This window comes from Ambystoma mexicanum, chromosome 1q, assembly GCF_040938575.1.
Source record: "Ambystoma mexicanum isolate Mex_15411 chromosome 1q, UKY_AmexF1_1, whole genome shotgun sequence".
NCBI classification, from domain to species: Eukaryota; Metazoa; Chordata; class Amphibia; order Caudata; family Ambystomatidae; genus Ambystoma; species Ambystoma mexicanum.
In genome coordinates, this window is record NC_090922.1 from 460,621,595 (window position 1) to 460,693,683 (window position 72,089).

The following is a 72,089-nucleotide window of genomic DNA, read 5'->3' on the forward strand; positions in this document are numbered from 1 at the left end:
CATGGTTCTTAGAAGAAGCGTGAGCAAGCCTTTTTAGATGAGTTCATTATGCGTCTTGCGTTTCTGCATTTTGAGAGCCTATGTGGAAAAATAATAAAGATGTACGTCCGTGGGTATGTCTGTCGCCTACGTCATAGCACTGAGTATGTTCTTCGTGTGGATTGGTGTGGGAATGTCCGGTGTGCATGTTTGCACAGGTGTGCTGATCGTTGGCTAGGTCGTCATGGCATCTCTAACGACGTGTAGGTTTAGTCGAGTTGATCCATGCCGCAGGTGTCGGCATGGGCAGGGCGGGCTGCTGGGCAGGTAGGTGGGCACATCCGTATGTTCCTGTACCAGGGTATTTGGTCGTCTGGTAGATAGGCAAACTCCTCTCATGGCGGGTGTATAGGCCGTGATCCTCTAGGCCAAGCGCGAGAGGGGAAGGGCGGGAGCCTGTTCTTCCATTCTCCCACTTCAGTCCCCCCTCTGGTCGACTTGTCGACCACAAACATATCCTTTTCTTTATCTCCTCTTACTCTCCATATTTTAGTTATTCCTCCCAAATGTCCATAGTGGTTAACATGGTCTTCAAATGACCAATACATATATGCACAGGTTCCTCCAGGAGTGCAATATACCCATTTCCCTATGTAGCTCCTTGGGTTTCTTGGGTTTTCGAGCTTCACAGATGGTGGGTCCAGGTGGTTGGTGATGATCTGGTTGCGCAACTTCTCTCTCTCTTTTATGATTGTGCTTGTGTGGTGGCCGTCATCTGTTGGCATCAAGAGGTGCATACCAACCATTTCGATCATCTCGTCTGTGGTACGTGCCTTCCGGGCCTTCCAAAATCTTATTATTATCAGTGTAGCTCCAGCCAAAATAGTACATCCAACTATAATCTTCAGTCCATCTGACAGCCAAGATGGCATCCATGACCATAATATTGAAAACCAGCTCTCATCCTTTTTCACACCTTTACTTTCATCCATCATTTTTGAGTGCATCTGGGCCAATTGTAAAACTGCTTCTGTCAGTGTACCATTGTCAGCATCGTTGGCAGGGATGAATGTGCAGCATGATTGTCCTATCTTAGCGCAAACTCCTCCTTCCATTGCTGTGAGGAGGTCCAGTACATATCTGTTCTGAAGTGCTACCATCCTCACAGCTCGCAGTTCCTCTTTTATTGCGTTGAATCCATTTACCGTAGAATTAATAGTCATCATTAGTTCCCATCGAGTTATCTGGAGCCATTTTGCGTTTGCGTAAGCCTGTAGTCCTGGATGTATTATCGAGGAGAAGAACATTGCTGCTCTGCTGAATAGTCTGTGTTCTGGTGGAATTGAAGTGAGTGCTGTTTCCGACCTTCCCCATAGGTAATTTCCTGTCAGAGGTTCTCCTTGTCTTTTCTTTCTATTCAGGACAGTATTATTGCCGTCGGTTTTGCTCTCTGGCCCCTTCTGAGGTTGTACAGATCTCTTCTTCCTCTTGTTCCCTTCATCCATTTTGGGGAAGTTCGCCATCTTGACATGTTTCTGGGGTACCACTAGTGATGGTACATTAACGTGCACCATTGTGCATATACCATTCCACAGAGGGGGCAGTGTGTGGTATGCTTTTTCTCCACAGGCCCAGTAATGGTCCATTACTACTGCTGTTCCTGCTACCCCCTCAGGTAACTCCATCACGCTTCCACAGTTGATGTTGTATCCTACGTCCACCTCCCCTTTATGTTGGTAGCATACCTTAGGCGCAGTTAGCGGCAGTATTGTTATTGGGTCTTCATCCTTCTCCATCCACGTGAGCATGGGTACGTACTTGACCCAAGTCATCCAACATCTATGGTTGTGTCCATCAATAGTTGAAATATTTTCTCTTGTTACCATGTTGCTGCCAACCACTCCTATGTCCCATTTGTTGTTCATGTACACCTTCCCTGTTATTATCACCAGTGGTCTTTCCCAACATCCGTTTTTACCAGGGACTTCAGTGGCGTACCAATCACATGGTAGGTACTATATTGTTACTTTCTTTGTTTCTCCTTTTTCAGGACCACCTGTTATGTATCTGAATCCTTCAGCATGTAAACTGCTCTTGTGGTAACTCAAATAAGTCTTGAGGAAGTTGTTTTCATATGGATATGTATCTCGTGTTTTCCACACCAGTTGCACCACTGTCCCTTGAAATCTTCCTTTCGTCTGGAACAGTGGCAGGTATATTATACATCGTGCTATTTTTTCATCTATCTCCGTGGCAACAAATGTTCGATAAGCGCTCATGGCGTATGGGATTAATGAGCAAACGTAGCAGCTGTCTTCTGTTGTCTGCTTACCTATGTGGGTCATGTGTTGGTACCATATGTTGTTTGAGATGTGTGCTGAATCTTGTATGTAGTTGTCAATACCTTTATTATCTGAGTATGTGCTGCGTTTAACTCTATTTTCCTTGTGTGGGATTTTACTAGTACCACCTGACGTAACACCTGTTGCAGCTGGGGGTGGGGGTGTATTAGGTTTGGGTACAGCAATAATATTGATAGCATAGCTGTACTGCCATACAGAGGCAGCCAAGAACCCGGTGATCATTAAAATCCCTATCAATTTTATTACAGATGCTAATTTCACCAGCATTTTGCCCTTACCTTGCTGCAGTCCGGCAGCTTATTCTTGCGACGTTACAGTTGCCCGCCTGAAAATTCTTAATATGCTTGTTATTAGTGTTAGTTGTCGTTTTTAAGCTCTCCCTATCAAGTAGTCATTCAGTGCCCAGGCTAAGAGCTGTTCCCACGCCAATCTAAGCGATCTATCTCTTAGGGCAGGCTAATATGGTTGGAGGTGGGGCATTGAATGTTCTATGGCCAAGAGGAATGCTGTATAGTAGACAGGTACCCTCCTTCTTTTCAGGTACGTTGGCCTTTTTATTTCATATACTAATTGGTGTGACAATTCTTCCAGGTAATTATCGTCTGAGGGTACCATCTACTCCTGGGCAGTGAATTGGTTAGTTATCTACTTTCTTAATAGTACAATAATACGCTGTACCTGCATGTGCGAGAGAAAAGAAAGAGAACATTCAGGTGTTTACATGTGTATATGTGCAAGACAATGTCCTTCAGTTCAGTTATTACTACAATGGGTAGGGGGTCAACGGGCAGAGGGTTTGGGGCTCAACTGGCGGAAGGCTCTTTACTCTTTAATCGTGTAACCATGGGGTGGGCGGTATGGGGATCACCCCTTTCTTTTCTAATAGTTGTCTCTGGAGAATCTGAGGGGTGGCAGGGTATGGGGACACTTAGGCCATTAGTTGTGGTAGAAGTCTCTTCCTCCGTTGGTGACGCTGTTGTTGTTCTTCCAGTGGCCCTGTCGGTGGCGCTGGGGCGGGTCTGGAGTTTGTAGATCTTTACGTCGTGTAGGTGGTTCCAGGAACGTTTGTCCTGTAGGTTTACTGCTCTCGTTGATACCTCCTCTACCAGATGGGGGCCAGTGAAGCGTGGGCTGTTCCACTTTCTGTTGAAATTGCGAAGTAGTACGTGGTCACCTTTAGCAACTTTGCACAGTCTTTCCTTTTCCAATTCTTTATCCGCGTCTTCTTGTTGATCGCTGTTAGACCCGCCCCGCGTGTGCTCGAGCTGTTGAGACACAAACACTACACTAGTAATCAAAGAAGACACATATTGGTACATTTCATCACCAAGGACATCTGCAGTACTCTCGTGATCGGTAAATGCTCTTGATGTTGGCGTTAGGGGAAGGCGCATTTGACGTCCGGTAACCACCTCGTGAGGGGTGAGGTGGTGTGAACCTGGTCTATTCCTTAGCTCAAATAGGGCTAGTGGAAGGCAATACAACCAACTCTTCTTTGTTGTTTGCTGTATTTTTGCAATTGCCTCCTTTAATAGGCCATTCAGGCGTTCACATACACCGTTGGCCTGTGGGTTGTTTGCACATGCAAATTTATGCTTGATGTTCAGTAAGGATGTGATGTGCTGGAACATTTCGTTTGCGAAATGTGGGCAATTATCTGACCGCAGTACCTCGCACACTCCCCACCTGGGGAAGACCTCCCTCACTAGGAATTTAGCTGCTCTGAATGCATCTGGGTGTGAACAGGGCCCTGCTTCAATCCACCTCGAGAATGGGCATACTACTACATTCATATACCTATTTCCTTGACATACGTTGATCATATCAACATAGTCAATATGGAGATGTCGAAAGGGTCCCTCTGGCCGGGGTATAGTACTTCTTATCACCTTCAGAGTGTGACCGGCCGTAAACTGTTGACATGTGAGACAATTGCTGATAAAATTTGACACATGAGAATTTAACTCGGGGCAGAACCAGTCTTCCCTAATTCGTGCTGCAATTACTTCCTTGCCTGTGTGGGCTGGGTGGTGTAGTTGGCTCAGGGCGGTGTTCAATAGTGCCAGTGGCATTACAATCTTTCCAGTGTCACCCTGGCGCCATAGTGCGTCAGTTGGTGACATTGTGCATCCTCTTTTTACCCATATTTATTTTTCTGCCATTGGTGCAGCCGCTTGTAGCTCCATTATCTGTGTGGCTGGGAGATGGGTGTACCCTTCTCTTATCAACATCTCCTTAGCCATTCCCCTCCCTCTCCCTCTCTTTGACTCTGGGGGGTTCCATATCTCACCAAAATATGCAGCATACTTCGCATGTGCGTCTGCTGCTGCATTCCCTTTTGAAATGTGGTCTTCACCATTGGTGTGTGCGGTGCATTTGACCAAAGCTAATTCTTGGGGGTCATTTATTGCTTCAATTAGTTCAGCCAATAGGAGGGCATGTTGCACTGGAGTGCCATCAGCTCTCCTAAACCCTCTTCTTCTCCATTTCGACAGCCCTGAGTGGACAGTGGACGTAACATATGCGCTGTCGGAATATATGGTCACTCGTTTGTCAAAGCTTTCCTTCAACGCCAAGATTAGTGCAATTAATTCTGCTGCTTGAGCGGAATAATGCTGTGGTAGTTGTACACATTTCATTGCCACACACACCGGTACCTCCATCATTTTTACCACTGCTGCCCCAGTCTTCCTTATACCATCCCTTTGGTCGATAGTTGATGAACCATCAATGAACAGGAGCTCACCTCCCTCTAGTGCGTTCTCTTCAATCTTTCTAGTACATGAGTACATTTCAGTTATTTGCGTACAATCGTGGGCATAATCTCCTTCCTCAATTACTTCTGCTAGGAACCTTGCAGGGTTGACCGTGCTACATCTAACAATTGATAGTTCAGCTCTGGATAAGATGATCTCATAACCTGATGCCCTTTGCGTGGTTAGGGTGGACTTAGGTTTATTCAATATTGCAAATAGTGCATGTTCCACAAACAGTGTAGTTAGGCACCCCATGGTGATTGCTGATGCTTTCTCTACCGCAAAAGCAGCTGCGGCGAGACCTTGTTCGCAAGGGAAATGACCTAACATCACAGGATCTAAGTGGCCGCTGTAAAATGCTACTGGTTTGTAGCCCATGCTTGTTTTTTGAGCCAACACTGCTTTCATTACTGCTGAGTCGCAATGTGAAAATATAAAGAATTGTCGCTCATAGTCTGGGGTTGCCAGTACCGGAGTAGTTGATATCGCATCTTTCAGTTCATCAAAAGCCTCTTTCATTTCCATTGTCCACCCCAACTTTTTCTCCCCTTTATTAGCTTCCTTTAACGCCTCAAGCAGGGGTCCTATGTATGAGCTGTAATCAAATACCCATGCTCTACAGTAGTTGCACAGACCCAGGAACTGCTGCAGTTCCCTCACTGTTTGTGGGACTGGCGTTTTTGAAATGGCCTGTGCTCTTTGTGGTGCAATCTTTCTTCCATGTTGGGATATGAGCTGACCAATGTAAAGTACCTGTTCTTGACAGTACTGTAACTTTTCCATGTCTACCTTGTAACCTTTTTCAGCCAATATTGTCAGCATCTTTAATGAGTCCTCTCTGCATGTTCTTTCGTTTGTACTGCAAATTATTATGTCGTCGACATACTGCAACACTGTGCTTTCCACTTCAATGTTACCCAAATCCATCTGTATTACTCTGTTGAAGATTGAGGGTGATTCGCAGTACCCTTGTGGCAATCTGGTGTGTTTCCACTTTCTGTTTCTGTAAGTGAAGCTTGTCAGATCTTGTGAGTCTGGGTGCAATGGTATTGAGAAAAAAGCGTTTTTAAGGTCGATCACTGTAAATCGTGATGCTTCTGCTGGAATGCCACACAATATTGTGGCCGGGTTTGCGGCTATGGGGTATTCTGCTTCTACTATGTTGTTCAAGGGCCTGAGATCCTGTATGAAGCGCCAAGACCCCCCTCTAGCCTTGCGCACTGGGTATACAGCCGTGTTACATGGTGATTCTGAGGGGACCAATATGCCATTATCTATAAGGGCCGTTATGGTTTCATATATGCCCTCATCTGCCTCTTTTGATAGTGGGTACTGTTTCACTCTGGGGAGTATTGCACCTTTTTTCAATTTTATCCTTACTCCCCCTATACTTTTTATGCACCCCACGTCATAGGGGCTAGTAGTCCATAATGATGTGGGTACTTTTGTCATATCCTCCTCAAAGAAGGGAACTGGGGTGGATGTGGGTGCCTCAAGTGCCATTGCAATTTTCTGTGCCACTTGTTTGTACGCCACTCTCAGCCATATTTCCACACTCATCATAAACACCATTTCACCTTCTTCCTTTCCTTCTGAGAACAGCTCCTCATCTGACACCTGGGTGAGTCTACATCCTTCTGCTAGTGCTATCACTGCCCTCCATGCTCTTCCTTCTCTGTCTTGGGCATGTACCGCAATGTAATCAGCTGTTGCTATAATGCTCTCAATGTCCATTGGAACCACCTTTCCTTCTGGTTCATTGACTGGTGTTTCTGGTCTGAACAAATAGGCTGCTGGCCTCCTCCAGATCTTTCCCTCTATCCCTGGCATCCATGCAAATGCCATGTCTGTCCCGTACTGGAAGAGTTCGCCATCTACTGGCTCAGCCCTAACCGCTGTCTGTCCGCAGTATGCTTGCATAATCTGTCGTGCTGTGAGCATGTTAATTCCTGGAGTAGAGCAAATTATGCCGCCCTCCGTAAAGGAGATCGTCATATTCAACTTGTTCATGATGTCTCTCCCCAGTATATTTACTGGTGAGGCACTATAATATAAAAGTGGGACTGACATGTCATAATCTCCTATAGATAAGGGAATGTTATCAGTAAAAGGAACCAACCCTCTAGCCCCAGAGAATCCTTGGGTGTTCATGGCTTCGCCCGACATCTTAAATTTACCTTCCCTTATACAAGACCGGGTCGCCCCGGTGTCAACAAGGAATGATAATTTTTTGTCACCTATCGTTACCTCTATGCGTGGTTCCTCCGCACTATTAGGTGTTACCGACAGGATGGGACACACCAAGGCCGTCTGTGGGCTGTCCTATTGAGGGTACAACGATTGACCATTTCCTGTGTAAGGGTTGTGTCCCACGACCGTCACCCTACCCAGTTGTGTTTGTTGTGCTTGGGGTTGTTGTGTTATCGCTACCTGTTGTTGTGGCAGTGAATATGTCTGTGGCTGTTGTTGTGTTATTAGTTGTTGCTGTTCATTTCCCTGTTGCAACGTCTGCTGTTGCTGTATGCCCTGCTGTTCCTGTGTGGGCCTTGGTTGTCCCTGTTCGCTCAATGATGGTGTTCCTGGTCTTACTCTACACGTGCGTGACATGTGCCCTACTAATCCACAACTCCAACACACCGGTGGTTCCCTACTCTGCCATGGAAAGCTTCCTGTGTTGTCCTGGTATACTGGTTGCCCGGTGGGGTAGGAATTTCTAAGTCCTCCCACCTGCTGTTGTGTGTTATATCCGTATCCTCTCCCTCTCATAATTCCTCCTCTTCCCCTGTTGTAATTATAATACCCAGCTCCTGGCATTGAGTATCCTCCTCCCATGTTGGTCGTGTATGGTTGGAGTGGCGGCACCTGTTGTGTTATAGTCTGTGAGCGTGGTATTTGGGAGGGATCTTGTGCAGCCACTACTTGTGTGGGGCTTTGGGTCATTGTTGTAGGTGTAGTTATTAGTGCCCCTTCCATTGTGTATTTAGTAAGTTTTTTCTGTACTAGTTTTGCCTCTTCCGTTTTCCTGTCCTCTTCCTTTTGTTTCATTTTTCCTTGCCATGTCCTGCAATGATGCACTATTGTCAGTTGTATTTCTGGCCATGCTTTTGCTTCCATTCCCACTACTTTCTTTAGTTGTTTCTGAACTCCTTCTGGGAGCCCTTGTACTAGTATATGATAGAATATTGCTGGTGTTTTATCCCATTGCTCTCTAGTTTCCATGCGCCACTTCTCTTGGATCTCCTGGATATAATCAACAGGATCTTCGTTCTCACGCATCTTGCGTGAGGTAATTGCTCCTATGTCTGATGTGTCTGGGTACTGTACCCTCAGTGCCTGCCATAGTGCATGTCTGCAGTTTGCGAATGGTGCCCCATCGTGCAATGTGTTTGCTATTGTTACCCCAGTTAATCCCGCTCTCTTCCAAATGTCATCCGCTGCATCCCCTAATATCGATATTAGAAGGCCCTTTACATCTCCCACTGCCAGTTTCTGTCCTGCGGTGTGTTTTTCCATTTCATATATCCATTTACCCGCACCTCCACTTAATGATGGGAGCCTGCACTTTATATTTTCTTTGTCTGTATGCTTCCAAGGGACGTACTGTGGTCTAACCCCTCCCCTCTCCAGAAGTGGCATTAAGTTGTGTCTCGTTTTATCCCTTGGGTTCCATAAAATCGAGTCCTCACACCCCTCCTCTTCTTCCCTCTCTCCTACATCGTCAATTTCGTCTGTATTTCCCCTGCTCGTAACTCTTTCTTCTCCATCTTTTCCCCTTCTTCCATCATTTCCTGTATTTAATGTGGGCGTGTGTATTCGCCCTTCCTGCCTGCGTCTAGGGAGGTCTCTAAGCCGACCTGCATAGGGTGTCAATTCGTTTGTGAAGGGCGCAAGTTTGATTGTACGTAATGAGCGTGAGGTGGTTGAGCATGTAGGGTGGGATGGGAGAGGGTGTGATGGTGACGGTGTGGCTTCATGTGTCTGTCTTTCCGCTATCCCTTGCTCTTCCTCCTCACTTCTCTCCAGTTCATCCTTTCTCCTACAGATCCATGGTGAGTCTGTATTGGTCCGGGTGGTGTATAGTTTATCTAGACTTTCTCTTTCACTGTTTCTTCCTTCCTTCTCCATTCCTTCTTCTTCCTCACTACAAAAGTCATTCACAAACGGCAGCCCCCACTCTGTCTTTTTCCCCTTGATTGTTACTGTTTTTAAGTCTATTAGGTCCGGTTCTCCCTTTTCTCCTTTACCAACCGCTCCCCTTTGCGCTGATGTTGTTGCTACTTCTGTGTCTCTATACACATACCCCCTTACTTCACTCTCCCTTCTCCTATCTTCTCTTTCCCCTTCATTTCTCTCCTCCATCTCTCTACCAATTTCCTCCCTCTTCCTTTTTAATTCCTCCATTACTTCACTACTCACCTTTTCCAATATCCTTTCATCCTCTTTCTTCCTTTCCCATCTCACGCTCTCCCTTTCTAATATACTCTCTATCACCCTCCCTTCTTCGTATTTCTTAGTCATTTCTGATAGTAATCTCTTCTTCCACATTGCCATTTCTTTTTCTTTCTCTTCTTCTTCCCTTTTCCTCTCTCGTAGCACTGCTCTTGATACCCTTTCTGCTGCTGCTTTTACCCTTTCAGCTTCTCTCCTTTGCTCCTCAGTTCGTTCCCTTATTTTTTCCAATTCGTTTTTACCTTCTTTCCTTCCCCTCGCTCTCTCTCTTTCCTCCCTCTCGAGCTGTTTGATCATGTCATTCTGCTCATCCCTTAACTCTGCTAGTCGTTCCTCCAAAATCTCTTCCTTTTGTCGTAACAGCTCTTCCCCTCTCATTCCACTCTCCCTGGTATTATCCTCGTCTATTTTCCTTACTACCTCCTTCTCTTCTCCTGTTAAGGAACCTCGTAATTTTAATAGTATCTGCGCAGCTACCCACTCATCGTGTCCTATTTCCACAGTTTGTTCTTCACCAGTCCTCCCCTCACCTGCTGGCATCTTCCTATGAGCCACATATGGTGGCGGGCTGTATGCCGGGTTCGAGTACCCCTCAGCCGCCCTTAACTGTCCTCTTTCTATTTCTCCTAATTCTCTTAAAGTGTACAACCCCCCTCCCTCTGTTTTCACTACCTTTGCTAGGGGTATATCGTTGCTCTGTTCCTTTTTTATTTCATTTTCTTTTGAGTTATTATTCTTTTCTCCTCCCTCTTGTCCATTCCCCGTGTTCTTTGGGTCTTCACTCCCCTTTTTCCCATTCTCTCCTTCCTCCTTAATCTCTTTTTCTTCCGGTATTTCCCCCACAGTGAACATTCCATTTGGTCCTGGTCGGGACCCTTGGAAAATCCTCCATAAGTTAAACACCTCCATGTGGTGTGTCAACTTCTTCCCTTTGTATGTATTATGCAGATGGTTTAATAGTGAATGTTGGGTATATGGATCGAAGCTACCATTAGGCGGATATGGTGTTATCATTTTGTTGTCCGTCCCCTGTGTCCATTCTATGCTATACTTGATCAGTTTCTCCCTATGGGGTGACAGTGTTGTACATATGTGTTGTAGTGGGGTAGTGAGGGTGTTCCCCCACCCTCCCGATCCTGTCCCGTATGACATAGTAGCGCTTCACTTGTTATCCTTCCCCTATTTGGTAGCTATTATCTTACTAACACTTACAATACACAGCCTTATACCTTTACCTGGCCCCGTAAGTTTGGGGACTTGCGATAGTCCGCTAAGGAAAATTATTAAAATATAGTATTTACATTTGTATATTTTCTTCTTTCTTTCTTCCTTTACACAACACCCTTACGGCCCCCTGCGGCCGAGGCGCACGTAGCCCCCTGCGGCTGCGTACCCCTTGTGACGTTCTTATACAGTCGTCCTCTTTTCATTTGCTCCTCCTCCTTCTTCTACACTTGCCGTGGCCGGTGTTCTCCGTGTGCAGCCACCTCCCCCGTTTCGCCTTTCCCCGATCAACTAATTCCCGTTTATCTCCGTTTCCACAGTTCTCTTCCCCACCACTCTCAGAAAGAAAGATGCCTTGTGCTCGGGATATCCTATGAAAGCCCTACTGGTGACGTCACCGATCTCTTCGAGCTACTGGTAAGTTCTTCATATATTCTTTAAGTCCAAAATACACTTGCAATCTACCCCCGTTAACCTCACAGCTGTCTTCCTGTCACTCCTGGAACAAGGTAATCAATAATATAATCGGACTGCGCACACTGCGTCGCCTCGCGTGTGATACGCCCCTCGACAGGAGGGCTTAACCAGCCAATTATCTTCCGTATTGGGCAACTAACTAGCTACCGCCTACAGGGAAACGTCATCTACCTATCGAGTTTCTTGCTCGAACAATAGGGATCCTCATCTACTCATTGATCAATAAATGCCAAATCGTAGGAAACCACACACACACCCTTACACGTAGTCGCGACCTAGGCCAATCAGTGTCTACGAGCGGCCGCACGTGATGTTTTCGTGCTCCACCCCCCTCTCTCGCGTAACGTAGCCGACTGCTCTCGCACTCGTTCGGCTACCATTCATTTCATTGCCAACACTAAATTGTCAAACCTTCGCCGCGCACCTGTGCAACACCTCCCACCTCCCGTATTTAATTCCTCCCCCCTCCCTCACAATTTCACATTGCTTGTTGTGCGTGGCATGCTCACCAAGTTCTCTTGATGCGGGGCCGCTCTACTGCGTGCACCCCTCCAAGCGGCTCGCCACCTCCCCTCGTCTGGACCACGTCTGGACACTCGCCAACCGCGGGCGGGATACTTCTCAACCGGCTCCCGAAGGCCAATATCCGGATTGCGCTGTCCGGTCTTCTCGCAGTTCCGCGATGGTCCTGTAGTCCTCAGAAGGGGGCAACGGCAGAGGGGGCTGCGCCGCCGGGTCTCCTCGCAACGGGAGTACCTGGAAAAAATAAAAATAAAAAAGCAGATCTTAAACAGATCTCAGCAGTGCCTCCAACTAGTCGGGGGGAAATTCTGCCGGGGTCGGCCGGGCCGTCCGTAGACCTCCGGGAGGGAGGCCCCAACTCCTCCCGTATATCCCAAAAGAGATAGAGTATGAGACACACGCAAGAAGCAAGGTGACTCTGCTGTTTATTAGACAAAACGGCAGGGATGGGTCAAGGATCGTACGCGTCCGTCCTGACACACACACAATCGTGGGGCTCGCAGGCCCTTTTTACCTTAGTTTGACGCGCTACTTGCGTCACCTTAGAAAGTTTAGCAAAAAACCTATTTCCACTCTGGATTGGTTACTCGAGTGGTAGGGTTAGTATAGCATACATATAGAGAACGGTGTTAGTGGTTGAGGGTTAGTCAGGTGATATACTTGGGCTGTCCCTCCAATTTGATACATGAAAATAGTTACATGAAGACCTCTGAGGATTGGTCAATGTTAATGGCGTCAGTGATAAGAGCCCCATGTTCTGATTGGTCCGCTCCCGAGCCTCCCAGTCTGGGACTATCGCTGTTCCCAGCTCGCGGTGCACCTGTCATTTGCAACAATGTTTTACTATGGGTAGGTGTAAACAATGTGAGGATTTATTCATATGTTGGGAGGTCGACTACTCCCACTGCTACAGATGTCCAATGAGTCTTTTAATTGTATCTGCCTGTGTCTTGAAACGTGGGATTCAGGCGTCTCCTTCCTCCTGGGCTTGGCATCCTGTCAGGTTTGACTTTGTCACGTGAGGTGGGACCGTGTTTGAGGCAGAATTCAGCACAATTAATATTGTTTTTCCCACTGTGTGCCTGGTTTATCTTGCAGGTGCGACCTTGTCGTCGGCTTGTGGCGTGCGAGATTGCAACATCGTGCCCTTGGCGGTGTGCTTTCGCCGGGCTCATTCTGCAGGGTCAGCAACCGAGCTCTTGCTCATTCAATGTTCATGGAAGCTTTTGCTTGCGGCCTACTTGGGCCTGGTGCATAGGTGGAACCGTTTGATGCAGAGCGCTTTAGGTTACGGTATCATATTGCTCTATCCTCACTATCGTGTCTCCATTATATTCTTCATTATGGTACATGGTTCTTAGAAGACGCGTGAGCAAGCCTTTTTAGATGAGTTCATTATGCGTCTTGCGTTTCTGCATTTTGAGAGCCTATGTGGAAAAATAATAAAGATGCACGTCCGTGGGTATGTCTGTCGCCTACGTCATAGCACTGAGTATGTTCTTCGTGTGGATTGGTGTGGGAATGTCCGGTGTGCATGTTTGCACAGGTGTGCTGATCGTTGGCTAGGTCGTCATGGCATCTCTAACGACGTGTAGGTTTAGTCGAGTTGATCCATGCCGCAGGTGTCGGCATGGGCAGGGCGGGCTGCTGGGCAGGTAGGTGGGCACATCCGTATGTTCCTGTACCAGGGTATTTGGTCGTCTGGTAGATAGGCAAACTCCTCTCGTGGCGGGTGTCTAGGCCGTGATCCTCTAGGCCAAGCACGAGAGGGGAAGGGCGGGAGCCTGTTCTTCCATTCTCCCACTTCACTAGCCTTTTCTTTCGGTGTGAGAAGTGAGAGGTATTGGACGTCTAAACATTTACACTTTTTATACACTTTTGATCATAATGTCCAGCCCCCCTACAGGTTAATAATTCTCGGTCTAGGGTTCGTGCCGAGTTCACTTCTAGTTTGTCCAACTATATTCATATGGATCATTTTCAGTTTGTACATCAACAAGTCACAATGGCAACAGTGAATTTTCGGATTTAACATTAAGTCTTAACAAACATCCTATACAATGTAGTTCAACAAGTGTCCACGTTCAGTATTTAGACAGAATTGTATTTGATGTATGTCCTGTAAGAAGATTCAATTCAACACTACAGCTAAGTCAATGCCTAGTCTGGGATACTGAATGGAACCCTTTATTGATATATCTTTATGTCCAGTTCATGAGTTCTGGATGACTACCCCTATATAACACCCCTCTCTTAGAATCCCCCTGACCCCACTGAGCCCCACTGAGCCAAGAAGTAGTTCTGTTTTGCAAGTTTAAAAGGTTTATTTGAAACAGTGAATAATGTCCTACTAGTGAACTGATTTGGTTACCCAGGAGTAGTATAAGGATGAGGTAGCACACCTGTGAATAGGAACAGAAGAATAAGGTGGTAGAGAATGCTTTATATAAGTTCAGATGGATGCAATGTTGAATGAAAATGCAGTACAGAAAATACTCAATATGATTTCAACAAAACAATGTAATCACTTTTCTCTGGCAATCCACTCCCCCCCCTTATGCAATGTAAGGAAATGAAGAGTAGCACACAGTTCTCAGACATGCAACCAAATGTAATTCAGTTCACCCCAGCAAGCTTAGACTACGGATAGAAGTTGAAACACAGGCCCAAAATGCTTTTATATGTGCTGGCAATGAAGTGAGGAATATGCTGAAAATGGTTTTAATTCCCTTTAGGAGGTTCAGGGTGAGTGAAAGATACTTGGGATGAGCTCAGGCTCCCTTTAACAATGCTCTAGGAGTAACTAGCAGGTTAAATGAGTTTTTGGCAAAGGAAAGCAAGGAAGCTGCTGTTTTCACACGTGGCTGGATTTTTAACCAAATTGCGAATCGCGGCAAAATTCGCGAATGCGTGAATCACGATTACGGCAAAAGCATAAGGAGTCGGTTCCAGGTTCGTTGAAAAGCTAAGATTCTGAGCTTTCAGAGGAAAGTTAAACCAAGTTTCTAGCCCAAACGGTTCCAAAGATATGAACGATTTTGTAAAGGTCATTTTTCGAAATTTAACGTAACTCAAATTGACAGGTGACAGCTTTTAACAATGACAGGTGACAGCTATGCGGCTGCAGAATTGACAACTGACCGTTACGAGGCAGTTCTACTTAGATTAAATAGATTGAATTATATCACTGGAAACTAAGAGATTTGGTTTCACCCCGTCCTAGCTGTACTCACAATGTATTTGGAAAGTCTAGGTCTCACGGATTGGGTCAAGATGGCTTCGGTTCTGGTTTCACCCCAGACGGTCTCTGCGCACAGCGTCTGGTCTCTGCTCTGCTGGTCTGGTTTGACACTGCTCCTGGCCCGGCTCCTAGATCTCTGGGTACAGCGTCTGTGCACAGCTCCTGGATCTTTCTGCACAGCTTTCTCTGGACACAGCGCTGATCTGCACGGCTCCTGGATGCTGCTACCGCTGTTAGGTTTGCTGGATGCTGAGGCCTGCTGAGAAGAGTTCTCAGTTTGTAGGTTTAGGCCCTTGCTTTGAGTTCCGAATCAAGTTTTTTGGAGTTTTAAAGTCTAAGGGCCTCATTACACGGAAGGCGGTGGTCCAGGGTGCTATTAGCACCCTGGACCATGCCGGTAAAATACCGGCACCGCCTTGGCGGAAAGGGGATTTACCGCCCCATTCCAAGGTTGGAGGGGCGGTAAATCCCCTTTCCGCCATTGCCCTTCCCCATTCCCATTTCTGCCCCATAGGGCTCTATGGGACTGGGGAAGGCGCTAATTACGGCACCGCAATTTTGCGGTGCCGTAATTAGCTCCGAGGTCCCTTAGCGGGTTGGTATTTAACGCCTGCAAAAAGCAGGCGTTAAAACTCCAACCCGCTAAGGGACCCCGTAGTACGGCGGTAAGGGTTAACGGTCACCGTTGCCATTAACGGTGACCGTTAACCCTTACCGCCGTCCGTGTAATGAGGCCCTAAGTGTTGGATCTGGTATCTTCTGGATGTTGTGTGGTCCGACAGAGCGCGTTGCAGCAACTGGATTTGAATCTCTCTACCTGTCCCAGCAGTCTCTTTTTATGTGTTTTGAAAATGGGTGTGTGCCTGGGCCTAGCTAAGCCTGCCCCTCTCTACTTGTCATTGGCCCAATTCTCCCCTCTCCCATGTTTGGGGGAAGGAAATGTGAGTCAGAGTGATGCTGTAGGTTTTATGGGTCAGAGGATCCTCCCCTGGTCAGTTTGCCCACAAATATATATTTGATTCAAATACATATTGCACAGATACACAGTTGTTTAAAATTACATGCACCCATCACATATCACATGAGGTATACTCTGTTCAAACTCTGCTCTTCCTGTGGGCTTGCATTCAGAAATGGCAACATTTTGCACTTTTTAACTGGTTTTGCAATATTGGACATTTACCCAAATTTACACACATGTGCGCAAGGAGTATGGACATTAATTGATGAAGTGTCAGATTTTTAACATGCAGACATTTGGAGTGAAACCCTATTTTCTGCTAGCAACCCCCCAGATCATACCACCAGGTCCTAAAACCTCTTAAAATGTGGGCAGAAAAATCACAAGAATTATGGTATCATTTAGATAATTTTGACAAGTCCGCACCATGAGTTATACATCTTTCTTAAAATCATATTCTGGCCAACAGGGGTGTGTCTTCCCAGGTCACATGGTGGAGAAACCAGTCTATCCACTTTCTTTAAACTCAGCCTGTCCTCAGAGGGGCTGCCCCTCCCCGTTTCTGCCAAGAGGAAGCCACTTTTACGACGCCCCCAATATAACTTCTGCCTGAGTCAAGGAAGGGCTTTGTTCAAAAGGAAGCCATTTACGATCCCCCCAATAAACCATCTGCCTGGGCCCAGGACAGGCCTTTGTTCAACTCCCTGTAGCTGCTCCACCCCTAATCTAATCAGAGAGGTGACAACTCCTTTTGGCAAGGGGAAGAGTGGCTGAGCATGTTTTAACTCCTGTGGGGGTAGATGTCAGGCAGAATTCAGTTTCATTAAGCCAGGTTTCAGCTAAATGTCACTTTTTGTCCCCCAGTTTAAGTCTATTACGATTTTAAATACACAATAAATAATTACTTCCTTCAAGTCATTTCAGAGTATAGTTTTACATTGTATCCACCTCTTAGCAAGTCTTTCCTTGGTCTGGTTTTGTTTCATGTGTTCAGTTTTGCACAAAAGTCTGGTGGTTTTAAAACGCCGGCTTTCTGATAGTGGTGAGTATTGGTAATGCATCCATTTTTGGGATTTAAGAAAATGAATTCCCCACAGTTGTAGGTTGCTTTTGGCAATCAGCATTGCCATTCCCAATGGTTTCAGGCTACTGTGTGGGTAGCCCAATGGTGGTTTTAGGCAGTGCCCTCCTGTGCTCACAACCTAGGCAAAAATGGGTGGCAGCCTATTCTTCATGCATTTCCCTGTGCATTTTCTGGGAAGTTCTGGCCATCATGATGTTTTCCATGCCAGTACTGCACAGTTTTCCTATTCTGGCGTACATGTGGGCTTTTTGGCCATCTTGGATTTTCTAAGCCCACAGCACCAAATGTTGCAGCATGATAGCTCAAACGTGGGTCAGGACACCCAACAAAGCGCGGATCGGACTTGTTGGTGCAAGTAGACATGGGACAAGGTCTCTTTACTCAACCCAAACATTCGGCCAATGGACAGTTTAGACATTAACTTGTAGTCAAAGGTTGGGACTGCTAAGTTACAAGCAGGAAACACTGTCCACCATTTTAGAATACAGAACTACTTTGGAATGGAAATCAAAATGGCGGACAGACCTAAGATGGCGGCTAAATCGATCTAAGATCGGAACTTTGCAACGCAGATTTCTTCACAGAGCGACTGGGTTTAGGCCAATTTATAAAATAAGGAGGCACAATATCATATCCCGTTTAACAAACCCTCCTTTTGGCCTAAGCCAAGCGCTAAACTATTTCTAGTCATTTTACGAACAACTCCACGTCTCAATGTCCATAAATCCTGAATCACTATCAGAGATATCAATTGACATGAGATCAGAAACTGAGATTTCCTTCAGCACAAATTCGTTGGATATTTTCTCTGGGACGTATACCATGTGCCTTAATGTACCCAGCGCTTGTGCGCAACATCCTCCTACCATCGAACACATACCAGGAAGACATTGCACACAACAGCAGAAAAACACCAGAATACCTAAAATAATCACTAAGACCGAGAATAGCTTCCATCCCCAAGATCATAGGAGGTCCCAGAACCAAGCACTAAGATCCCAGTTTCCCCCGGGAACATGCACTTCTGAACTGAGAACATGCAGATTTTGAATCGCCCTAAAGATAGTTGGGGAGGAATCTGGACGAAAACACAGCAAGCGGAACCCACTAATTTACATACCCCACCACACTTAGGCAGGATGACATCTAATGCCATCCGGTTCTGAAGTGCTACTAACCTTATTGCTTTCTGTTCTAACATCATAATACGAGTATGCCAGTGGTCCGGTTGATGTTCCTCTCCAGTACTCTCGCTAGTCTCCTGATATCTTCAGAGTTCAGCATTTGTCCCCAAAATGGCACGAAGGATTTAGCTACGTCGCCCAGAATTTGTGCTGAAGTATCCCCATTCTCGTCCCGCCGTGGACAAGCCTTTGAAACTTCTATAGTGCTAGCAATGAATACTCCTTGTAACAGAATCCCTAAATAACAGGTTCCCTGGCAATCCCCGAGTAACCATGCAAATGCTAAATTACCGCAAACAAAGTAGACAGGTTCGCCTACATACAAAGGTCTGTCCTTACTAGTCAAATTCGCAACGTTGGCGCAACCCTTGAAATCACCCATTGACTGAGTACCATTCCTCTGTATGCAAAAAGAAACTGAATTGGGGCTGTGGTTGACAGTATAATAAGGAGGCGTGGCATCCCTATTGCCTATAGGAGGCATCTTGAAAGTGATCAAAGATTGAAAAGGATGGGGCAGTCTGTCTGAAGGCCTAATAGAAGCTACATTAGGCTTGCTCTTATTTGCAAAGAGTGAGCATCCCAGGGGCGTTAGAACACGTTTCTCAAAATCATTCAGGTTAGTTCTATCAAAGTTCCCTGAGACACTATCTTTCCATCGGCCAAAGAATAGTGCCCTTAAAGAAGCATAGCAGGCAGTTGTCAACGGTAAAGGATGAATATACCAACCCAGCCCCTTATACCCGTGTTGCGGTAAATGCGAACAGACCCAACAATTGGACCTATTAAAAATGGCATGTGCAGCATTCATAATGAGTAATAGAGTGTTATTGTGGTAACTCTGTCTGTGTTGAGAGTCTCTAGGAGAAAGAGTGTGCAGGTGCACGAAAGGAGTAGAAACAGTAGGTATATTTTCAGTTTGTAACACATTTTTGAGTGGATGTACTTCTTCTAGATATCAGAATCCTAAAACAATGACTATTGTAAAACCAGTTAACATTATCACAAGAAAACAATATGTTTTCGGGGCCCACACATTCGATCGTTCTTTTTCGTGGCTGGTCACACAGTCTCTTACCTGTTCCGTACGAGCGGGAGCGGTTGCAGGCATTGTTCTTCAAAGGATTTGCACCAAAGTTATTTGCTGGCGATCTCCAGACCGAGCATCTTCTTAGTCCTTTCACAAACCATAGCCAGCAGAATCCCCTTATACACAAATGATCGGGCCAAAAAGGCAAGCACTTTATATGATTTTTCCTTTGATGGCACAGCCGAACTGTGCAGTAAGTCTACTTCCTCGGAGGCAGATCGTACCTTGTGATCCCTGGTACTGAATCATCTGTGAACAACGTGTTGTCACTCCCTGATGGAAGTGACAAATGCAAAGCGAGATCGGATACAAAATCCAGAGCAATTTTTGAAAACGGAACTGTTGGAGAGTGTGGAGATGAAGTGGCTGTTTCTCCAGGCCTCACAGGCTCAGGGAGAGTCTCCGACACACTCTCGATGCTGGTTGCTGCTTCATGATCGTTGGTTACAGCATTGGTGAGGGGTTCTGTATCTTCTGAAGCGTGCGGCAGAGGGTACGGAATTCTCTTGATGTGGGACGCGTGGATCCAGTGCTTCTTGCCTGCAACCAGCACCACCCCCTGTGTGACTAGGAGGACCTGGTGGGGGCCTCTCCAACGAGGTATGAGGCAAGAAGATCGCTCAAATGATTTTGTGAGGACCCAGTCTCCCAGCTGTATGCTCTGACCGGGGCTCTCGTATTTGACAGGTAAAGCCTCTCGCACCTGGTGATAAATCAGATACAGATTTTGAGTTAACTGGCCACAGTAATCAGAAAGAAGTACATTTTCGGCATCTCGTAAAGAACTAGGTTTGGGTAGATTCCAAATGTTAGCTGGCTTACCCATGACCAACTCAAAGGGAGAGTGCCCAGTCTTAGATTGAGGGGTCGTCCTCATGGACAATAACACGATCGGTAAGGCGTCCGGCCATTTTAGTTTAGTGCCGGCACACGTCTTAGCGAGCTTGTTCTTGAGGATGCCGTTGTGTCTTTCCAATAGTTCAGCACTCTGTGCGTGTCTGGCCGAATGGAACCGCTTATCGCTCTGTAATCCCGCGCATATCTGCAGAATTACAGCAGCGATAAAATGTGGACCATTGTCCGGCCAGATGACTCTTGGCAAACCAAACCTTGGAAAATATTCCTTCAGCATGGTCTTTGCCGTGGTCATAGCGGTGTCATCTTTGACGGGAAAAGCTTTGAACCATTTGCTAAAGACACAGATAACAACCAGTACATATTTAAAGTTGTTACAACGCTCCATTCCTATGAAGTCAAAATGGATTACTTCAAAGGGGACAGAAGGTGGGCCAAAACTACCTCTAGGAGTCGATGTGCCCTTTCCCACATTTGCTGTAGACAAATCATACACCCCTGAACGAAGCGCTCAGCTACCTTAGGTATTTTATCATTTACCCACACATTTTGCAACATTTTAGTGACCTTACGAGCACAAATATGGGTGGGACCATGAGCCATAACAACCATCATCATAATAAATGCATCAGGCAGTAACGATTTTCCTTCAACCTTGTCCAACCAACACCCGTCATCGTCCAATTTCGCCAAACCCTCAGCCCACTTCTTAGATTCCTCTAATGTGGCATCGGCTCGAATGTTCTTTATGGATTCGATACCCTCATCCAAAGTACAGGCATTTGTGGCTTCCCTTGAAGTATAAACTTCTGAAGAGAGATCAGTGGCAGTCTGTTTGGCTATCTGGTCAGCGAAAGCGTTCCCCTTTCCTACATTATCTACAATCTTCTGATGTGCTGCGCATTTTATAATCGCTAGCTGAGTAGGGAGTGCAAGTGCTGAGAGTAACCGTACTATCAAGGAGCCATGCTGGATTTTAGTGCCATGTGAGGTCAAGAACCCTTGTTCTGCCCAAAGTCTACCGAAGTTGTGAACCACCCTAAAGGCATACTGACTGTCAGTATATATGTTTACGATAAGCCCTTCAGAAAGTTCACAAGCTCGGGTCAATGCTGTAATCTCTGCGGCCTGCGCGGAGTTATGCGTGATTCTTTTGGTCTCCACGACCGTGCTCAATGTGGTGATTGCATAAGCAGCTGTGGATGTACCATCCGGGAGTTTGAAACAGGAGCCATCACAAAACAGCTCCTCTTGTGGATTTTTCAAAGGAATGTCTCTTAGATCGATTATGCCTCTGGTCTCTTATTCTGTAGTGTAAAGGCAGTCATGTGACTCTTCGTCACTGCAAGCAGCACCTTGCGGGAAAGGTAAAAGTTCAGCCGGATTAAGGACTCAACACCTCTTTATTTGGATGTGCAGTGCAAACAAGATCAATTCATATCTCGTTAATCGTGCGGAGGTGAGGGGTGAGGTGTTGCGTTTGTGTTCTGTTTAATAGAACATCTACAGTGTGAGGTACCATCATGGTTAAAGCACGGCCTAGGACCATTCCTTCGCTCTGTTTTACGGATGCAGCAGCAGCAGCAACAGCTCTCAAACATCTTGGCAAAGTGCATGCTACAGGATCAAGGGCGGAAGAAAAGTAGCCGCACGGCCTATTCTTCCCTCCGTGTTCCTGCGTTAATACAGCCAAAGCACATCCATCACATTCATGCACATACAACACAAAGGCCTTTTCATAGTTTGGTGTACCCAAAACTGGTGCCGAGCACAATGCTGTCTTGAGCAGATTAAATGATTGCTGGTGTTCCAAGTTCCACGGCAATGGCGAAGAAATGTCCTTCTTCATCAGAGCCAACATTGGTTTAATCACTAAGGAGAAGTTCAGGATCCACTGTCTACAGTAAGAAGCCATTCCTATCAAGGTTCTAACTTCCTTATATGTATTTGCGACAGACATGCTACAAATGATTTTTATCCATTCAGGTGTCAACCTTCTTCCCTACTTTGACAGGACATAGCCTAAATAGGCGACCTCCTGTCGACAATATTGACATTTTTTAAGCAAACCTTTGTGTCCATGTTTTGCTAAGTGGATAAGCAACAACACGGTGCTCTCCTTACAGGCACTCTCTGAGTCAGCAGCTAAGAGTAGGTCGTATACATACTGAAGCAGCGTGCAAGTAGTGGGAAACTCGAGTGTGTCGAGCTGCTCTATCAAAGCCCTACTGTAGATGCTGGGACTTTCCGTGTAACTTTGCGGTGCACGGGTAAAGGTAAACGAGCATCCCCCTAAGGTGAACGTGAACAAGTATCTACTGTCCTTATGTATAGGGATACTAAAGAAGGCGTTCTTTAGATCCACAACACTAAAGTGAGTAGCTGAAGCTGGAATCATGGTTAATATTGTTGTTACATCAGGCACAATGGGAAATTGTGGAGCAACAATCGTATTGATAGCACGTAAATCAATAATGAAATGAAAGGGAATTGCATTATCGCCTTTTTTGATCACGGGCAAAATCGGACTATTGCACAAACTACCTGCAATTTCCTCGATCACCCCTCGATGCACAAAATCGGAGACTATGCATTTCAAAGCTTGCTCACCATCGACCGAAATTTTATACTGGGGAATACGTGGTAACTTCACTCCATGTTTCAAAATAATCTGAACGGGCTCAATTTGCAAAACACTGACATCATTATTGTCAATTGCCCACAAACACTCCTGAACAACACTAAATTCCGGCGGCAAAGGTCTGGTTAAGAATTGAGAGACAGAAAGTTGCTGTGGTGAAATCGTCAAATGCACTCCATCAGAAGAACAATGAATTACCACATTTAATTCCTTCAACAGATTCAACCCCAACAAATTCTCTCCACAATTTGTGGTCAAAAGGAATGTACAGTGGTCCATAAATGGACCCAAAGAAATAGGTACCGGCGACAAAACCGGACAGACAACTGGTGTGCCGGAAAACCCTACAGTAACATTGGTTTGCCCTGACAGTGGAATATTTGGAACCCGTGAATGGTCAATGGAACACTTCTGTGCCCCTGTATCTATCAAGAATAGATGTTTCCTATTTTCCACTATCATCTCAACGTAGGGACCTTTCTGATTAACGGGAATAGGCATCGGTTCCAAACCCTGCTTTGGCCAATCCTAGCGAAACAGAATGTCGTCGAAAGGAAGTTCTTCAGCGACGTAAGTGGCAGAAGGATGATCAAAAATGTTTCTGTTATCCACACTTGGTGCCTGATTGTCCTGTGAAAAAGGTTGCTGTGAATCCTGTGAAAACTGACTTCTACCAGGACCCCCTGCACCTGGGCGGCCTCTGGATTGTCTACCCATATTCCCAAATGTGTTATTTGACTTCTGCTGGAGGATTGGGCATTGTGCACGTCAATGACCCTCTTGTCTGCAATAAGCAAACTGGTTTATGTTTACAGGATCCAATGGCACATTTCCCTGTGGAACGTACTGACCCCTAAATTGCGAATGACCCCCTCTAGGGCCTCTAACAATTTTCTGCAATAATACTTTTGTCTTTAAGTCACCTTTTCTCTTTTCAACTCTTTCCTTTTCGTTATTGACACGATTCTCATAGTACTGAGCCATATGCAGTACTTCTGACTGAGACTTCGCTTGCCAAACGCTCTCTGAGGACATCATTTGTGACTGGATGTCAGGCAGCAATCCACGCACAAATTTGGCCACAAATAGCCATTTCCCAGACTTTGTGGTTAAATCTTTCCCACTGTAATCTGAAAATACTTGTTCGAACCGATTAAAGAACTCGGTAGCACCCCCAGACTTCCCTTGGACACAGGCAGTAAAGTTGCCCCAAATAATCCTTCTTTCAGGAATTACAGTTTTCAATTTCGTAACTATTCTATCAGGCAAAGTTAGTATTACCTGTGGTGGTCTCTCACCAGCTGGCCTTTCTCTATCGAGTCTAGCCATATTATTCCATGAATCTCCTAACCCTGGTACATCATCTTCAGTCCTAATCTACTTCCATAACTCAACAGGCAGGAGAATGGGAAATAACAAATCAATATCACTTAAGGTGAATACTGACGACTGCAAAACAGACTGTATTTCTTTGTAGAACCCTGTCGGATTCTTCCTAATATTGGGAATAAATTGTTTAATGGTGTTCACTTCCTGTCTCGAGAACGGGACATGAATGAACTGCGACACATAATGTGCAGGAATATCTTGAACAACTGCACCTGTTGCAGGATCAGTGGGAATCTCGACTTTTGAGACAAATGTCGGAGGAACCTCTCTCATAGGCAACTGAGAAGTAGGCAACTCAAAATGCTTACTAAGCAATAGAGCTAGATTGAGCGCTAAAGCAGTCGAAGAAGTGTCAAATGAAAAAGCCCTCTTATAAATACCCAATAACTCTGCGGGACAACAAATCTTTCTTTTTACGCATTCATCCTGTAGGTACTCTACCATTACCTGTATCACTTTCCTCTGCATTTCTGGCGTATACTGACTATACGTGTCATATACTTCAACGGGAGTTATCGACATGTCTGAGATCCACCTAATCGCATCTTTCGTACAAATTTGTGTTTCCTCATTTATCGACTTACGACAAGGAAAGAACCGTTTCTGTACAAATATAGCGACCAAACTATCACCATCTATTTCATCATTCCTTAACCTTTCCAGCTCCCTTCTATACACAAAAACCCTCTCAACATGCTCTTGTAATTTCTCCGCAGTATCCATAGAGAATGCTAAAGCATTTAGATCCCTTTACCCTTGTGGGAGAGCTATATCATTTAGCCTGTTCCACATTACACATAAATGAATTCCTAACCCTTCAATAAAAACGTTTTTCTCAGGAAAATTGTCCAAATTACAGAGAGTGGCAAGAACAACAGCTTGTTCACCCCTCTCCAGGCAATGCTTAGCCCATGCAGTCAATTCATGATTTCTCTCTGAAGACACAGTATTACAAGTTACAACCCTCGATCCCACTCCCCGATCTACTACAAGCGGTGTAGAACCACTTGGAAGAGGGAGAGTAGGCAAATTTTGTACAATCGGAAACAGAGGTACTATCACTGGCGCGGCATGCAAACCCATCGGACCCATAACAGCAGGCAAAGGTGGAGGAGCAGGTGGAGGAGCGATGACAAGAGGAGGAACAACAGCCGGAGGAAGAGGAACATTAAGAGGATCAATAGGTGGAGCAGGAAGAGCTACAGGAGGAGGAATAAAAGTAGGAAGAGGAACATACGGAGGTGGCACAGTGGCACCAGGCCTTCGTTCATTTAAAGGTTTGTTGATGAGCTCATTGGATACATGAAAATCTTTAGAAGGGTACATTTTATGGATACCAAGTGAAAAATCCCTATCCATATTCCTAACAGACTCAGACTGTTTATTCTGGTCATATAACAACGCTTTTTCGGCATTCGTCATATGACGGCGCGCATGCTTTTCTCTACTCTTCAGCTGTTGCATAGCTTCTTTCTTCCAATTCTGTAATACATCGAATGCTGCAGGTCTAGCCTTTTTCTTCAATAGTATGGATTCTAAGTATTCAATACGAGGAATTTCAAAACTACCATTGATTGGCAACTGAAATTCGGAAGCATGTCTAGTTTGTCTGTGCCAAATATCATTAAATACTATACTACCAATGCCATGCTTACAGTACATAGTACACGCCGGCGACCCCTCCATTGGTGCCAGTCGGCCAAATTCCAAAGATTGTCTATCACTGCGGAATAATGCCCTGAAGCAGGCAGACAATTTCCCAGGCATATTAGAATAATAGTGTTACCTGGTCAGTAATTGCACTTGCAAGTGTAATGCGCCAAAACAAATTATCGGGTCATGACTCACCTGATCAAATCCTAAGGAGGTCCGATCGGATTACAAAGTTCTAACTAAGGTCCCACATGGTAGGTGATTTCAGCAAATCTGCCCACCTCAATATATGGACCCTTCGTCAAGATGCTGCCTCGTTCCGTGTGCTCACCGTCCAGGGATCGGGTCGTGCAGCGCTGCTGAGGTGTCGCTTCTCATCCAAGAAAGGGGCCCCCTTTTACACTGTCCGATCCCGGTCCAATAGCCGCATCAACCTTCAACGAGCTGGCATTAATCTTGAGGGATCTATTCGGGCGCCATCTGTAAAAGCAAAAGGAAATATCGAGGCTGAGTACCCCAAAAGGAAATACACCAAACACGGGCTTATAAAGATTCACAGATCTTTATTTTATAACTGTACAGTTTACAAAGAAACAAAGTATCAGATAGCTATCTAGCCCTCAGTACATCACAGCAAATACCAGCCCTTTCGGTGTGAGAAGTGAGAGGTACTGGACGTCTAAACATTTACATTTTTTATACAGTTTTGATCATAATGTCCAGCCCCCCTACAGGTTAATAATTCTCGGTCTAGGGTTCGTGCTGAATTCACTTTTAGTTTGTTCAACTATATGCATATGGATCATTTTCAGTTTGTACAGGAACAAGTCACAATGGCAACAGTGTATCTTCGGATTTAACATTAAGTCTTAACAAACGTCCTATACAATGTAGTTCAACAAGTGTCCACGTTCAGTATTTAGACAGCATTGTATTTGATGTATGTCCATGGATCGGACTTGTTGGCGCAAGTAATCCTCTGTCCATGAGTCAGACATGGGAAAAGGTCTCTTTACTCAACCCAAACATTCGGCCAACGGACAGTTTAGACATTATCTTGTATTCAAAGGTCGGGACGGCTAAGTTACAAGCGGGAAACACTGTCTACCATTTTAGAACACAGAACTACTTTGGAATGGAAATCAAAATGGCAGACAGACCTAAAATGGTGGCTAACTGTCATGATGCCTACCTCCAAGGAGCCAGGTCCGACCCAGCAACCCCAGAGGCAGGCATCATTTCCCCCAGGGGAGTGCCAGCGGGCCCAAGCTGGGGCCCTTTGGACGCAGTCCTGGCGCCTTAGGCGCCAGGCTCATGTTGGACCTCTGTCCTGGCGCCTTAGGCGCCAGGCTCATAAAGCTAGGCATGTGTTCAAGTGTTTTGATGTGCACTTACCTGATGCAGACCATGCTGCCACATCCAAGCCCTCTTGAGGCCTGAATAGGAACTACTTTACCTGTGGTACTACTTTCCACCCGGGTGTGGTCGGGGAAGGATACATACCTGATCGGAGGAAGGATACACACTTGGAACTTCTTCCAAAGCTATTTAAACCACACCCGATCAGCAACTCATGCTTCGCGTTGTTCTGCTCCTCGCAGCTGGACGCTCACCGTGTCAGCTCCTGCATCTGGACTTCAGCCACGCCTGTCAGCATCCTGGGTCACCTGCAAAGGGAGACAAGAGACCTACCAGCTAATCTGCACCACGGAGACATCACCGACGATCCTGAAAGGGAAGACATCATTTTTAAAAGCATTTCGTTACGATCGCGGCAGCGCTGCATTTCACTCACCTTTCCTGGGTTCCTCCATCTTCAGCAGCGATCATCGGGATACACAGCCACTTCCCAGAGCCTAGAGAAAAAGACAAGAATAAGAGGTGAGAGAAGGAAGGGAATAGGAAAAGCTCAGTTTCCTTCTAAGACTTACCTGTTGGGTCATTCCCATTTAATTTCGGGTCTTGCTGCTTCCAAGCAGGACCCCGGCCCTTATGGGGAAAAAAGACAAAGACATTAGATGAGCGAATGCAAAAACATTACCTGAGCGCTCATCTAGGACTTACCAGATCTTTACTGGAACTGCACGTTTCACTTCGGGTCGGCGCCATATCTCCAGCATTCCGAACCCCGGCCCCTATGGGGAAAAGACATCAACATCAGCGCTTTGTTGCAAGAAGTCTCCAAAGGAATCATCATTCATCACCTGAAAAAAGACAATGGACATTATTATTTACAGCTTGAACTTTTGAACTTGCAACAGAACTTTTACAGCGCCTTACCAGTATAATCAAGCTTACCTGAACTCCCATCCAACCTCAATCCAGTGAAGTAACTGGGTTCAACGCGCCCCTGCGTCAGAAGCAGGATGGAGAGCTCGTCCTTTCAGACCCTAAGGTGAGACTTCACAAGGAATCGTGGAAGGGTATCGTGGAGGGTTGGAAGAGAGTGGGAGGCTTGAGCATAACTCAGTCAGTAGGGAATACTCCCTTTTCACGCACAGGGGAATATTCCTGCGAGCCGGAGAAGCCAGAGTAGAGAGCCCTTCCTGTCCATCTTCAGAGTCCTGCGCTTCACCATTGAAGAAGCATCAGCACTCGAAGCCAGACCTGCGCCTCCGTGGGAATCAGGTGAGCGTTACACTAACTCGATCTAAGATCGGAACTTTGCAACACAGATTTCTTCACAGAGCGACTGGGCTTAGGCCAATTTATACAATAAGGAGGCGCAATATCATATCCCGTTTAACACTCTAGCAGTGGTAAGCAGGCGCATGGTATTTACAGTCTACTGTAATAACCCAGCGTAAGCGTCTCTCTCTATCAAGGTGTCCAAAATGTATGTTGTTACTGTGTTTAGTGTCTACTGTAATACCCCCATTTAGGCATCTCCCACTCTATCCAGGCATCCCAAATCTTGGTGTTACTATGTTTACTGTCTACTATTGTACCCCCATTTGGGCGCTCCCCCCCCAAATCCAGGTGTCCCAAAACCCATTGCTACTGCATTCTCTTTTGTGCCCCCACTCTAAGCGCTTCTCCCTCTGACCAGGTGTCCCAAGGCCAGGTGAGTATACATCTACTGTTGTACCCCAGTTGGACGTGTTCCCCTCTACTCAGTTCCAAAACCAATTGCTACTGCATTTTCTGTTGTGCCCCATTTAGGATTTTCTCCCTCTGACCATGGGTCCTAAAGCCAGGTGCATATAGATATACTGTAGCACCCCAGTTGGATGAGCCCCCCTCTATTCAAGTGTCCCAAATCTAGGTGTTTCTGTTCTACAATTACCTGTCTAACCACCACCCCTACTCTGCACTGTCCATACGTGCGTGACCTCCTAATTTAGGATGCATCATTCCCACAGGATAGACACCTGCCACACACTGCCCAAATCATAGCCGCACGCTAGCGCGCCAGCATGTCTGATGAGACCCACCACACCCCAACCCAACCGTCTCCAACGCACAGCCCAACCTCTCAACCTTCCATCTCGTCCCACAGCCCACCACCCTCCAAAACTCCAAAGTACACATCCCTCCTTATTGACTGTTGAACCTCCTTCCCCCCCATATGCTAAATCCTCCACATAAATCTTGTTGCGCCCAATCGAGACTGGCACGATGGAGAGCAGGAGTTGAAAAGACTGACCCTCATGGCATACTCCTAAAAGTCCATCATTAATGTCTATCTGAATGTCACCGTCTTGGCCTAGGGCCCTCAACCCAATCTCCAACTTTTCGATAGGCATCTCCCATGTCTTATCAACTTCCTTCCTTCTTCCGCTACTCCTACTAGCACCACTCTGGCTGCTCTGTCACCTCCTTGTTCCACCACCTCTCTGACTACTATGCCACCTCCTGCTACCACCTCTGCCCACTCTCAGGCCCCTCTAACACTTCAGCTGCGTGTACCTCAAGCCTATAACCCACCCAGGAAGTCTTTCAAATGTGGCAAACTGCTCCACGTCGCTATTGTCAACTTTCGCTCTGCTGCTAAGCAGTCCTCTGATATCTGTCACTGCCTCAAAGTACTTGACCTGGATGTCCTTGCTTTCACCGAGACATGGTTCACGGCCAGCTCTGTCACACGTTTTGACACTCTCTTCCCTGATTGTTATAAGATCCTCTCCAACCCATGAACCATCCAACCCAGAGGTGGAGTAGCTCTGATCATTCTGGAGTGGATCCCTGCTTTTGTCAGGCCTACTCCTCCTTTGAATGCCTGGTCTGCAGGTTCTTTATATCTCCTGGTCTCTCTCAGACTGAGGCCACCATCTACAGGTGGCCTCTCAGAGTGGGCTGACCTCTCCTCTTTGCTCCTTGCGTCTACCTCTTAACTCCTCCTCCTAAAAGACCCCAACATCCACCTGGATGCTTTTAATCCCTCCTCTGGGCACTTCTGCAAACTCTGTGACACTCTATCTCTCTCCATTCTACCCTCTTGTCTGACACACTCTACCAGACACACCTCTCACCCCCCCCTGTCTTTGACTGACCACTTCTGCTTTCCTCGCACCTGAAACTCTCTGTCCCTCAGGCAAAACCCACCACAGCACTACCACCTACATTCACGGTCATGAAGCGTGTGTCATTGGATTCCTTTGTCTCTACTTTCTCTGCTCCTCCTACTCCTGCAGCTGACTCACACTCTGACACATCCCTCCCTGCATCTTTCTATCTCCAACACTCTGGACATTCTTGCCCCTGTCATGAGAATCCATTTGAAGCCTACCTCCAAGTGTAAGTCTTGGTATGACTCTTGGTATGACTCTGACCTCGCCACTCTGAAATGCAAGTGCAGGGTGGCTGAAAGGAAGTGGAGGGGTTGGGTACATCCTCTGTTAAACTGTCCTCCTGCCATCTCCAAAGGCAATACAGACTCTCTGTCCGGTCCAAAAAGAGAGTCCACATCCAAGCCTGCATCTCTGCAGCCTCTAACAACATGGCTGAACTCTTTAAAATCTGCAAGGAGTTGGCCAATCATTCTGCAGTCCCAACTCTCTTGTTCCCTACCAGAACCTCTGTATGGCTCTGGCTTCTCACTTCACCACTAAAAGTCATGGAATCCTGTCCTTGCTCTAGTCTTCCTCTCCCTCTACCGCCCTCGGCTCCCCTTCTGCCACCCCCCTCCTCCTCCTTTCTCCTCTTTCTCTCTGACAACACCTGACAATGTTTCTAGACAAGTCTGATCTATGAATGTGTTAACCAAACAGGTGCCCCCCTGCTCCTCTAGAACCGTCAAGGACCACATTGACACCCTCTCTCCAGTCTTGGCCGATTTCTGCAATCACTGTTTCTGCTGATCTTACCTGTGTGGCAAACTATCGCCCGATCTCTATCACTCCTTTCCTGGGCAAACTCCTGGAAAAGCTGGCCATCTCCCAGCTTACTCACCACACTGAATCTGTTGGCTGTCTCCATGACCATCAGTCTGGCTTCAGAGCAGCCAGAGGCACGGAAACTGCTCCCCTGAACACCTGTGGAGATCTGCTCTCTAATCTTGACTCCAGCCTTCCTTCCATCCTCATCCTCCTTGATCTTTCCTCTGCTTTTGACACAGTGAATCACACCATCCTGATCAATTGACTCTGTGAGAACGTGGGCATCACGGATCAGGTCCTGGAGTGGTTGACCTCCTTCCTCCTGGACCGACCCTCCCAGGTTCAACTTAGGTCCTTTCTCTCCACCACCTCTCTCACCACATGTGGTTTTCCACAGGGCTTCATCCTCTCATCCTGACTCTTCAATGTCTACTTGGCTCCTTTGGCTCACCTGATCTCTACCTTCTCCTCTAACTTTCAGTGTTATGCGGATAACACTCAGCATTCTTTTAGGCTCCCCTCAGCCTCATCTTCTCTCTCACTCATTCCTGACTGTCTATCCACGATGATTCAAGATTGGTGTCCCTCTAACGATCTCTGCCTTAATGCCAGTATGACAGAGATCCTTGTCATTGGGACCCCTGCTCCCGCTTTCCCTCTCTCACTCTTGCCGCCCTCCTTGGGCCCTTTTTCTTTGCCTTCCTGTGAGGCAAAAAACCTTGGTGTCATCTTCAACTCTTCAGAGGTATTCTTCCTTTTCTCACTTTCCCCCAGAAGCTCACTGTCTCTAAAGCCCTGGTTATCTCTAGGCTGGACTACTGCAACAGGCTCCTTCTCAATCTGCCTTCCTCTACTCTCCGCCCTCTGCAACTAATCCAGAACAGGACTGCAAGACCTATCCTTGCCCTCAAGCCCAGGGACCATATCTATCCAGCCCTGAAATCTCTCCACTCTCTCCCGGTGGTGGCAAGGATTCATTTCAAGACCCTCTGCATCATCCACAATGCTTTCTGGGGTTGGGGCCCACACTATATCCAACTCTCTCTTCCAAAATACCTTCCTTCTCAAGCCCTTTGCCCAGCCACCTCCAACTCTCTGAGGATCAGACGCTTCTCCAGGTAGAGAGTGGGGGGTAGATATCTCTCCCCTGCAGGTGCCTTCCTCTGGAATGACCTCCCTGCCCCTCTCAAACTTGAGTCAGACCGCCTGAAGTTCTGGAAACAGCTCAAGACCTCCATTTTCTACTCCGCTTTCTCTCTCTCCCTCCCCTGCTGACCTACCTGTCTGCTTTGCCGACTGGTGGCTTGGCTACCCTCAGACTCTCACTGAGTAACAGGCTTCTCCATGATCAGTCCCCCCTGTACTGCCCCTGGATCTACCGTGCACTTAGGGGATGTAACTGTAACCCCTACATTACCATGCCTCCTTTCACTTAGCTAGAGCTGCGCTGCCCTGGATGCACTTACTCAGTCCATTCTGCACTGTTTGAAATTTCCCCTTCCCTCTCTCCCTTTCCCCTGCACTTTGCGTTGGCGCACTTGCACAATCTGAATGACAGATGGCCTAGTAAGATCCTTTGTCTTGTCCTCCCTCTGTCTTCCCTCCCTTGTCTTGTTGCGCCTAGAAACACTTGTGTACAGGCGCGTTATAAATGACATATCATATCATATCATACTGCACCACCCAGCGACCCAGGTAAGCTAAGCTTCCCATCCGTCTCCCCACTAGCTACCCACCTGCACCCTCTACCGAACAACATAGCCCCCCAGACCCCCAACTCACGTTTCACATCTCTCAGTGCAGCAAAAGCATCCCTGGCAAAAATCTAAACCTTCACAGCCCCCCACCCCACTCTCACCCACACCCCATGGGCCACCAGACGGTCAAGGAAAGGCTCAGACCTAGGCCACCTCAGGCCCCACATAGCTCCCCATACCCGGATCCCAAACATGCCACCTCACTCTAGGGCCCAAGCCACCCCTCTGGCACGCAACCCAGTCCTAGACCTATTCCCTTCTTCGCCCGTACCCCTACTCCAAATCCACCCCCTACATCCTCCCCCATCCCCTCCCCCACCCAACTTTTCCCCCTACCCACCTCGACCAACCCCATCCCATAATGCCCTCACCTGGTCATACCATCCCCCAAACCCCCACCACTTCCACCTCCTCCACTCCCGGTTCTCCTACAATCCCCAGGTCAACAAATTCCACATCTTTGACCTTATCACAGAAGGAAAACCCAGATGTCCTTTTCATCACAGAGGCCTTGTTTGCTAATGATTATGAGCCCTTTGTGGACAAGGCCTTCCCACCCGGCTACAACCTTGTTCGGAACAAATCGGGAAGGGGTAGAGGCCTTGCGATATTACACAAACACTAATTTCTACTACTAATTAAGGACACCTCAGCCGCCACCATATACTTTGAATCCCTTTGGGTAAAATTCCAACTCTCACCCTCCGCCTCGCACTGCTTCCTACTCATTTAAGCCCCCCTGGCTACAACAAAAACTTTGCAGACACCCTCTGCGATGCTATGACAACTTATCTCAACCTACATCCAACATTTACCATCCTGGGTGATTTAACATCTGTTTGACTCCACTCCAAAACCCTATGACCTGATCTCTCACAGACAACCTAGAAGGCTTCAACCTCACACAAAGCATCTCCACGCCCACCCACACTGAAGGCCACACACTCAATGCAATTTTATGTAACCTCAAACATCATATCCACACTGCCTCCACGCCCTGTATCATGGACAGATCACTCAGCAATCTTCTTCTACGTACCACTCACAACCACGGCCCATGCTCAAGGCCATGCCCCAACCACCACTGACCTCCACACCTCTCACTCCACTCTGGAGCAAAGTCGTCATCACCCCAGATCTTGCCAACTCCATCCTCACCTCACTCCCAGTACTGGCTTCAGCTGGCGCCTCACATCTGCCGGCAATGAATTACCTCAAGGCACACCAGTTCTTCCTGAACCAAGCCCCGTCTCTTGGCGCTGTGCACCGGCCCCCTCTCGTCACATTGTTTCAGTGAATTGGTGCTTCACTGCAACGTCCGCTGGACTCCCTTTGTCTTCAATACTGCACCTCTATTCAGGCCTTTGTATTGAAGGAAAGGTCTTTAGGCCCCCCTCCCCCTACACTCCTCACCTACGTGAAGCTTATGACTCGCCGGCAGCCATCTATGCTCCTGGGCCTGGGATGCAGGATGGCTGCAGGCCGAAGCATGAGACTGCACGACTCATCTTGTAGCATGGTACAGACTCCATTTTGTGACACACTTGGACTCCATTTTGAGTACACTAACTCGGGCCCCACTTGACCGCGCACAGCGAGCCTGCACTTCTCCCAGCCTCCTCCCAATGGCGGCTTCGGTGAAGGCCTGTTCTCACAAGCAACTAGGCGCGAACAAGTAACAGAACAAACACTGTATCATTTACCTTCCGCAGTACATCATTGCCCTGGTGGTGACCGGACTTTAAATTGGGATCTGGGAAAAAACAAACCTGTTCCTATCAAACATGCCTTGACCCCCCGCAGATCCCCACATCCATGATATATGTTGTACATAAACCCCAACCCTGTTCCCCGTTTTGAAGTGTCAGACATGAATGTTAAGCCCATGTGCCACCCAGTTTTATCCATGCTGCTAAGCCATTTGCGAGGAGGCTCAAAATCCATAATGTTGATTGTTCATATTAAAATGGAACGACCATTGCCCATCCCAGAACACCTACATGTACAATTGTCAAACATATGTAAAGGTCATTGCTACCGCATGATATTTAAAGGGCAATGTACGAAATCCCCATGCATGATATGATTTCAACATACACGAGTCATCTAACGTAATAAGCCCCACCTTTTGTCAATGAAATGTCGTTTGAAGCAATTGTTTTAACCCTTGAGCATGCACATCAGTCTGATCATAAGTATAATGTTGTAACCTGTCACTGATGTTGACGTATACACCAACATGGTTCTACCTCACGTTCTACGCTAGCTTTCCCCATGTGCCCCCATAACAAAATGAAGAACTGTGAATGATGTGATGCTAACAAAAGCTTTTTATTGATTCTGTGAACACAATACTCATGAACCATGAAGAAGGATAATACAAATAATGCCCATAAGCTCACACGATCATTGATATATCTATAGATGTATGCATAGACGTAGACATACAATTGTATTGGCACACCTCAGTTTTCCATCTTTATAATGATGTGCATGCTACTTGATAATGTAGACATGCGAAAAAGTTACAAGGCCATCTCCCCCTTCCTCTAGAGAGCCGTGTATTCAACTCCCACCCTCCTCCCTCCAAGGCCCGGCTGGGGCTTGAAGGTCCCGGGTTTACTGATGTTAGAATAATACAGCTACACCTCCCTGCATTCCTGTTGGCCCCGCACTGAATATTTGCCTTCCCCCATTCCCACTGCCACCCAATGCCACCATAAAATCACTGTGTACCACCTTGCCCTGGTTAAGAAGAATTACGAGCAACACGGCCCCACATCCCGCCGCCTCTTGATGTGCCAGCTATGTGCCCCTCTGACCCAATGGTATTTCAGTTCACCCTAACCTCGACAGGCCATGGAGGTGGTTATTCTCTCTTATACTAACATACCGTAAAAATGTCTCTTACGACATCTAACAGAGTAGGATGATAAAGGTACCCTAACCCGTGCCCCCTGATAAGACACCTGGACTCATGATACTGGGCCCTTTGTTAACAACGGTTTTATGATGATGTATTAAGGAAGCCCAGAGTTGTGCACTGTTTCTCTCTGTCTCTTTTATGGTATTCGATTAATGAATTGTAGGATTTATATGATAGATTGAAATAGAAGTTAGTAATGGATGTGAATGCGTGGCCACAAGGGCAAGATGTTAGTGCAGCTGTAATGTATCCACACGGACAGCTCGTGACCTGATACTCCACCCCGATGATCCCAGCTGACCCATGCACTCTGCGATGCCACCAGGTGGATCTCCGCCAATCATGGAGCACCACACCTACAGTATACATAGTAGCTAGTCTTCACCACCCAATCCCCATGACTATGTGCCCCCTATAGCTTACCTCATCCATGACATATTTTTTGTAATGTGTTTCTATTGTCGGGCAGAGCGCTCTCAGAGTTTGCAGAGTCCTCTGCATGCCCTATATTGGTTTAGATAAAGCCTTTTATATCTCACACGCACTTGGTCTTGGTCTCCTTCCCCGCTGGGGCGTGTCCATTATTGACTCCCATTGTAGAGTTTAACAGCCTTTTGGGGGACTCTCACTTTAACCTTCCCACCTCAGGCAACGAGGTTCCGTTGCATCTGTGGCTCCGATGCGTTTCTCCTGGTGGTCTCCAAAAGTCAGGGTGCTGCGGCTTCCTCTGGTCAGGTAAAGTTGCAGTCCCCGTTCCGCAACTTCACCCGTGTATCCACTGTCCTTCAGGTCTCGGCCGCCATCTTTACGACCCTCACCATGGTACTACTTCTCACTTGGCAGTGCGCACAATTTTCAGTCTTTGTGACTGAAGCCACGCAGTGCAGAGCTTCACTAGCACTTCCAGCTGCCTGCCATCTATTTTCAGGCTATTTTAGCGTCAATAAGTCTTTGTTTGCTGCATATCAGTAAACAGATCTTCAGGAGCTCATGGAGAGTGCATCCGCCTTACATGGCCTCTAGCCACGCCCCCACACAACCAACGCATCCTTAACCCCACAAACTCACAAGGATGCACCTTCGTTTTGGCTCCTGGATCATGAGTCCAATATCTGCCTCCTATCTAACCAATCCTGCCCACGGTCAGGCTACCATATTAGCACCTACACCATCCCCATCCCAAACACACTCATTGAAAAGTTCACTAAAGCCTATACCCCTCACCATTGTCTGCAGCACTCATAACCTTACCAGTGTCCACCCCTGCCCTTTACTTAATCATCCTCTTCCCCTTCTCCTTAACACTGCTGCCTTTGTGGACCATTACAACTCGCAAGTTATTTTTATTTTTATTTATTTCGAATGTGTATGGTGCCAATACAGTAAAAAGTGTTTCCAGGTGCCATAAAACAAAAAGGGGAGGAGGGGGCAGAGAACAAATCTACAATAACGGTCCTACTAGGCCTTCAGGCATCCAGATTGTGTAAGTGCAGTGCCAAGAAATGCAGGGGCAGGGCACAATTCAGGGTGGAAGGGATGGGAAAGGGGGAGGAGGGGAAGTGCAAGAGGGAGGGGGCCCAGGGGCTGGGCAAGTGCACGGGGAAACAAGGGGAAAGGGTAATAGCGCAAGGAAGGGCAAGAACCAGATTCAATGGTTAGTCAGGGAAAGGGTACCAGAGGGCAAATGCTAGTTATAGAGTTGCTGGCGTAGACTGATTTGAAGAGGACCTGTCCCCTTTAAGACTCATAAGGGATAAGGCAACCAATCGCAGCGGCAGGGGGGGAGAAGAAAAGATGAGAAGAAAAGGAAAGTTTTGAGAAGCTTCTGAAACTTAAGGCGATCCAGCTCAAGTCTGAGAGGGGGAGGGAGGCCATCTACCCCCCACACTCTCTTCTTGGAGAAACGTATGATCTGCAGAGAGTTGGAGCTAGAGGACCAAGCGACCCTAGCAGGGAGGTGTTTAGGGAGAGACAATTGGATGTAGCAAGGTCCCAGACCCCAGAAAGCATTGTGGATGATACAGAGGGTCTTGAATTTGATCGTTGCATTCACCGGGAGCCAGTGGAGAGATTTTCCAATTCTGGATTAGTTGAAGAGGACAGAGAGGGGAAAGGGGCGGATTAAGGAAGAGTCTGTTTCAACAGTCCATCATGGAGAGGATCAGAGCTCTGTAAACATTGGGCCTCATTTTAAGTGTGCAGGTCTGAAACAACGGTGCCGGTAAGCTTACCAGCACCGTTCTTTCCAGACCGGCACACTACAACTGGAACGGCACCTGCCAGCAGAGTTTTCACGGAAGCAACGGCACCGTTATTCACAGTGCCAGTGCTTCCGTGGTCCCCACTCCTATAGAGTCCTATGAGACTCTATGGGAATGGGGACTTATAATTTACTGGCGCCTGACATTCCCGGGCCGCCAGGGTTGTAATCCCACAGCGTTACTGGGAAGTCAGGTGCCAGTAAATCATTACGGTCTGGTGGCAACCCACCGGTATCACTGGCCCGGTTACCGCCGGGCCTGTAATGAGGCCTATTGAGTTTCTGGGGGAAGGTGAGGAAAGGGGGAATGCATCTGAGGAGGCGAAGCTGAAAGTGAGCCTTCTTGGCAAGGTCAGCAATATGAGGTAAGAAGAAGAGAGAAGAATGGAAGATGACACCCTGTTTTCTTACCTCACACAAGGGTGAGGAGAGAGGGCCCAAGGAGGGTGGCCAGATAGTGGGAGGGAAGGAGGGAGCAGGAGTCCCAATGAGGAGGATCTTGGTCTAACTGGCATAAAGACCTAGATCGTTAGCCGCACACCATGCATGAATAACAGTCAGACAATCGGAAATGATAGAGGAAGGAGAGGAGTTAGAGGAGGGAAGCTTAAATGAGATCTGTGTGTTATCAGCATAACACTGGGAATGAAGAGAGAAGGTGGAGATTAAGTGGGCAAGAGAGGCAAGGTAGATGTTGAAAAGGGACACAGAGAAGATAGAGCTCTGAGGGATGCCACAAGTAGAGTGTGAGGTGGAGGAGAGAAAAGGGCCCAGTTGAACCTGGGAGGGCTGATCAGAAATGAAGGAGGTCAACCAATCTAGTGCCCTGTCCATGATGTCTAAGGTATCATAGAGCCGATGTATGAGGGTGGCATGATTAACCATGTTGAAGTCAGAGGACAGATCGAGGACAGAGGGAGAGTTGGAGTCGAGGTTTGAGAGCAGGTCTTCACGGGTGTTCAGAAGAGCGGTTTCTATGCCCCTGGCTGCTCTGTAGCCAGATGGGTGGTTGTGGAGACAGCCAACAGATTCAGTGTGATGGATTAGTTAGGATATGACCAACTTCTCCAAGAGTCTGCCCAAGCAGAGGTTATTGGAGATAGGGCTGTAGTTAGTCGGGCAGGAGGGGTATGCAGAAGGCTTTTTTGGGATGGGGTGCACAGGGGAGTGCTTGAGGGCAAGAACGAACAAGTGGTAAAGGAGTGGTTTCAGAACTCTGCCAAGGATGGAGTGAGAGAAGCAATGTTGTCTTTAATAGTTCTAGAGGAACAGGAAAGAAGCTGTTTGGAGGAGAGTTTCATAGAGCAGACTGTCTTGGTGACCTCCTCTGGTGTTATGGGTGAGAAGGAAGAGAGTAGGCAGGGAGGAAAGAGGTGGGCCAAGGGAGGCCTGCAAGCAGATGGAGGAGGGAGAGGGGTAGAGGAGAGTGAGGACAGGATGTCCAGAGATTTGCTTGTGAAGTAGGAGGCAAAAGCCATGAGGAGGGCCTGGGAAGGAAGAGGAGAAGTGGAGACGGCAGTAGAATTGTCAAGTTCCTTACAGATTTTGAAAAGTTTGGCCGCATTGTTGGTAGCCTTAGAGATGCGGGCTTGGATATGAGCCCACTTCTTGGAACGGATGGAGAGCCTGTATTGCTGTTGGATCAGCTTGTCAGAGGATGTGCTAGAAGCCAACCACCACCATTCTGCAACCCTGCACTTGCGTTTCAGTGAGGCTAGGTTGGAATCATACCAACTATTGCACTTGGAGGCAGACTTCATGCAGATTCTCATGGCTGGGGCAAGGGTGTCAAGGGTGTTGGAGATGAAGAACTGGAGATTAGCAAGGGCTGAGTCAGTGGGAGAGTCAATAGAAGGGATTGGAGGGGGAATGAAAGAGGTGGAAAAATCAACTACTGATATCGCTCCATCGGTTGAATGACGCCGAACGAGACTGGCAGTGCAGGCAGAGACTTAGCCGAGGAGCCCAGGAGCTCCAGGTGAGAGGAGAGGACAGCAAGGTCAGACCAGGAGAGAAGTGTAGTGAGAGGTTTAGAGAAATAGGTGTTCACTGAGATTAGCGCATCCAAGATGTGCCCGGCTGAGTGGGTCTGGCCAGAGGGAAGAATGGTGAGGGAAAGAGAGTCACATAGGTTGCAGAAGAGGTGGCAGCACCAGGAGAGTCAAGAGGAATTTTAAAGGAGGAGAAGCTTAGAGGTAGAGGTCAGGAGAGAAGAGGTGAGGTTGGCCCAATCCGAAATGGACCATCCCAGTGGTCCTGTAGATGTTGGTGAGAGTAAGTGAAAGGGTAGGAGAGATGCAAAGCTTGCAGACAAGGCAGTCAAAGAAAGTGCATGATTGAGTGGGTATGATAGAAGCAGGAACCCAATCAGGGAAGACAAGGGTCACTCCACCTCCTGACCGGTAAGTCCTGAGCTTGGAGAGTATCTTGGAGCCCTCAGAAAGGAGATTGTCAAAAGCAGTGACATAGCTGGCATTGAACCATGTCTCAGTGAGAGTGAGGACGTCAATGTCAAAGTCTTTAAGGAGTTGACAAATGTCAGAGGAGTATTTGATAGCAGATCGAGAGTTGAGGGTAGCTAAGTGAAGCTGGTTGCCATCTATGAAGGTCTTCCAAAGTGGGGTACAGGGACGAGGTACACCTTTCGGTGTGGGGGTGAAGAGGACAGAGAAGTGGAAGATGGAGGAGTAGCAGGAGAAGGGAGGAAGTTAATGAGAGATGGAAGACACCTATCGAGAAGGAGGAGGGTGGGCTGAGAACCCTGGGCCATGATAGTGCTATTCAGGTAGACATTAATGATGCATCAGGATGATGGGAAGTGTGCCAAGAGCACTTCCCATCTGGTTCCACCATTAATGGTCAAAAGCAGGCAAATCAGTCGACTCCCTGGCTCCACTCAATGATTGCAAAGCCAAAAATATCAGACACCACAACAAGTGGTTCACCACTGATCTGCATGCAACAGATGCAAAAAAGAGGGCAGTCGAAGTCGCCTAGCAGAAAGACCCTACTACAGCAAACAAAGCCTTCTTTTCTTCTCAAAAGCCTGTGCATGCCAAGTGCACGGTATTGTGCACCGCAGGTCTGCAGAGCACGCTGCCCGTTGCACGTCCACAATGTGCTACAATGCCCATCGATGTTCGACTCTGCTGTGATAAAATCTACATGCCGAATCCTCTGCAGAAAAGCCCGCACAGGCCAAGGGCGCACTGTTGTGCACTGCAGGTCCAAAGAGCATGCTGCTCATTCCACATCCACTGCGTGCTACACTACGTATTGACCCTCAACTCTGCTGCAATAAAATCTACGTGCTGAGCCCTCTAAGGCAAAGCCAGCGCAGGCACGCTCAACTCCGCTGTGATGAAACCTTCATGCTGAACCCTCTGTGGCAAAGCCCACACAGGCCAAGGGTGCAGTGTTGTGTGACGCAGGTCTGCAGAGCACGCTGCTCGTTCTTCATCCACTATGTGCTACAATATGCACTATGCTCGACTCTGCTGCAATAAAACCCATGTGCCGGACCCTCTGCGGCAAAGCAGGCGCAGGGCAATGGCATGGTGTTGGGTGCCGCAGGTCTGAAGAGCATGCTGCTCGTTCCACGTCCAATATGTGTTACACTATGCATCAATGCTCGACTCCGCTGTGATAAACCCTACGTGCTGAACCCTCTGCAGTAAACCCTGCACAGGCCAAGGACTCTGTGCTCTGTGCCACAGGTACCCACAGCATGCTGCGCATTCCACGCCCACTATGTGCTACACTATGCATTGATGCTTGACTCTGCTGCAGTAAACCCTACATGCCGAATCCTCTGCGGCAAAGCCTCTGCAGGCCAAGGACACTCTATTGCATGCCGCAGGTCCACAGAGCACACTGCTCGTTCCACGTCTACTACGTGCTACACTACGCATCAATGCTCAACTGCACTGCCATAAAACCTACATGCCAAACTCTCTGTGGCAAAGCCTGTGCAGACCAAGGGTGCTGTGTTGTGTGTTGCAGGTCCTCAGAGCACACTGCTTGTTCCAAATCCACTACATGCTAAACTACACATTGACGCTTGACTCCGCTGCGATAAAACCTACCTGCCGAACCCTCTGCAGAAAAGCCTGCACAGGCCAAGGACGCTGTGAATGTGCCGCAGGTCCGCACAGCACGCTGTGCATTCCACGTCCATTACGTGCTACACTATGCATCGATGCTTGACTCTGCTGCAATAAAATCTACATGCCAAACCCCCTGCGGCAAACCCAGTGCAGGCCAAGGGTGTGCTGTTGTGCGCCGCAGGTCTGCAGAGCACGCTGCTCGTTCCACATCCTCTATTTGCTGCACTACGGATCAATGCTCGACTTTGCTGTGATAAAACCTAAGGCAGAACCCTATACGGAAAAGCCTGAACAGGGCAGGGGTGCTGTGTTGTGCGTCGCTGGTCCGCAGAGCACGCAGCTCATTCCACATCATGTACATGTTACACTATACATTGACGCTTAACTCTACTGCGATAAAACCTATGTGCCGTACCCTCTGTGGCAAAGTCAGCACAGGCCAAGGGTGCACTGTTGTGTGCCACAGGTCTGCAGAACACGCTGCTCATTCCACATCCATGTTTAAAAGTTGGTAAGGCAGGCGCTCTGTTACCAGTCATTAGCTTCTCCTCCAAACGCACATTTTCATGACTCAATCAATCTTCAGGGAGGCTGAGTTTCTTTGCTTTTTCAGGTGTGTCTGCATTTCTTTTTCAGGTATGGCAAGTTAATTGACTCTGAGGATTCTGGTACTTGTATTTTTCGCACTTGATTTTACTGGCAGGTGACTGCAAGCAACTCCCTTCATAGCACAAATCTTCCTCTTGATGAGGGGAGGGGGAAAGCCATGGTTGTGGCTCTCCTTTGGAAGGCATGATGGCCCTGCTGCTGCTGCCTTTGAGCCCGGGACTCCTGGAACAATGTTTAAAAGTTGGTAAGGCAGGCGATCTGTTACCAGTCATTAGCTTGACCTCCAAACGCACGTTTTCATGACTCCATCAATCTTCAGGGAGGCTGAGTGTCTTTGCTTTTTCAGGTGTGTCAGCATTTCTTTTTCAGGTGTGGCAAGTTAATTGACACAGGCCAAGGGTGTAGTGTTGTGCGCTGCAGATCCGCAGAGCACGCTGCTCATTCCACATCCACTACGTGCTGCGCTATAAATCGATGGTCAATTCCGCTATCATAAAACCTGCGTGCTGAACCCTCTGAAGCAAAGCCCATGCAGGCCAAGGGCGCGATGTTGTGCGCAGCAAGTGTTAGGTGCTACATATTGGAGCCGCCTGTTATGCCCCTCACCTCTCAATTTCGGCTGAACCACATCACTGTGGACTTGTAACGACCCAAAACAGACTTGAGGCCACAGCCGGAAACTCAAGAACTACTACTACACCCTCCACGGAAGTTCAATCCACACCAAGGTTGCCCACTCAACTTGACCTGCAGGTAAGCGCCCCGTGCCTCACCCCTCAGCACCTCGCTGCTCCTCCTATGCTCCCCAAGACCACCCCTCCTTTCCCACCAGCAGCTCGACACTCTTGGCTCTGCCATTGCCATGCTCCCCTTAATCCTTATGAGGAACAGCCTCCTCAGGCTGCGCACTTGGCTCACTGCATGCACCCCACATCATGCATCGCAATCAATCGGCCCACCACAAACTCACAGTCAAGGCCCCTCGAAACCCAAAATCATTGACTCAGCCATTGCCGCACACCCGCTGATCATTACGAGGAACAGCCTCCTCAGGCTGCGCACTTGGCTCACTGCATGCGCCCCACACCATGCATCGCATTCAAGCGTCCCACCGTAAATCCACAGTTACAGCCCCTCGCAATGGAAAATCCTTCACTCTCCCATAGTTATGTACCTGCCGATCTTTATGAAGAAAATGTTGCTCACATTTCGCACCCAGTTCATCCCACGCCTCCCTCTCCACGCTTCACAACCATTCCGAATTCCGCAAACACAGACGAGCGCCAGTCTCATCCGCAAAGCCATCAACTGCATGCTAATCAACGCACTGGCTCATGCAGCTGAAATCCTTGACCTCATAACCTTTAACAATCTTGACTTGCTTGACATCACAGGACTTGGCTGCAGGCCCAGCCCTCTTCATTTCCACCCCCCAGATTTACCATCCTAAGATGCTACAGATCCTTGAAAATAGGAAGCGTTGTCGTCCTCATCTTTAAAAACACCCTCATCATCAGAGTCATGCCAACCAATGTCATCCCAAATTGTGAATCTCTACTCACCAAGATCTCCATGTCGCCCACCGATTCCACCACACTCCTCCTCCTCCCAACTGGCCCCGACCTCACCTTCGAAGACAACTTAATGCCAAGTATCTTCATTTCCATTAAACCCAAATCTTAAGCAAGCATAGCCTTGGCACTTAACCATGCTGGCTTCTCACAATGCTCTCTCTAGAGCCCACCCATGACGAAGGCTGCACCTTGGACTGGCTATGCGACCTCAATTGTAACATCCTCATGCCATTCACCTCCTCCTGACCATGGTCAGACCATCACTTTATTGCCTTCAGATTCCCCCAATCAGAAGTCCCCAGACCAGCTCACCCTGCCAAATCTGAATGTGCACAAAAAACCTCAACCCGATCAACATCGCACCACTACTTACCACCCTGGTGCACTCCCCCACCTTTGGTAATAGACCCAGCAGCACTGGTTGACCTCTATATGCAATCTATTGCACAAGCAGTCAACACGCTTGCCCCTCTCAAACTCAGGAAAGCCAAACCCTAACTAAAACAAAACGCCTGGTTCACTCCAGAACTCCTTGAAATCCACACCAATAAGCACGCTGTCAAACTAGCTTGAATAAAAGAACCCTCCCCCGCATCCAACGCCCTCTCTTCCTCACTTGCCAAAATCTACAAAAAGAAAATCCACACTGCCAAAGCCAATAGCTACAATTCCAGAATTAGTAATACCTCATCCAACTCCCGGGAACTTTTCACAATTCTCTAGGAACTAGAATCCTCCTCCTGCTGAGCCAGACCTGACAGTAGACAGCACCTGGCTGGAAAAAATGCAAGATGCCCTAACTGCAAAGGTCAGTTGCCTGAACAACAGATAAATAATTGCCAAACAACTTACTATGCTCACCAAACCATCACCACCTACCGCACCCAGCCCCTTACTGATGCACTCCAGCACCCTGTTCAGCTTCCATCCTGTCTCTGACATGGACGTCACCATGATTGTCAAGTGCCTCAAACCATCACGCTGCAAAGGTGATATTTGCCCAGCCCAATCATGAAAGACTGTGCTGAGACACTCATACCTCTCTTCACAGCCATCATGATGTATGTTTCTCCACCAAATCAGTGCCAACTTCCTCGAATGAAGCATGGGTCCTACCGCTCCTTAAGAAACCCTCCCTAGAACCTTCCATCCTGACAAACTACCACCCCATTACCACGGTCCTCTATCGCCTGAAGATCCTGGATTGTGTTGCCTTTATCCAGGTCCAACAGTATCTTGAGGAAAACAATATCCTGGGCACTCGCCAATCAGGAATCCGCCCCAAACACGGTACCAAAACTGCCCTACTAGACTTGAAAATACAAATCGATGCACTCAAAGACACTGGAAAACCTCCCCTCCTAATGATGCTAACCTCTCAGCAGCATTCAATTTTGTAGACCACCAAATCCTCTGCTCTCAACTTGCTTCAATAGCGAACTTCTCGCATCAGCCTCCCATTGGGTGAAGTCCTTCCAAGTTGACAGATCCTCTCCTGTCTTCATCGACTGCTCCATTGAACCTATTCCTTTTACCTGCGGAGTCCCCCAAGGCTCCAGGCACTCCCATACCGTTTACAACATTTACAGAAAACCCCTCTATGACTATCTTGACCTACTAGGCATTGCATAGACAAATTACGCGGATGACGCGCAGCTCTTTATCCCTCTCTCCAGATCACAAGCCCATGACTCAGCAACCATAAACAATGCCTGCGAGATCATTCAATATTGGATGGCTTCCCACCTACTCTGTCTCAACGATGACAAAACTGAAATCCTCATTGTCGGCTCAACCTCTACACATCTCAACAGTGATCCAGCATACATGGAATTGCCATTCATCCCCACCTCTACCACTGCCAAAACTCTTGGCATTTACCTGGATGCCAACCTCAATCTCTCACGTCAAGTGAACTCAATCGCTTCAGCCGCGGCTTACACAGTCAAACTGCTTCATGCCAGCAAGCCATTCCTCTCCACTCCCAACAGCTTAACAATAGCAAGAGCTATCACTGCAGCCAAGCTCGACTATTGTAGTGCATTATTTACTGGTACCTCTGAACGCAACCTGATCAAACTACAGACAATCTCCAAATCTGACCATATATCGGAAGCCAGGAGAGCTGAACACTGACTGCTTATCCGGGAAAGGATTAAATTGAAGACATTGTCCCATGTCCACCAATGTCTCTCCAACACTGCCCTGACTTACCTATCATGATGGATAGAGAAATATGCCCCTGCCTGTCCTCTGAGATCATCAAGCACTCTCCTCAGGAAGACCCCCAACTTCAACTGCCTCTCAGTAGGGTGCAAGAGCTTCCCAGGCATGGCAGCCAAACTTTGGAACAATCTTCCACTAGCTCTCAGAAAAGAACAGGCCTACTGGACCTTTTGCAGAAACTTAAAGAAGTGGCTGTTCAACTGGCTGTATTCCTCCAAAGATTATTTAATCCCTTCACTACATTGTCCCGCTCCCCACCCACTTTTTTCTCTCATTTTCCCAATGTAACATGTAACTTTGCTACTTTGTACCTCTTTTTTCGTAATGTAACAAGTAACTTCGTATCCTAATGTAACTAGCGCCAGGATACCTGAGGGTTTTGTACGCTGTAACAAATGCAACATTACATAAATAAATAAATAAATATCAATCTCTCTGAATTACAAGCACACCATTCACACTATCAAAGCTGCCACCTACAAAGAGAGAATCGTAAATGTATCCTCTAGTTCCTGAGAACTGTTTGCGATCCTCCGTGAGCTAGAAACCCCCATTGCTCCCCCATCCTCTGTTGTGAACGATAACCTCTGGAGTAGTAATATCCAAGATGCCTTTACTGGGAAAATCACACAACTGCAAGCCAAAATTAACACCAAACTTCCCCGCACACCTGATGCCCTGCCACCCATCCATGAGCTCAGAACAACAGCTGGCATACATTTTTTCAACTTCCAACCCATCTCTGATTCTGACCTTGCCACTGTATTCAAAGGGCACAAACCTTTATGGTGTAAAGGTGACATCTACCCAGTATCCCTTGTAAAGGAGTGTGCAGGACCCCTGCTTCCACACATCACTGCCATCGGTAATTCCTCCTTCTCATCTTGCTCTGTCCCATCTACCCATAAAAAGAATTCTGGATGACCCCTTTGCTAAAGAAAACCCAAAAAACTTTCTCGACCCAGCAACTCCCACAAACTACCTGCCCATAACCACCAACCCCTTCCTCTTGAAAATCATAGACAGTGGCCTCCCTCCAAATTCAAGATTCCCTCGAAACACACCACATTCTGAGCAGACAGCAATCCAGTTTCTGCCCCAGAATGGAACTGAAACAGCCCTCTTGGACCTTAATAACCAACTTGATGAGACGTGAATGATTCCGTAAATCTCTCTCTCCTCCTACTCCAAGACCTTTCTGCTGCCCTCGACCTCGACAACCACCTGATTCTTTGCCACCACATCACATCCTCTGCTCACTTCTACCCTGACGACACCAAATGGATTTCATCCTTCCTGGCCAATATAACCTCCCGAGTCTTCACCAGCGATGATATCGCCCCTCTGACACCAATCTCCTGTGGTGTTCCTCAAGGCTCTTGTGTCTCACCCACCCTCTAAAATGTCTACACAAAGGCCCTATTTGACCACCTCGACTCTCTGGTTATCGCCTACGCAAAGTATGTCAGTTATACCCAAATAGTCATCCCCCTCTTGGGTTACTACTCACCGGACACCCTTAAAGTGAACACTATCTATGAAACGATCCAAACTTGGATGGCCTGACACAGCCTATGCCTGAATGATGAAAAAACAGAGTTACTTCTCATTGGATCTCCAGCCCACCTTGCCAAACTTGACAATGCCTTCAATTTCGTCATCATCAATGGCCACAAACGTACGTCATCACGCTGCAACACGATGACCTGATCTATAATGGGTGAGGGGCCCACGTGTCTGCTACCATGGTAACAGGTGTTGTGCCCTGGGGATGCAGATGCGCGGATCCATCACTGCACGCAACCTGAAGAGTGACAGAAAGCTGTCCTCACCTATACTACCATCATAGGCTGCACATTGTTAACCAAGAAAGACAAGATGCTGACAGAATCTGTTACACCTAGCAAGATAGTAAATAGATAGCCACACATGGCTATATTATTCATTGAAGCATATGTCTCACTTTACTTGCAGCACTTCAACTAACAATAGGGAACGCCTATCAGCGCTTTCAACAGGATCGAGGGATCAGGCATTATTTTGAACCTCAATTAAGGTAAAGAGGATTAATTACGTCTCAGTTTCAGAGAACTGTATTTTCTTGCAGTTACGCTGAATGCATCCCAGTACTGAGAGCATTTGTATAATTTTTCTCACGGGTATTCTTGCGGTCTCGTATGGAATACGCGAGATAACAGAGCCTTGCTCTAACACCACAGTTGTCTTCAGTTATCCCAATTAGTGCCATTGTGAGTCATATTTTACCATGTTTCAGGTTTCTGTAAAATTAGCTCAGGTTTAATCACTGAATTCTTTACACCTCAAGACTTCAATCTAATAGGCGGGCATCTTAGACGATGCCACACCTCATGCCAACTAAACAGGTAGGATTTAGCAGATGATAACATGGAGTTTTTCTAAAACGTTTGTAGTTATGTTTGTTAGCATAATCATGTTATAAGCAAACTATTCTTATGAAAATGTATGGTGCCATGTATTGACAGACCCCGCTCTGAAGAAGGACGTTAGTCCGAAATGCATCGGCAAGAGTCTCTACACACAGACTCTGAAAATTAAAAAAGAAGATTGCAATCTTATGGACTATGAGAATTTCATATTTTCTATTGATCTAAGTATCCTATGAATATGTCGTAACATGCAGTAATTTTGACTACACTTCAGGCGTTTCCAGGTCTAGTGATTGTTTCACTAGACACCTACTGTTTCACAAAATCCCTGTCACCTCTTGTGTGAAAACTTAGGGTGTATACTTAGACGCTACACTCAACATGTCACACGTTAATCACATTGCTTCCTCCGCAGCCTATGCCACAAAGCTAATCAATGCAAGCAAACCATTACTTTGCCCCGCGAATCACCTCTCAGTCGCACAAGCCCTCACTGGATCGAAACTGGATATTGTAACATGCTACTCTGTGACATTACTGAAAAAACCTAAACAAACTCCAAGTTATACAAATTCATCTTTGGTACAAACCTGTACTACACAGTAAAGTGATAGCGATGGCTGAGCAGCCAGACTTATCTCACAAGTAAAGTGAGCAGTATGAATAGTTAAACAAAGGACAGCAATTACTATGGTTCAAACAAACACTGACTCAAAGTTTCTGAGTAAAAGAATATACATTTATTTACACATCAGTTGTAAAAAAATTCACTAAAGTAAAGCAGTAGAAAAATCACACTCTTAATATACTACAAACCACCTTATAGATTCTGGACAAGTTAAGCTCAAAATTAAGTGTGAGCAAAATGGCACTCCGGCAATTTAAAAGGGAGGGAAAGACATGGTTAGACAAAATTAAGCAGCACCAACAAGTAAGTAAGCAGGGCAATCTATAAAAGGCTACTACGGTGAGGAAATCAAATCAAGAGGACTGAGCCAAAGTCATTGGACCGGGGTCTTTGCAGAGGACCACACAGTTCAGAGTAGTTCGCGGTTAAGTCTTTGCCAAGAGTTTGGAACGAAGTTGGTCGGCAGAAAAGTTACTTTAAAGAAGAGAGAAGGACAAGTCCTCGGATTGGCGAAAGATTTCAAACACTTTACCCACGGTCGGACGGAACGAACAACCGGGTGAGAACAGTACCTTAAATGAAGATGAAGGCTGTAGATGAGGCAGAAGTTCCTGGCAGGTCCTGCAGGCTCACGGTTCCTGAAGCGACTGTCGGACTAACATGAAGTAGGAAGACTGGAGGTTCCTGCACTGCCCAGGGAAGAAACCAGCAGCAGAGCAAAGCAACGAATAAAAGGTGCACTGCTTAAAACCCAAGCAGGGTCCGGTCCTCCTGGCTATCCGGTTCACTGTAGCTGTGCACAGCAAATTCGGCCAGAAGAGGGAGGCCTGGCTTGCAGTTTGGTGAACTGGTTGGTCCCACCAGTTCAAGGGGAGAAGATTCCCTGCAGATCTTCCCTGTCATCGAAGTTAGGAGATTCGGACCCGCAGCAGGGCTTCACCGGGAGATTCAGTCGTGGTAGAGGTCCTCTTCTGTCAGCTTCTCTTCGGTTCTCTCGATCCAGTGGCGAATTTGCCTTCTCAGTCCCAGAGACCTGCTTTTTATGCAGTTTTACCCCATTCACACAGCCTGGCTGTCAATCACACAGCAGGGTGGCTGTCCCGGCGGGACAGTCACCACAGCCAATCATAGAGTGCGACATGGGTCTCCAAGGAGACCCTGTGCAGGGAATCTCAAACCCCTCCCTCATATCCTGTCCCCCTCAGAATTTCAGGCGTCTAAGGAGGGCTTCGATGTAAAAGCCCACCAAAGGACGGTGAACAAAGGAATCAAACCCGGTGTGGCGTGCAGAGTAAAACACAAGAAAGTCCTTTACAAAAAGAAATGGTGAATAAACCCAGCCAGAACCAAATAAAAGTAAATGGAGTCCAGCGGATTTAAGTTCAAGGCTACTAACTTAGCCTAAAACAGTACCAAGGCTATTTAAATATACTGCGGTAGGAAAAATAGGCTAGATACCACTGCCACTAGCCAAATCTTAAAGAAAGGGGAATGAAATAATGTTCCATGAGAAACAGACAAAAAGGGATAACTATTAACCCTTTCCAGAACTCTATGTAAGATAGTTTGTACTGGGTCTGTGAATTTAAAAAGACTAATAAAGTCAATGGCAACTTTTCATGTTCTGGGAGACAGTAGTCAGTCCCAGAAAATGGAGTTTAAAGTGGGAAGTCTGAAAAAGACAACACTGGGCTTCATTACGACCCAGGCTGAGGACCATGGTGCTATTGGCACCATGGTCCATGCCGGTGTCCGCCATGGCGGAATGGGGGATTACCACCCCATTCCGAGGTTGTTGGGGCGGTAATTCCCCATGCCGCCATGGCCCTTCCCCATTCCCATTTTTGCCCCATAGGGCTCAATGGGAATGGGGAAGGCGCTAATAACGGTACCGCAAATTGCGGTACCGTTATTAGCACCAAAGTCCCTTTGCGGGTCCCTACTTTAACGGCTGGAAAAACCAGCCATTAAGGTCGGGTCCCGCAAAGGGACCTCGTAATCAGGCGTTAAGGGTTTAACGGCTCCGACACCTTTTACCGCGGCATTAAATCCTTGACACCAGGGTCGTAATGAGGCCCCCTGTGTCACTGCACTAAAGGTGCTGTGTAACACACAGTAAAAAGATGATGCCTACGGAGTAGGTAAAGCTCCGCAGTCTATGAACACAAAAATGTAAAACACACACAGCAAAACACATGTAAGAGTGGGAAAAAAGGCTCACACTCTTACCAGGTGAAAAAAAAAATCCTAGACATCCAGCAAAGCTGCTGAGGGACTCAGCAGGTAAGGGAAATTAGCCATTCTGGAGAATTCTCCCTAACATGCACCAAAAGGAAGACAAGGCACAATCCACTCGTTACACTCCATACATCCTTCTTGAAAAAGCGGCATGCATTCAAAATACTCTGGGACAACCTGCTACAATTCTGAGATGATAGACATAATACCCTTGGTTGCCACCTATCACCCAGCACTAAAACAACTGAATAAAACTTACAACCAATATTTAGCAGGGAAGAGTTGAAAACTCTTCTATTCAATGTCTAGAGCTCTCTTGCTTCCTTGTTTATGCCTGTTCTTCCTTGTTTGTGGTAGAGCACCGTGAAACCTTGTTGGTAGAAGTACCTGCTCCATAAAGAAATAGAAATGATGAGCTGAGAGACTTTTCTAAGAAATTCCCTCAATGGGATACACACAACTGAGAAGCCTAGCATGGTCTCTGGAAGAAGTTCATTCACAATAGAAAAAGAATAAATAAGACCTGGAAAATACCCACAATGTGTTAACAGATGCAAAATGAGCCTACACACCTGCACAGAATCTGGCAGAGTGCACAGAACCAAACAAAATAGATAAAAGGGATGTACAACGATTGTTGCGTACCTCATCCAATGTAAGAAAGGCCTGCAAGGAAAAAGTGTAGGGGAGACCTGCCAGGAGCTGCATGCAAGGATGAACCTAAATATACATCATCACAAACCACAAGTCAGAAACATCAGTGGGTCACCACATCACACAGAATGGACACACACTAAGGATTTGTCAGTAATGGCTTTTAAAAACGTGTTCTTTAGTATGCCAGACCCAGACCCAGAAGAACCTACAAGCTCTAATGCAGAAAGATACCTAACCTAAAGTCAGAGGTCTAATGGTATATATAGGTTTGATGACACACTATGTTCAACTTTGAATGCATGCCTAGCAAGGCTCTCAAATCAATAAACGAATTTCATCCACACAATAACATCATAAAATGTATATAAATGTATATAGTTATCAAAAAGTTTCTAGAAAAAATCTAAGCACTTTTTGACAATACCTTTACACTGAATATCACACACTGTTCTAGATAGACAGTGGGCAATGAATTATATTTAGCAGTGTCCTATAGGTAGTTTTTAGATTTTTTTCTAGAACCTTTTTGATAACTATATACATTTTTATACATTTTAAGATGTTATTGCGTGGATGAAATTCTTTTATTTTACTGTGATTTTTGTATAATTAATACAATATGTTGATTCAATTACTTACCTAACTGAGCCTCTCATCACCCCTACACCTACCTGAGTCAATTACTTATTGAATAATTGTTGTATTAATACGTGTGACCTCTCGTTCTGTTCTTTTGTTACATAGGGTAGGGGACACCCATCTTTTTTGCCTCTTATCAAATCTATAAAGCCAGATGACAACCTTCCAGTACCGCCTCTCACCAACACCTGTTGGACACTGCTATTCGGAACCCCCCTTAGGTGCGGACACATGACATAGACAACAGAAATCTTGGCTTTTAAACTCAAATGTTTGCCACCCATTGTGGATCAGGAGATTACTGCAGACATTGCACCATTCGAAAATGGTAATGTATTTTAAATTTTGTCACATTCAATGCAAGTGAGGGAGTGATTATAGTCATTACAGGGTGGCAGGATAGCCCAGGAACAGCGCGTTTGTCTTGGATGCAAGACAACACAGCACATCACAGGTTTGAATCCCAATCCCACACTTAGAAACCACTCGCTGGTATTAATCGTGTTATACATGACAATAAAATAAAAATATTAAACATTATGAAGGTTGAGGCCTTCTGAGGTAACATTGGACACTGCACCGTTTAAACCTTGTGGAAGTATTACGTAGTGGTCACTTTGTATACTAGACAATAAACCTAAGCAGATATACGGAAATCACTGTCCTCACAATGCACTGAGGCTATAAAACACATATTCAGACTTGTGGAAGACATAAGCAAAACACACCCTTTTTTCCAACTGTGTTTTTAAATGCTGCATTTCAATATATTTCTAAAAGAACATGAATAATTGTTTTAACTTAGTGGTGTCCGCATTAAGAATGTCTATACCCAATATCGACGACATATTACATTTAGAAATGTGAACTGTTGGCCATGGATACTGTCTTGTGTGTTGCCTGCTACAAATTGTACAGTCCTGCAGATAAAGCAGCCATACCAGTCCTGCTGCATTTCGTTCATACCACTCGTCCACCCAATGAGGTTTAAACTGAGAATGCCCTTTTTTACTATTGGAATGAACTGTGCTGGGCTCTTCTGTGCTCTGCTACACTGCACTCAGGTCTCAGGGGTGGCTGCACAGCTCGGCTCGTCCTCTGCCTCTAGCCATATCGAAGATCCCAAGATCTGATTGACTGCAGCACTTTCAGTTGGGTTAGTTGCTGATGTGGGTGAGTGCAATAGGGCAAAAGAGTGGAGCTTAATTTAGTGTAGATGTTATAATAGCTAGGCCAGTGGTGGCAATCTGTGGGGGAGTATGTGTGTGTAGAGTAAGGTGGTAGGAGATATTAGAAGGAAGCAGTTATTTGCTGGGGGAAGAGGGGATCGAGCCTTACCAGGCAGAACAACCTGAAACCCTGCATTCATAGTCTCACTCTCTCTCTCTTCTCTGTCTTGTCTAAAATAGATACAGTGTACCATCTGAGGAGCAAAGAAAGCATCTGTCCATTGGCAAACGTGGGAAAGTGGCAGCGTGGAAACCCAGACATTCTACCATAAGCTAACTGCTAATGTTATAGGAGGCAAGAACCTTAGGATCCGACAAACAGCTGATTAATATTTGTGAAATGCAGTCACCAACTTCACCTTCCTTATTATGTTGGCTAGCAGGCTGAGGGATGACTCAAACATCACTCTAACCTGCTTAGGTGCTATGGTCAGTGGCCTGCTGGGACAATTGCCCATCGAGGCAGGGCAAGGTGATGGTCAGGCATTGGTCAGTCAGGAGCCAGAATCCTTGCTTGATTTTCCCAAATGTATACCCAGCTGCCATTGGTTAGGTCAAGGGCCAGAATACCTGTTGGTTTCCCCCAAAGATCTACCCTGCTGTCATTGGTCAGTGCAGCTCGTTTCACCCAGAGGTTTACTCTGCTGCCCCCCACAAGACCCAAACTCTTTTCACACAATCCAAAATCTGCACCCCCACCAACAGCCACAATTCACGGGGTTTAGATGCTGCACCATGCATCAGAGTGATGCTGTAACCCACCAGGATGTTCTTCACGACAAACCAATTAGGGAAGATAAAAGAATCTGTAGTATGTTGGCTTAGAGAAGGTGACAGGGTGTGACAGCTGCAGGATGGTGAAGAACAGTGTGTTGGCAGGGACAGACTGGGAGTTTGGCGGTAGGGATAGGATGGACTTTTCAATAAGACTGTGCCACAGCTAAATGATGGGACCAGGGCAAAAACAGCAATTATTTATTCAAATTGTAAGTCCTGTCCTTCCAAAGGTGGAGAGGGGCTGTCAAGTATTTGCATATACACAAGGTGTGAACTGTTCCCCACAGAGGGTCTCCTGGTTCCAGGGAAGGTACTTCCAAACCCATTAACAGCTAGTTACACTACAGAACAGAGGAAAGAGAGAGAGAGGCTGTGAGGCTGGCTATCTGAAGTGTGTGGGGTATTGATTGAATCCTGCTTTTGAATTTACAACTTCTACACAAGTTGGTGCGATGTTTGAGGAGAAATGTCAGAGAAGGCAGCACAACTACCACACGCTCGCTTCCAAACTGTATAGCTGCAATGTATGCCCTCTCTGACCACAAAAGCAAATGCTCATTTCCCTCCCTCTATCTCATGTGAAACCAGCTGAGAAATGTATACAGATGCTGTGCAACACAAGGAAGAATCTTGTAAGTCCCTTACATTGAGAAAAAAAATGGAATCTGTCAGGACAGGATCAGCCCTTTTGTGTATGACTGGGAAACTGCAAGCTGGGTCTAAAGTGGTAGAATGCTGCCTACAGGAACTCCTTTAGTCTACCCTCCCCAGTGAAGACACATATAGCCATACGCACATGCAACACAAAAAAGAAAAGTGTGCGTCCCTGAACATTAATGAAAAATGGCACCTGCCAGGATAGGATCAGCCATTTTGTAAATGTGTGGGCTACTCTGTAAATTGGGTGTGACGTTGTAGAATGCTGCCTGTACATCTCCTCTACCCTACCCAGTGTACAGACCTACATACACAATTATCAGATGACTGCTTCCCTACAAACCAACATAAACTCAAGATCAGCTTTCTCAAGTAATCCCAGTCTGGGGAGATAGGTACATTTTTGGGGATTCTGGAATGTCCACCGAAGATCAAGGTTCAGGGTACTGAAGTGCTAATGTGCTGTGCCTATGCCCCTAACTCTGATGATCCCTTATTCTTTCATGAACTTGCACAACATATTCAGAACTGTAAGGTGGATTCCATGATCCCGGGTGAGCACTTCAACCTGGTTATGAACCATATATGGATTGCTCTAATGTGTCTAGGTCCAGGTTGCCATCAAAGAGCAAGCAGTTACTTGATAATCTGATTGAGGAGTTCCACCCATCCGACATATGGAGTTTGGAACATCTATCAGGAAGGGACTACAGCTTTAAATCTGCATGTCATGATGTTTATTCGAGGATAGACTACTTTTTAACTTCTGGGGGCGTAACATCACACTGTTATGACTCTGAGATAGGTGTCATCGCAGTCACTGATCATGCCACAATCTCAGTCCACCTTTCACTATGAAACGCACTGATCAAATCTTTCTTGTGGAGAATGAATACATCCCTTTTTCAAAATGATAGGACAAAAGATGATTTTGTGAGAGAAATCGAGGAATTCATTGAAACTAACTGATAAAGTCTCGGTTTCCACCATCTGGGAAGCATTCAAGTGTTATATGCAGGGTGTCTTGATGTGCAAGACTGGCTTCTACCAGAAGGAAAAGGAAAGGGAGTTGAGAAAGTTGTCAGATGAAGCCACACATCTTGAGCTATGTTTTGTGAACATACGGGAACCGGCGATTCAATCACAACTCATGAAGAAAAAAATATGAGTTAAAAAAGATAATCTCCAACAAAGTACAATATACAATGTTCAGATGTAGGATGCATTATTTCGAACATGGAGAAAGAGCAGGGAAACTCCTTGCTGATAGGTGTAAAGTGGCAGAGAGAGAGCAGGAACTTTTGTGACAGTTATACTGCTCGAGGTTACATGTAGACCTGATGCCATTGTATAAACCCTATCTCAGGTTGAGATCCCAAGGTTGACAGGCAAGCTTGCATGCCCTTGGAGGTTCCAATCTCAATGGAATAAATCTGCTTGGCAATATCTGCTTTCAATGGAAACAAGACACAAGGTACAGATGGACTCACCTCGATATTCTACCGGATCTTGCCTGATAGCATACTTGCACTCCTTTGAGATGTGTATGCTTATTCTTTTGATAAAGGACCCTTACCTAACACCATGAGACATGGGCTAATTACTGTTACACCAAAGAAGGACACTTACCTGACTTGTGCAAACTACAGACCGATTAGCCTGATTAATATGGATTGCCAACTCATGGCTAAGATAATAGCAAGGAGGATATAAACAATAGTAGAACTACTGATCCATGAAAATCAAGTCAGATTTGTCCAAGGGAGACCTGTGGCAGATAAGCTGAGGAAGCTACTGCTGAGAAAAGAGTGGGGGAGCAGGTACTCAGGCCCGTTGGCGGTTGTCTCCCTCGATGTTGAGAACGCTTTTGATAGGATTGAATGGACATATCTCTTTGAAACCCTGAAGTGAATGGGGTTTGGCCCCAGCTTCATGCATTGGTTTGAGCTGTTTTACTTGGATCCTACTGCTTGCATTCTCACCAATGGTTAAGTCTCTGATAACCTTCGGTTTGAACAAGGTACCAGACATGCGATGTCCGCCCTCTCCTTTACAGTTCATTATTGCATTGGATCCATTTGCCATTCTGTTATGAACAAGCCAAGACATTGATGGAGAGGTTATTCTGGCAAGAACCAGCTATATGCAGATGATCTCTTGGTGGTTGTGGAGGAACCTGATTTGAGTTTTGCCTCCCTGATGAAGACATTCTCTACGATCTCTGGATACAAGATTAATTGGGTTCAAATCTGAGGTCCTACTTGTCTCTGCTTCTTGCATGAAGCATATGTTTGATCACTTGAACTTTACATGGTGCCCAGCCTAGATGAAGTACTTGGAAATCTGGATTGGCCCAGAGGTGGATAACTTATCCTAGATTAATTTTTCAAACCTATTGACCTCTAACTTCCAGCGTTACGCGGATGACACGCAACTATCTTTAAGGCTACCCTCAGCCGCATCCTCCTCCTCACCCATATCTGACTGTCCGTCTGCTATCCTGTCATGCTGTGCTGTAAACGACCTCTGCCTCAATGGCAGGAAGACTAAGATTTTTTGCATTGGGACCCCTTCTCCCGCTTTCCCACTTTCACTATGGCCGGCCTCCCTTGGCCCAATGCCCGCCCGACCAGCGAGGCAATAAAAACGTGGGGTCAACTTTGACTCCACTCTTTCCGTCTCTCACATTTCAGACAGAGGTACTCCACCATTTCTCACTTTCCCCCAGCAGCACACTGTCTCCGGAGCCCTGGTTCTCTCTAGGCTGGACTATTGCAACAGCCTCTTCCTCAACCTCCCTTCTTCTATCCTGCGCCCTCTGCAACTCATCCAGAACAGAGCTGCAAGATTTATCCTTGGCCTCAAGCCCAGGGACCACATCTCTCCAGCACTGAAATGCCTTCACTGGCTCTGCGTGGCTGCAAGGATAAAGTTAAAGACCCTCTGCATTGTCCACAAGGCTTTATGGGTTCTGGGACCTACCTACCTGCAACGCTGCCCTCCTAAATATTGTCCCTCACAAGCCCTCCACTCATCTACCTCCAACCTTCTGTGAGTGAGCCAGTTCTCCAAGCAGAGATTTGGAGGGAGATCCTTATCCGCAGCAGGTGCCTCCCTCTCTGCCGCCCTTCATCTTGAGCCTGATCTTAAGTTCCAGAAACTCCTCAAGACCTTCCTCTTTTCCTCTTGTTCTCTTTCCCTCTACCCTGCTAACCAAGCTCTCTGCTCTTTCCCTTTCACCCTCCTCCTCTTTACAGCTTGCTGACTGCCCGCCAGGTGTACCTCAGAGTCTCACAGGTCCCGGGCACCCCCACCAGTCCTTTCTCGCACTTGCCTCAGGGCCCTATACCCCACCCACCTTCACTGCACTTGAGAAATAACCCTAGAGAGGGGGTCTCTCTGCACTTACCCTAGTCTCCACTGACAGGGGTGCACTTAGACCTCCCTGCGACCATCTGTACACTTGCATGATCCGAATGCACCAGGCCTGAAGATCATCTGTCTGTTCTCCCGTGTCTTCACCTCTAATTGCACTTGTAAAACTGCAGAATTGCCGTCAAGCCTCTTTGCTATATACCATACTGTTAAAGGTATTTTATGCACATACTCTGCCTGTGCAGACTTGTATCGTCTCAGAGTTTCTGAGTGACTGTTGTTTTCTCCCCATGTTCCCACCGTCCTCGAGCGCTTTGAAACACTTGTCTGTGTATAGGCGCTTTACAAATAAACAATACCATACCAATACAATACCATTGTCCAAGCTCAATTCGGACATGGATTGGTGGTCCCTTTTGAAGCTTTCCTTATGCGGCAAAGTTAACTGTACAGAGATGAATGTGGTGCCCAGAATCAGATACATCCTTTCCATGGTGCCGCTTAGGATGCTGAAAAATATCTTCAAAGAGACCAATGCTCTTATGCAAAGGTTCCTGTGGGATGGCAAGCCTCACAGACTTGCCCACTGGAAACTGCAGCTTCCTCGAGCTTGTGTGCCAGTAACTTGCTGACCTTTTCATACTATCATCTGGCTTTCTCTGCGAGGCATCTATGTAGGATGCTAATGTCAAAGACCTACTCATGGGTGAATGTTGAATCAAGTCATAGCACGCACCTGGATCCCAATGGGGTACTGTCTACGATCTCCAGGAATTCATGGGAGAAGAACCCCCTTGCCGAATTTCTGCATGAGTGTTGGCACAAAATGTCACAGTTGCTTGGCGCTGACCAGTTTATGTTTCCTGACGCCTCTATCTGGCTGAATCCTGCATTTACAATACAGAGGAAACCTCTTCTTTTGTCTGTCCTGGTTCTTGTGAGGTATTTGCTATGTTAAAGACCTACTTGTTGACAATGATTGTATTCCTTTTACCCGATTGAGTACAGAGTATGATTTGCAAGACTGCGCCTATGTGGAATATAGACCGTTGAGAGGAGTAATCGCTTATCAACTCAATCATACACCTCTAAAGTTTCATCAGAATGTGGCCTGTTGACAGTTGGAAGTGTGTGCCCGCCCTGCCCATCCGGCTGCAACACTGTACCGAGTTTTGCCTTCTGTTAGTGACTGTAATGCAGAGCTTGTGCCAATACGGGCTAGAGAGCTGGACGAGGGCCTGGAACTTGGCTGCTGGGAGAGATGCTGCAGCAACATTGGCCTATCAAGCATGGACTGGGCTCTAAAGGCTTCCCAGAAGAAGCTGCTCTACAGAACATATTGGACTCCAGAGCGGATGTTCAGGAGACATTTGTCAGATGACGATCTATGCTGGAAGTGCAGGCAGGAGAAAGGAACGCAGAGCCATTTGATCTGGTTTTGTAACAAGGCCTGGGAATTCTGGAGAGGAGTGTTGAAGAGGCTGGACCTGCTACTTCAAATTGCTATACCAAAGAAGGCCTCCCTGCTTGTTGTTGGAGATGTTCGCCTGGTGGAGGATTTGAATTATGCAAACAAAACCGGGATGCTTCGTGGTTGCATGCTGGCAAAAAAAAAAAATGATCTTCTGCGACTGTAAATCTCCAAATCCCTTTTGCATTGATGATTGGATTGAACAACTATTGACCCCTTCGACTTACGAGAGGGTCATGTATAAGCATAAAGGTGAATTGGACAAGTTTGATGACATTTGGAGTCCGTTTCTGGACTTGTACTGCTAACATGGGTGTGGGCTATGGACATTACACCCTTCTTGTTGCTTGAACCTCCTACCCGATCGCTACAATGACTATGGTTTGGATGGGTTTCTAACTGCCTTACATTGCACATGTTTTCGCATGGTGCGTGGTTTTTTCTTTTTAATTATGAATTTATTAATCCCAACCATTACTTTAGGTGATGTATCTGATATTATGCTTCTATATTTTCGCCATATGTTATTTGCTATTCCCCAATGGACAGTGCCAGGCTTGGGCTCGGAAGCCCTCCGTCTTTGAGGCAGCAGTCATCACTTTGCTATGATGCTCAGCCCCGGCTCAGACGGCAATAAGCCGTTACATTTCTCACCTCTGATGGCAGTGTATTTACTTACTTTTAAACTTTAAAAGTAAATAAATACACTGCACCCCGTTGTTAAAGTGACTGCGGCATCAGAAAACATGCATAGGTCGAAAGCCTGCCCGCGGATGATATTCATAGACTCCCTTTGTGAAGCTCGAGTCTTAAAGGCGGGGCTCAAAGTTTAGTTGGGCCATTCCTCCAATGACTAGTGGTGCACAGGGTAGCTCCTGAGCAGGTCCAGAGGGAAACAGGTACAAACAAAAAAAGGCAATTTTCTTGGTGGGCAACTACAACATGATGAATGTTCTTGTGTGGGGGATTTATGTAATAATGATTTGTTATTTCTATAGCACTTTCGCCAAAGCACTATACAGAGAACATATTTATATGAAATGATCACCCAGTCAAAGCTGGTACTTGTTTAGCGACCTCAGAAGAATGAACGGCTGAGTTTGCCTTGCCTGGATTTGAACCTGCGTCCTGCCAAAAGGAGCAGTGGGGATACGGCACATATTAGCAGAGGCAGCATGAACATGTTTTGTTGCAGTATCAATACTGGCATCATGGGCAAAGCAAACATAAGTATTTTCTCATATGGGAATGCTGTCATATATAGGTGCACCAGAATGGACATGCTTGGGCACAATCAATATGAACATGTTTTTTGACACTTGCAGAGTGCTGGCTTACAGTGTGCAAATGTATTATGAAAATGTGTTTGAAATGCTCCTCTGCATTGCTGATGACTTGGCATCTAATGGACTTTCTTCATGTCTTACCCTACAAAACTGATTGTACACTGTCCGACTTTTTACCTAATGCATCACAGAAAGTGTACTGTAAAATTCACAATTTTAACTCCATATTTAAACATTTCTATTGGGGGGACCCCTCCGAACCTACCTTTGTAGGTTTGCTATCCGTCGCTATGCTTGGTAGCTCCTACAGATTTAGCCGAGCCGGGGCCTGAACAAGCCAAGTTCCCTCTTCAGGCTCTACTACATTAGCTCCAGGCCCCACTTGTCACACTCTGCTGATTTTGGGGGGGGGGAGATGAATCTAATGGGCCAAAGGAAGGCGCAATATCTATTCAGCTTCGGCTCGGGTTGGGATCAACAACGCATTAGGTCTAATGGCCCCACACACAACCAGCTTTCAAAATTGCCATCCAGCCCCCCGCCCCACAAAATGTTGTTGCTGGCTGTGCCCCTGCTATGCACATGTTGTCTTGACTCCTGTATCTTCAGTTCTGTTTACAAAATAAATATTATACTTAACAAAATTTGATAGTTGCATTTTCTGGGAGGCCCGTCCCCTCTATACATAAGACTTAACTCTAAGCAACACTTGTGCGCTGTACCTATTCCATCACCTTAGAGGTAAATTAAGAACCACAAAGGACTTAAAAAAAAAGAAATTTCTGCATTATTTACAGTTTGGGTTCCATCTAACACTTTCCTGATTGCTGAGATTTTGCACTTACTCCTTTAATCCTAGTCCTGCTTAAACTAGTTCATACAAACCCAGAAATATGTGATCTGAAGTTTGCAGAAACATCAAACATTTTCATAGACTCCAGCGAGTAATGTCTATTAGGAAGTAATGCTGTCTAGCTTCTAATTTGTTGGACATAGAATGTAGGGAACCTGGCTCTAATCGCGGGTTCACCATTTCGTCTAAAACATGTTTTGACAAATTGTGTTAGCTTCCTAAATGCCCAATTGTAAATATACCTATTGAAGCAGATTGTACAGCCTGCGGCCCAATATTGTCCTGGTGGTTTGTTCCCCCTTCACATTCTGGTTTCTGTATTCCAGTGTCCACTGAGCCACACACCTCATACTTTTCTGTATGTTGACCTCATGTGCCATATAGACAATCTATGATTAGTATTCTCGATAACAAGTTCTAGGCAGCACCTCTATGGAATTCCTAGAAAAAACAAAATATCTTTCCAGAATTGTGCCATGAGCAATGTTCCCTCTAATTATTTTTCTCTATGTGCGGAACTGGTTGGCTGCTGTGCGCACATTATTTTCCATGTGTGCAACTGACTAATGAGATAAGCCACTTTGTGTGCTTGTGTATTTAGTGAACGACCATTCAGAATTGAGTTTGAAAAGGAATTTCCTCTTCCCAGCCACTGTAATTCTTGACAAATCTTACAACACTTTTTCCAAACACATAGGCTAAAATAAAATAAAATATGGCATATGCGATTATACAGAGAACAACCAGTCCAAGACTTCAACATCTGCCCCATTACCTTGCAAACGTTTTATGCCACTGGAAAATCACTCATGTGTACTAAAAAACACAAATATCTCTTGTGATAATTGATGTGGCTGTCAAGAAATTCAGTCAGAATACATTTGCAGAAGGATTAATGGCAATTAAAAGAAATGTGTCGAAAACATGCTGATAGGAGTTCAAGTGGCACATTCATGAAGTAATTCAAGGGCCAGTAGAACATGCTCCTAATATTTTGTGTAAGGATGATAATTGTATCAGAATAATTGCACCTCAGAATATGATGATAACATATTCCTGTGCCTCTGCTTACTATCCACATTACATTTTCCTGTGGGTAGTTATAACACCAGCCTACAGCTAAGAGACATATTCACCATCAATGTTTACTCCACCAAAAAATGAAAATGTGACTAACAAATACGAGAAACAATGAACATGTGTTGTTTCAACCCACAAAGCTCCACTGATATTTCTTCGAATTCGTGACAAGTAAAGCAATGGCATAGGAAGGAACTCTAATATTAATGCCCAATCTCAAGAGGACTTTTAAGGGTTAGAACATCTTAATAAACAGACAGTATCCCTATTGGCAAAGCTAATTACTTTTTCACTCCCTGAAAAATTATTTGATTCCAAGTAGGGAGCAAAATCTGATTAGACCCCTGACATAGGAAGTGAAATGATAGGGCACATTATAAAGTGTATCGTTTTTACGACCCTTCCCCACCACATCCTAGACAAAATTAAACAAGAGCCTTACTGAGGTTTATTTTGGAGCCCTGCTGAAGAAAATAACATGTATGGCTTTTAAGTTAATAGCATCAATTCATCAGAGATACAACTGATTCAGTGCCTTCTTCAGTAACTATGGATCCCTCTTCTCTAATTCTTTGTTATCAGTTAAATAAGATGGAGGGGGATGCTAGAGACAATACACACAGAACACATGGTTATATTGAAAAGCCAATTAACAAATTAACAAGGGGGGTCCTGGGAGTTCCTCTGCCAGACATTTGTCCAGGTTACGAGAGATTTACCCAGAGTCTTTAGCTATATTGAAAAGCCCCCAGCAGCTGAGCACAGAAAGAAAAAGAAGGTGCTGTTGTCTACACAGGTACTAGACTTTCCTATCCTTTAGCAAACAAGCAACACATTTCCTTCAGTGTACTGCCGAAACGTATGACTTGGTTTTTTTTAAACTTGCTGCGTTGTTCATCACCCACAACGAGTGATGACCTGTGCGCTTACACCCATACCCTTGCCCAGGCCCCTGTGCTAGCCTCCAATACTAGTTCAAAGAGCACTGTAAAAGTGAGGGATTGTAGCAGTAAACACTTGTTGGGATATTTGCAGACCCACAATGCTTTGTAAGCAAGGCATATTTAATGCCTCAACATATTATGTGCATTTTAAGAATGTCATGACTCTGCATGTACACAATTATTATGCAGTGCATACAAGATTGTTTGCAGCATACCCCACCCTTATATCATTGAGTAGGATTACGCAGTGCTCAGTGAAACTGTTTTTGTATAGTAGCGAGTTACCATATAATGTGTGAAGGTCTATGCCCAAAGGAACTCTGAACACTTGGAAACAATGCAGATTGTGTGAAAAGCATTCTCCTGTCTGAATAGCCAGAGCTGTGATACTATGGATGAGTAATCCCACGCATAGTCCATACCCATTATCCATCGCAGGCAAAGTAAATGATATTGCAATGTTGCTCTCTACTTATAGGGTAATGTTAGACATGCTAAAGTAGCAGACGATGAACATCACAGGTCTTCTCAAAATCTTTAAAGGGCAAATTAATATTTGAGTTTTATAATGCATTAACTTGCAAGGGGGATGCTTCAAAGCACTTGCGTGACATATGTGCAAAGAAGAGGAAGTATGGGATAATGTTACACATCCAAGTAGCCTGCTTACTTACAGTCATTATCCGATATTTGAGCAGATTGTTTGAGTGTATAGTGTGGGGGAAGCTTTTGGTAAGGCACAATGAGTAACAGAAATTCTGGCGCGTGAATGTTACTCATATTACAACAAACATAAAACCAGTGGATGTAGGTACACGTCTGCTAACCTTTCGCAGAGCCAAGAAAGGAAGAGTGAAGGTTGTCTGGTAGTATCTTAATGTGTTCTGGGGCAGAAGTTAGAGTCATAAGGTAAAAGTGTGATAGACCCAAGTTTAGGAGTCATGGGTGGTGAGGGAACATTATTTGGTTAATTTGTGCAGGCATATCTTGGTTAGATTCTTCTGTTCATGGAGCCAGTTTTTCATATTAGTTTTTAAACTGTTGTGTGTATATTTTGCTGCTAGGGATTTTAGCGGTTTACGGTCACCCTTGCATAGTAGTGTAATGCAAATTAGCAGAATATCAAGACTAGTTGCTTATTTTAGGAGAAAGAACATTTCAGGTAATTACTGTGGCTTGTCCCTTATTAAATATTTTTGAATAGGTGAGAATTTTCTGTGTGCGCTGCTAAAAATCTTCTGTGCGGCACCCAGGAGGAAGCTGGGCAAGTGCACATGCGCACGGCTTAGAGTGACATTGGCCATGAGACAGTTTGTGTGTGTGTGTAAACAGTGGCGAAAGCAAACCGACTATTGATGGTTGAAAGATGTAGAATTTACACAATTCATGCACCACAAAAGCAGAAGTTCTGATGGCGAAATTACCCCGGCCTGCTGGCTGAAAACAGTGGCGCTGAACACCTACTCCGTGGCATGTTATCTTGGCTGGGGATTTCCTCAGTCGGGCTGCTATGAGGAGGGAAAGACTTATCACTGTGTAATATCATGCTGGCAAATAAGGTTTTTCTAAGAATTTGATGAAGTAACATCCACACACGTATAGAAGATTCTGCAATTCAAGCGGAGGAAGTGTTGGGTTGTTTTGGGCATATTCAGCCCAATCACCTCTAAATGGACGTGTCCTCAGCATGAAAACTGAAACAGCCAGAACTAAACAAACCCAATTTCCTCAAAGTGGTTTAATAAACAGTAAGCATATTAAAATAAAAAAAGTATCAGAAGGAAAAAACTCTGAACCAATTTTCATAACCTTTATAAAATGTCCCTTGTGGTGGACTATCTTCATTTGTGCGTGTTTATCTTTTTTTCCTTAGCTTAGCCTCTGTAGACCCTATGAGGTACAGGAGGCTTCAAAACACTCAAACAGGAATTTAAGCACACTTCGGTAATCATAGTCCCAAGAAAACAGGCAAAAGATTCTTATATGTGTTTGTGTATGTCAATGTGTGCATGTGTGCACGCATTTGTGCGTGTGCCTGTGTGTTCATGGGTTTTTGTGCTTGTGTGTGCTGGTGTATGTGGAGGGTCTTATAGAATGTTTTAATCGACAACATCTAATTTGGGGAATTTTCCACTCACCCCAAAGCATGCACACACAATTTGAATTTATTGAATATGAACCTGGGACCGCCCTAATTAAATACTATTGATTCCCAACAGCCTCCCTCCCCTTTTAGTACAAGAAACATGCAGGGTTGCTCAGAAGGTCTACTTATTAACAAAATAGAAATAATTAAATACATTTAATTATAAGCAGATTATACATCTATGAATTTCCAGGTTCAATGATCAAAATGGCATTTAAATTAAAGTACACTTTTAAAGAACACACATCACAATATGTACATTTAATTTGTCCTGAGCACACATCCCTCAGTCGATAAACAGTGTATGAGGACTCGGGATAAAACAGTCATAGAAAACAAAATTAAATAATAATAATCCCTGTCGGCTAAATCGCTCTACTTCTTATTCATTGCAAATAAACATTCCCCAACTGAATTAAGATGTCAAAATTTCAAACAAGCGTTCTGGAAAACTCAATTGCAAGACAGGCTATCTAACATTCCCGCATGTCAATTACTTACAAAATTGAAATATATGTTTGCTAAACTTCCTTTAGTGGTGTTTCTAGTGCATTAATGTGCAAAAGTGTACATTCATAATTTTCAATTGTCAACTTCAAGTCTGGAAAATGGGTATCAATTAATCACCTTTTCCCCTTTTCCTTAAATGGATCAGTACTAGTAACATGCAATTTGACCTAGAACTGAATTCAATTCCCTTTTGTTTCTAAGTATGAAGACAGTGAAGTGTCCTTTTAGGTCCCTGAATACTTCTGTGTTTGATCATTGCACAGAGAAGGAGTAAGGACAACTTCCGGGAAAACACACCACACTACCTATTCTATCAAATCCATAATTCCACAAGCACATACAATTCTGAAATAGTTCTTAACTTCTTAGAATGTACAATCAATTTATATACCCCAATTTGTACTTACACATGAAAGGGACTGGAATGTAATCTATTCCTCTTTGGAATATTGTTTTCCTCTGAATTATATTTCCTTTTGGCATTATATTTACATAGGAATTTATTTTGCCTGCATCACAGGCAGCAGGCAGCCTCTTACTGACTTGTTTAATTCTCTCCAGTTGGAACAGGTGGGCATCAATGAGGAAGGTGGCAGCAGCTTTCCTCCACAGTCTGGTTCCCTTCTTTTTGTGTTTGGGCCTGTATGCTGTCTTTCCACTGAAGAAGATCTGGGACTTTAACTCCAGGTCGGCCTCTCTTTCTGAGTACTGCTGGTAATCCAAAATGGCTTCAAAAGGAATGCAATATATTTCATTCTCCTTTCTGTTGTTTTCAATTATCCTTTTTCTTCTTCATCCCCAAGATCAGTGACTGAGCGAGTGAGTGTCTGTCCCTGAAATCTTTGGGCTTGAACCTTTATGGAGCAGAAAGCACTCCCTTTAGAGGGTGTATACTTTTTTCCAATTCAATTAGTCAATGGGCCTCATTACGAGATCGGCGGAAGCCCACCGGTGCTACCGGTGGAATACCACCAAACTCGTAACACCATTTCCATGATTGTGAACATAAAACCTCTAATGCCACAAATGAAAATATTCTATCGAAAATATTGTAAATTCTCTCTGCTTCCTTTCATTCAATTCTATCAGCTAATGGTTGAGGCCATAATATTATATGGTTTGGATATGTGCTTAACTTACATAGATCATATTTTGGATGTAATACAGGGTAAAATATGGAAATATATTCTGGGTCTTGCATCATCTTTACCTAACTCCATACTCTGCCATGAACTTGCTCTATCATCGCTTTCATCCAAATGGCATTGGATGATCTTGTCCAATTATGTTGAAATCTTATATCCTCCTAGGAATTCTATGTACGAGGACCTATGTCAACCCACCATCATTAGTGAACTTTGCAGAAAGAATGAATAAAATTCTAGTGAGCATAAATGTTCTCTACTAACGATTTATGTGATCTAGTACCTGTTGTTAAGCGGAAATTGCAGGACTATGATTGGTGTATGCTCACAGAGAAGAATTATGGGTATAAGTACTATACCGAATACGCCAAGTATATCAGGAAACGGGGAGATAGAGAGCCATATTTACTCAAGTTTCCATGTGACAAGCTAAGAATGATATATATGCACTATAAATTAAATCAATTTACTTGGATGCTTGTTTGTTACGTCAGGCCCTCTGCAATAAGAGATTGTTATTGGGATCAAGATGTTGGCAGAAGGCCCTGATACCTATGCTTTCAACTATATTCTTATGGCGGAGAAGCCAGAGTGTGTGTGAAGCTTGAGTGTGCTGCATTGCCCCGTGCTGAAAATGTGGGGCAGGGAAGCCAACTGCTCAACTATCCTGACATGTCATTTCTTGACCACTTTTCTTTTGACATACATTGCTGTCCAACACCATTTGTATTTAGAAAGATTGACAAAAGTTGTATTAGTATAGGCTCTTTATTTTGACAGAGACTCCACTAGGAATGCATTATTATTATTTGATGGTTGTAGCTTGCTCCTATCGTTAGATTTAGGGTTAGATAGGCATTTAACCAACCCACTGAAGTTCAATGAACACCCTTGAACTGTGATCACTTGTGTCTGCCTTCACTGTTTGATACCCAGCATTCCTTACACACTGCAATGCACAGTTCTATACTTCTTTACCCTCCTTCCTACCATTGTCACTTTGTGAACTCCTCCACTTCCAGCAGAGTTGATGTGTTTTTGGTTTCATTCACTGTGTTGCAATTTCTGCCAAGGCCTCTGGGGATTCCTGCAACGGACAGCTAAAATATGGAGGTCACAATCCAATGCTTATACTGTGGTTCATAAGAGTGCCCCCTTTCACCGTTGCATCTCACTAGGCATTTCAACATCATCGATAGGGCACTGATATAATGTGCCTAAGTACCACTCATGAAACTGGGATTTGTAGCGTTAGACCTGAGTGTTACGCCAGGAGTTTCCCCCGATCATCGATTCCTATCACTAATGGGATAGTGCAAGTGCCCCTGGGAGGGATTAATTTAATGGAACCATACACATTCTCTCCAATAACAAGTGCAAAGGGGTGTTACACCTGGGGAACTGGATATGAGGTCTACAGAACAAATGAAGGTAAGAAGGGAAAACAGTCATCAGAATTTAACCTGCAACCAATAATTTTGATTGTTAACTCTGGGTGCAGGCAGGCCCCACAGGGTTACTACTAGCTCAGCAGCTGAAGGGTTTCCCAGGATAGCATGGCGTGAGACTGTGGTAGATTCTAAAGGCTAAGCTCGGCAGCTGGTAGTGTGACAGCAGATGCATATATCTGTATTTTTTTCTATGGAAATATATGTCAGGAAACTTTGTGGTATGAACTTTGTAAAGGATCATACTGTGGGCAAAGCAGTCCTAGTACTAGATGCCATACATTATGATATGATCTGATATGGCATTTGTAACGCGCCTATACACAAGTGGAGCAATCAAATTTTGGGTGTTTCATGAGTTCAATGGTGGAAGGGGATTGATGGGAAAAATATGTGGGTCAAGTATAAAGAGGCTTAGTGGTCTTAAATCTTTACTTAAATAATTAATAAGCTGATATTGGGAATTGTGTTGGGGATTACTGAGCATGAGTGATTGTCATGCACTTTGTGGGGGCTCCATGAAATTTTAAGTGGTCCATCTGTAGAGTAGTCGTAACCAATATGATTGGGGGGGATACATTGTAGGGTAGAGGTAAGGATTTCCACTGGTAAAGATAGTTTCCTGACTCCGAGACTCTATCTGTGTGTTTTTGCTCCTATCTGCTTGACAGCAAACGCAAATTCAAAGGGTCACCGTCACGATTCACTTTGAATGCTTACATTTTCAATATAGATGTGTATCAACCACGTCCCTTGGTTGCATATTGGGGATCAATGTTTTCTGGATGGAGTGCGAATCCCTTCCTTGCTCCCATTTTGCACTCACTGACAAAAACAGGCCTTCTGCAGGGCAGTCCAGCCAACTTTCCCTGGGGACCACTGCATAGACTGATTAGCAGTGTGTAAGAAGAGGTTCTATTTATAGAGTTTCAGGGACCACAATATGCAGAAAAGCTAGTCAGCAGCCAGATGGCTGACTCCAGGCCTGTGTGACAACTAGTTTCTGGCCTTGCCACAGTTGCATCCAATTAGAGGCAGCTTCCTTGCTCTCTCTCCATGACCTCTGATGCTTTAACAAAATGTTCACCCAGATACATTTGTTGTGAAGGCATCAGGTGACTCTTAGATCTTCACTAGTGGTGTAGCCCATGGCCCCATGGTTATGGGCTGGTAGGGGGTACATGCTTGTCCTGTAAGGGAGGACCTTTGGAAAAAGATGCAGATACCATGGTAATACAAATATTTCTATTACATGTGTGGTGTGTTTACTTTATTTATGTGTGTACAGTGTACTTGTTTGCATTGGCTCAAACCATTCAGCCCACCAGGCAGTTGGATGGAATCTGTAAAGAAGAAAATAAGGAAAGAACAAGGACAGCACTCCCCTGCCCAAGAATAGACTGGTCAGTGGTGAGAAAAGAATCCAGTAGGATTTTAAAAGAGAAGACAGTTGATAAAAAACTGTTTAAGCGAGAGGGAAGGAAAGAGAGAGAGAAAGCTAAAGGAGACAGACCTACCTGGGCGAGGGGTACACTTCTTCGAGTGGCCTCCCAGGGCCTTAATCCTTAAATGGCACCAAGCATGTGGGGAAGCTCAACAGAGAGATAGCCCGGGACTGAGCTGCTGATGCCAGCGGCAGTTCAGCCACCCCAGGTCTGTGGCAGGTTTTGGCCCGACCGGGGCCAGAATGGACATTGTCAAGGGTCCAGGCAGGATGCTAGGTGCTGCTTTGGCTGAAACGAACACCCCAGTCCATGCCATGTGTAGGGGGAGGACCAGACCAGGCTGCCCAGCCATGCCCCCTAATGGCCTGCCTTGTGGCCAGTGAGTCTGGCCCTTCATAAAAGTCCTCTCGGACTGCGCATTACAGGTGCATCCCGGGATGTGCAGAGCAGCGACGTCTGCTCTACCTATAATGGTGGAGAAGTGAATGCAAGTGAATGCAAGTCCTGGG